At 38.6% G+C, this 71,189-nt stretch overlaps 6 protein-coding genes across 10 annotated transcripts; 3 read left to right on the forward strand and 3 right to left on the reverse strand.

Annotated features, from left to right (window-relative positions):
• Positions 1-18,194: 18,194 nt before the first annotated feature.
• LOC142528447 (uncharacterized) lies at positions 18,195-18,587 on the reverse strand. Its single transcript, XM_075633499.1, has one exon. The coding sequence runs from the start codon at positions 18,585-18,587 to the stop codon at positions 18,195-18,197; it is 393 nt and encodes a 130-aa protein (XP_075489614.1).
• A 658-nt stretch (positions 18,588-19,245) lies between these two features.
• Positions 19,246-21,831, reverse strand: LOC142528448 (uncharacterized). Its single transcript, XM_075633500.1, has 3 exons — positions 20,595-21,831; positions 20,077-20,549; positions 19,246-20,025 (listed from the first exon to the last, which is right to left on the reverse strand). Exons 1-3 carry the CDS (start codon positions 21,829-21,831, stop codon positions 19,246-19,248), a joined length of 2,490 nt encoding a protein of 829 aa, XP_075489615.1.
• Positions 21,832-27,010: 5,179 nt separating this feature from the next.
• Positions 27,011-38,784, reverse strand: LOC142530008 (uncharacterized). Of its 3 annotated transcripts, XM_075635758.1 has the most exons (17): positions 38,513-38,784; positions 38,315-38,406; positions 37,612-37,653; positions 37,486-37,539; positions 36,045-36,119; positions 34,017-34,082; positions 33,803-33,845; positions 32,352-32,397; positions 31,093-31,186; positions 30,937-30,989; positions 30,052-30,136; positions 28,434-28,536; positions 28,253-28,345; positions 28,090-28,156; positions 27,848-27,914; positions 27,659-27,712; positions 27,011-27,344 (listed from the first exon to the last, which is right to left on the reverse strand). In XM_075635758.1, exons 1-17 carry the CDS (start codon positions 38,541-38,543, stop codon positions 27,201-27,203), a joined length of 1,209 nt encoding a protein of 402 aa, XP_075491873.1. In that variant the 5' UTR covers positions 38,544-38,784; the 3' UTR covers positions 27,011-27,200. The 3 variants fall into 3 exon arrangements, 2 of the variants coding, with proteins under 2 accessions (XP_075491873.1, XP_075491872.1); XM_075635757.1 differs by lacking the exons at positions 38,315-38,406; positions 38,513-38,784 and having other exon boundaries at positions 37,612-38,248; XR_012816009.1 differs by lacking the exons at positions 27,011-27,344; positions 38,315-38,406; positions 38,513-38,784 and having other exon boundaries at positions 27,653-27,712; positions 28,011-28,156; positions 37,612-38,251.
• Positions 38,785-45,167: 6,383 nt separating this feature from the next.
• LOC142529148 (peroxidase 72-like) lies at positions 45,168-46,860 on the forward strand. Its single transcript, XM_075634575.1, has 4 exons — positions 45,168-45,429; positions 45,583-45,774; positions 45,906-46,071; positions 46,307-46,860. The coding sequence occupies exons 1-4, from the start codon at positions 45,199-45,201 to the stop codon at positions 46,717-46,719; spliced, it is 1,002 nt and encodes a 333-aa protein (XP_075490690.1). The 5' UTR covers positions 45,168-45,198; the 3' UTR covers positions 46,720-46,860.
• A 1,806-nt stretch (positions 46,861-48,666) lies between these two features.
• Positions 48,667-54,121, forward strand: LOC142529944 (3-epi-6-deoxocathasterone 23-monooxygenase CYP90C1). Of its 3 annotated transcripts, none has more exons than XM_075635670.1 (10): positions 48,667-49,131; positions 49,920-50,247; positions 50,334-50,483; positions 50,660-50,941; positions 51,379-51,468; positions 51,568-51,646; positions 51,745-51,851; positions 52,120-52,247; positions 52,362-52,492; positions 53,919-54,121. In XM_075635670.1, the coding sequence occupies exons 1-9, from the start codon at positions 48,878-48,880 to the stop codon at positions 52,450-52,452; spliced, it is 1,509 nt and encodes a 502-aa protein (XP_075491785.1). In that variant the 5' UTR covers positions 48,667-48,877; the 3' UTR covers positions 52,453-52,492; positions 53,919-54,121. The 3 variants fall into 3 exon arrangements, with proteins under 3 accessions (XP_075491785.1, XP_075491783.1, XP_075491782.1); XM_075635668.1 differs by lacking the exon at positions 53,919-54,121 and adding an exon at positions 52,564-52,821; XM_075635667.1 differs by lacking the exon at positions 53,919-54,121 and having other exon boundaries at positions 48,668-49,131; positions 52,362-52,544.
• A 344-nt stretch (positions 54,122-54,465) lies between these two features.
• LOC142528449 (uncharacterized) lies at positions 54,466-60,627 on the forward strand. Its single transcript, XM_075633501.1, has 6 exons — positions 54,466-56,101; positions 56,380-56,592; positions 56,680-56,829; positions 57,626-58,506; positions 58,729-59,274; positions 60,565-60,627. The coding sequence occupies exons 1-6, from the start codon at positions 54,466-54,468 to the stop codon at positions 60,625-60,627; spliced, it is 3,489 nt and encodes a 1,162-aa protein (XP_075489616.1).
• Positions 60,628-71,189: the final 10,562 nt, after the last annotated feature.

The raw sequence follows: 71,189 nt of genomic DNA on the forward strand, positions 1-71,189 counted from the left end.
CAGTGGCTACTCCTTTACATTTTGTCTTGATCTCTTTCTTGCTATTTTTCATAGTTGCTCTCTGTCTCAACAACTTCATTTTTTGAGTTTTGGTAAGTGGTCTTGGAAATACTTTGTATCGAGCCAATTGTCATCGGTCACCAATTTCACCTCTAAGAGAAAGAACAAATCTGGTTCTCACTCCCTGTTTTTCTTGAATTATTTTCTCTGACAGATTATTGTTCAGATGCCCAAGATTTATTCTACTATGATGTGATGATCTTCTCAAGTATTCTCATCTTTTTGACCCAAAGTAATATGGATCCCTGTTACAAGAATAATTTCCAAGTCTTTGGTGAGATGACTCTCTGGTGAACCATTGTCTTTTTTTTACTGGAAAAGATGGTCTAACACCTATTAGTTGTGAATTTGCTGTTATCCTTGAGAAATTTTGTTTCCTCGGCCCTAAGGCCAAGAACTCCCTCGTGTGAAGATGACTTTATGAGGCTTGGCAAGACAATTCCTCAATGTACCGTCGACTCTCTTTATTTTGATAAGATGATCTAACAGTGAAAAATTGGCCCATTGGTTGTCAAGCCACCATTATTTTTTAGGAGTGTTGGTTTCTCGGCCCGAAGACCGTGTAATCTCTCACTTCTCTGGAATGAACACCTTCATGTTATGACAATACACTTCTTTTCCACAATCATAATGAGATCTTTCTTTCACTTCAAAAATCATTCATTTAGAAATCCAACATTTTTAATTTTTATCTTTGGAGTCACCGGCTTCCTCTGATCCAATAATACATGTAAATATGAGAGATATGAGAGATTCGCATAGACAGAAACCATGGGAAGAAACATATCTTTACCAACGACCATGATTTCTTTCTTTTTTGAAGAATTTGAGTACTCCTTTGATTTTTTCCAGTAAAATACTTGTATTAGCCCAACAAAATTTAGAGACACAATTAAATAAGTTGTGATATTTACAGCAGTGTGTGTTTTTCAACTTCTCCTTAGATGATTGTGCCTCTCGAGCACTTGCACCACTATTTACTCGTTGAGTGCCATGATTAGCCATTTCATTAGTGTTACATGTTTGATGTGATCTCGATGAAATGAATTAGCCGGGTAAGGGGCTCCACCTGATCAAATCAATAATTTAGTGTTTAGGAATTTGAGTGGAGATAATGGTTTCGGCAACACCTGCAAACAAGAAAGTAACTCGTGAATGGGCGCCGGAGTAGTGTCCGATGTAGCCACTCCGATGCTTAAGTCAGCATGTGAAGATGAACACAAGCGAATATATGAGAGAATATATGTAAGTGCTTGAGAGTTCAAAGGTTTTTTTTAGAATCATTAAATGAGAAGTATACCTGCTATTTATAGTAGAAAATGGGGTACCTCAAACCCATATTGCTCTGACAGATTAGACAACTTGTATCGATCGCATTCGAGTGTGGTGTAATTTTCGAGGTGGCCTGGGTAGTAGGTACTCGGGTGCTTGTATGAGGGCCCGGGCTGTTGATCTTCCGGGAAGAGGGAAGAGAAAGTGCCCGGGTAGTGAGGAAAGTACCCGACATGTTGGCTCTGATATGGGCTATATAATTAATATCCCGGGTCCATGATGACCCGGGTCCTTAAGGGGTGTATCACCACCCATCCCTAAAATAGTCGGGCTAGAGTCTTACTCGCTGTCCCGAACAGTCATACTTGTACTTTCGTAGAAACATAATTCGGAATGTGTAAGAGCATCGGGGGCTTCAAATATCCCATGGATGGGATGAGGTGCCGGAGCCTAATATCTCCCGGGATTTGAATATTGTGACGGGGCCTCATATCTCACGGGCTTTGAATATTTTGTCATTTAGTATTCTCGGGCAATTAGAGGGGTGTCATGATGACGCATGCTTTAGCATTTAAGCCGTCGAAAAATCATTTCGTATTCCGAGATAATAATGAGACTGTCTCTTCGATATCCGTACGCGTCCTTTCACCTGCTTGCACAATTTCCTAGATCCATCCTGACCGTTGATCCGTCCGATCTGATCTAGATCAACGGTGGAGATTAATTCCCTCCTCTTATATATAGTACTTCACCAATTTTCAAAAATCACTTGCAAATTCAAACTTGTGGCGAAGCTCTGGCAAAATATTTTCTCAACTCTTCACCGTGCAAATTTCTCAACTCCGGCGATCTTCAAGTCTCTTTCAATCATCCAGCCACCGCTTCTCTTCAAAAACTCGTAAGTTCATCTATCTTTTCCCCCAAAAGTATGTAAAATTCTAACTCATCTACTTCCGGAGCAAATGCACGAGGCTCGCCTAGTGACGAGTCTACCACGATGCGCTCTGATGTTTCCCCTTCTCCCCCTCGCAGTCGCATTACTACCCAAGTTTCTAAAAAACCCACAGCTCACCAAACAAAACCCTGTTCTTCAAAACTTTCTTCCTCGGGCACTTCCCGAGTCCTAAAAAAGGACAAGGGTAAGGGCAAAGCCCGGGCTTCTGACCCTCCCACCTCTGAGACCCCGGGAGTTCCTTGGTTTTCCTCAATGAGCAGCACTCTGCGCTTTGGGGCAGACGAGGAACTTCGTGTTCTGGGCTCCATTCCCTCTACCTTTTCTATCCTTATACTCGGCCCCTCTGATCGGGCTTATAATCCTCCTCCCGGGTATACCACTTTCCTCCGGGACCAAGTTAGGAATGGTCTTCAGTTTCCTATCCCTCCTTTTTATACTGCGGTCGCCAAGTTTTTTGGCGTGCCTGTGAACCAACTCCACACCAATTCTTTTAGGATTATGGCCTCGGTCTATGTCCTTTTTAAAATGAACAATTTTTCCATCTCCCCCCTCATCCACCATTACTTCTTTTCTTGTAGACTCGGGGATAATGCCTTCTCCCTGACTGCCCGGTTAAAAGGAAGATATTTTTTCATCCAACTCCCGAGTCCCCTCCCCTGTCTTACCGGCTTCCTTCACTCTCTTCCACCACAACCTACCCTCCCCAAAACTTACAAATTCGAAGAGCCCTTTCTTGTAAGCCAAACATTGGTGGAGGGGCGTAAATACTCCTCTTCTACCCTTATCTCGGAAGAAAATTTAGTTGCATATGGGTTGAGGACCCTTTGGGCCGGGTAATAGATGAGATTGCTGGCTCGGGCTCTCAACCCGGTAATTGCTCTTTTCTTCCCTATCTCCCACATTTAACCTTTTGTTTTACTTGTAATTCATACTAACTCGTTTTTTTTCTTTATGCAGACAAGATGCAGGAGGCCTTTCTAAAGAAGTGGGAGGCTGAGAGGGTAGCCAAGGAGAAGAGACTGGCTGCCCGGCAAGCAGCTGCTGAGAAAAAACAGGCTACTGAGGAAGCGACCCAGTTGAAAGAATTGACCCGGGTAGGATCTCCACCCGAGCAGCAAACCTCCCGGGTGGAGTCCCAGGATTCCGAGCATCACATTCCTCTCCACCAGAGGAAAAGAAAAGTTGTTTCAAGCCCTGAGCTAATCATGGTGGAGAGTGAAGGAGGTCAAGGTTCCTCCCGGGCAAGTCAATCACATACCCCCCCCCCCCCCGACCAGCAATCCACGCAAGAGCCTATCCAAGAGCCCCTGATGACTGAACAGCCCACCCGAGCTAGTATCTTTACGACGGGAGCTATTCCGATCGGGGTTCAGCTCCTTAAGCAGATGCTCATTCCTGCTGAGGAGGCTCATTTGAAGAGCTCCCTTCCAGCTACCCGATTTCTCGAAGGCTCGAACCTTCTGCTATCTGTGAGTCCTCTTTTACCTTCTGCTCTCCTTTTCTTTTTTCTTTCTTTTAACTTGCTATATACAGGCTGCTCAAATGATGGTATCGGCTTTCAAGGAGGTGGCTACGGTGGCCACCAAAAAGAACAACCAATCCCGGTCTCTTCAAGAGCTCCATGACCAACTCCAGGTCGAGCTTGCCCGTGCAAAAACTGCTCGAGAAGAAGAGGTGGCCGCCCTCCAGGATTCTGTGGAGTCGGCCCATGCAGATCTGACCCAGGCCCGGGCTGCTATCAATGAAGGAATCCTTAGGGAGGAGGCCCTTAAAGGAAACAACAAATCGTTGTTGGAGGGCATAGAAGAACAAATGAACCTGGCCAAGAATGCTGAGAAGGCCCTGGCTGAGTCTGAACAAAACAGGGAACAATTCAAAACTTTCTTCCTCTCATCTCCCGAATTCAAAGCGGCAGTCAAAGATCGGGCCTATCCTCTCTTAAAGTCGGGTTTTAATAAATGCCGGAAGTAATTCGAAGAGGTCGGGCTTCTGCCCAAGGATAAGGCAAACTTCCACGACTTCAGACAGGCTGTTGGATCACTTCCCAAGGAGGGTGAGGAGGAAGTGGAGGACTCTGAAGAAGAATAACAGCCAGGACCCGAGCAAACGACCTTAGAGTATGATTGTACTTCTTGTTTTTTCCTTTTTTATTAACTTTCATTTGTAATTTCTCAGCCTCCGGGCTTTTATTAATGAAATTCCAATTTCCTTCAACTATTCTTTATAATAATATCCTGATAGGTCTTTAAGAAACCCGTGTAATATAATTGATCGAATGCACAAAATCAAAAAAAAATTTAAGTGTTGAGAACTGACCAAGATTTTTAATAAGCCATCGAGATAATGAAACATGCTCTCGAGTAAAGATCCGTGTATTCTTAATAAATTACCGGAATGTAGATCCTTTAAGCCCTGACACAGACTTGTCTCGCATGAATAACCAGCGTGTATAAAACCCTGGGCCGGGGAGCATGTCCCGGGACTCGGGAATGGTCGAGGTGTGGTTCCTCGAGCCAGGGTGTAGTGCCCTGAGTTTTTTAAGAACCAAGGTACGGAGCCTTGGGCCGGGGAGCATGTCTCGGGACTTGGGAATGGTCGAGTTGTGTTTCCTCGAGCCAAGGTGTAGTGCCATGGGCTTTTTAAAAACCAAGGTACGAAGCCTTGGGCCGGGGAGCATGTCTCGGGACTTGGGAATGGTCGAGGTGTGGTGCTCCGAGCCAGGGTGTAGTGACCTGGGCTTTTTAGGAACAAAAGTACGGAGCCTTGGGCCGGGTAGCATGTGCCGGGACTTGGGAATGATCGAGGCGTGGTGCCCCGAGCCAGGGTGTAGTGCTCTAGGCTTTTTAAGAACCAAGGTATGGAGCCTTGGACGAAGAGCATGTCCCGGGACTTGGGAATGGTCAGGGTTTGGTTCTCCGAGCCAGGGTGTAGTGCCCTGGGCTTTTTAAGAACCAAGGTACGGAGCCTTGGGCCTGGGATCATGTCCCGGGACTTGGGAATGGTCAAGGTGTGGTGCCCCGAGTCAGGGTGTAGTGCCCTAAACTTTTTAAAAACCAAGGTACGGACCTTTGGGCCGGGAAGCATTTCCCGGGACTTGGGAAAGGTCGAGGTGTGGTGCCCTGGGCTTTTTAGGAACCAAGGTACGGAGCCTTGGGCCGGGGAACATGTCCCGGGACTTGGGAATGGTCAAGGTGTGTTGCTCCGAGTCAGGGTGTAGTGCCCCAGGTTTTTAAGAACCAAGGTACGGAGCCTTGGGCCGGGGAGCATGTCCCGGAACTTGGGAATTTTTGAGGTGTGGTGCTCCGAGCCAGGGTGTAGTGTCCTGGACTTTTTAAGAACCAAGGTACGGAGCCTTGGGTCGGAGAGCATGTCCCAGGACTTGGGAATGGTCGATGTGTTGTTCCCCGAGCGAGGGTGTAGTGCCCTGGGCTTTTTAACAATCAAGGTACGGAGCCTTGGGCCGAAGAGCATATCCCGGGACTTGAGAATGGTCGAGGTGTGGTGCCCCGAGCAAGGGTGTAGTGTCCTGGGCTTTTTAAAAACCAAGGTAGGGAGCCTTAGGCCAGGGAGCATTTCCCGGGACTTGGGAATGGTCGAGGTGTGGTTCTCCGAGCCAGGGTGTAGTGCCCTTGGCTTTTTAAGAATCATGGTACTGAGCCTTGGGCCGGGGAACATATCTCGGGACTTGGGAATGGTCGAGGTTTGGTTCCCCAAGCCAAGATGTAGTGCCCTGGGCTTTTTAAGAATCAAGATACGGAGTATTGTGCCGGGGAGCATGTCCCGGGACTTTGTAATGGTTAAGGTGTGGTTCCTGTGGAGACCCGGACGCTAATCATCTTCTTAATCATCTTTGGGATTTAATTATCAATTAAGATAAACAGGATCTAAAAATTTTTCTTTTTTTAAAAATGTAAGTGCGGGACGTGATGGAATTTAACTAATATACGTCTCAGTATAAAAGTACAATAATGTACAACAATTATTCAAACTAGTCTAAGGTTCAACTACTAAATTTCAAGTATTAAACCAAGTCTACAATATGTCCGGAATCACCACTCTAACTCATCTTCTCTCATCATCTTCTTGACCTCGATCATGTCCCACCTGTTGTCATGCACACATACAAAACAAGACAACAGCCGGATACTCCAGTGAGAATAAATCCCAATATAAAACATGTATACATGCATATACACAATATAAATCATAAAGCATATTATCATGCATAAAATTCATAACAATAGGTTTCATAGTCTATGAAAATAAATCAAAATAAGCATGCAGTAACAATGAGTTCCATAATCTCTGAAACCAAAATAACATAAGCATGCAACTAAATTCAATTCATATCTTGACTCAACTCAACTATAACTCTAGGGATCCCGGTGTGAATAAGACGTCACTGTCTGTCACCTACCCTCCCAATCGGGGTGACTGTACGTCTTATTCCTAGATTTCGGCCCTGTCTGTATCGAATATCTACAATCGGAGTGACTCTGATCCGAAGCGTCGATACCACCGAACATCTAGTAATTTGGCGAATCTACAAAATAACTTTCATATCTCAAATGCTTGAATATAAATCTATAAACAAAGCATAATCATATAAAAAGATAAACAACAATTCTAGTATGTGATTTTATTGGGAAACTCAAATTGAATCTCATTTGAGTTGTGTCTTCCCCAAACAAAACATGAGTTATACCTTCTTGTCGTTCAGTCTTTATCGTGATCGAAGTCTTGATGTCGAATATGTCAATATCAAATCTCAAATGGCAATGTTGAGATGCATTCTATCAATCTCTATTCAATTCAACACGTCTACGAATCAATGATCAATCTTGACGGTATAACGGCGTAATCTTTCGATACCGATCAACTCAAACAATAAGAATCTCAACATATATCAACAAACCATAATCCTCAATTCATAACCAACATAATATACTCGTTAGCATCTCAGAATCTGCAGAAATCGGAATATGTATATGCTGGAAATTGAGAACAATCATATACGATATCATTTCTTCAATCCGTTTACGTTTCTACGATGTACAAAATCTCAAGAACATATATCTCTACTCAAATCATCATTCCTCCAACATATAGATTTCAAAACATGCTGGAAATGAACAATACTTACATCCCCTTGTAGCACTTGATGAGAGGAGCAATAATCTATGTTTGGATTGAAGTTGGGATGGTTAAATCTTGAGTAATCACAATTCAAAGATGGAATGAAACTTGAGGGAATTTGCTGAACTTGCTCTCCCTTTCTCTCGGTTCTTAGGCTAGCAAAGAAGGAAATGAAGACACATACACCTTATATGCACGGCCAGGACAAGTGTTATTATTTTTCAATAAACACGTTGCACCGCGGGTGCGGTGGCTTCTTGACCCCAGGTGCGGTCTGCTCTCGGCAGCCCTATCCAAAATGCAGAGCCATCGACCGCGGGGGCGCTCTGGTTTACACCGCGGGTGCGCTCACCCTACTGTAGCAGCACCGTGGGTGCGCTACCTCTGGGACCGCGGGTGCGGTGTTGCTACTGTAATTCTATTCAACTTTCTGTCCATGCACCGCGGGTGCAGTCCTTTTTAGGCGTGGGTGCGCTCATGCTACTGTAATTCTTCCACAATTCATGAGCTCAACCGCGGGTGCGGTCCTTTCCTTACCGCGGGTGCGGTCTATATTTCATGCAACACTTCATAATCTCATTTAGTGCTTCTCATTACATGTCATGCATACTCATATCTTCCGAATATCAAATCAATGAAGACTAATAAATCTCGAGCCTTAAATTTCTCCCCCTCTAAGAAATGATTTCGTCCTCGAAATCGCAAGTAATCAATTCAGACATATCAGAAGGAATGTATACAGAGTTTAAATCAAAAACTCATCTCAATGAATCCATTCTGAAATCTTAATCTCATATCAGATTCTGTCTTTCAAGGAATATTTCTAATGCTCCGTCGACTTTACTGTATATGCAATAGTAGAATATTCTTCGTTCTAAATTTTCTTCCTTTCACGGATCTCTGATTCCAGACCGGAGTAGTCATTCAAGAAGCATAAAATCATAATACCACTCGAAATCATTTTAATCGAATCAATCGCAAAATACTGGCTATACAATATCCGTATATACCAATCAACAGCTCATACCAAATCAATATCATTAGCTGATATCAGATCTGTTTATCCCAGTCAAGGATATATTAAATCTTCGGCCCCAAATACCAATCGTCATCATCCGACGTTGGCGTATTAAGTCTGTCTGGTCTGAGCTATCTTCATTCTCTCCTGAATTAGCTACATTTTCTTTGTCATATCTCTGACCGTATCAGCTCCTATCTCAGGTATCTTCGAGATATTATTCTTATACCAAAGAAATCTGCAGTACTCACTGTACAATATATCGTCTGTAACTATTTCATTATCCAACTGGTTATCTGCTAACTATTATCGTACAATAATTCACACCGCGACAATATGTCATCTCAACTGGTGCTAGCATCCAGCACTGCAGCTCTCTGGATATCTCTCAATATCCGGATAGTACGCTCTGGCTATCTGTCAGTCGGTGGATAATATATGAATGAGTTCATGGTACGTTCTGCCACAATTACAAACTCAATCAAAATTACAATCTGATATAGTCTAGTTCTATATTCTGGTCAATCTGACCATTTCTTTGACATCGATCTTTGTCCTCTGGTCATGTTTGTACGTCATCTTGTACAAACTAATAAATATAGATTGAACAATCTGTCAATCACAATCATATCATATTTACAATTTGGAAAGTATTGCAGTGGTCTCATTACGAAATTCATCAAAATATATACTCTCCATGTCTAGTCAGAAATATACAAATTCTGTAATAATTCTTCGGATTTCTATCTTTTTGTATTCATTTATTGGAAATTCAGACATTTCAGTACAAATTCTATCATAACTGATTTAATCTGTCTATATCAAAACTGTCTGTCCGAATATTATACATTCTCAGTCACCAGAATGAAACCTGAATTCATTACTGTGCGCTTCTGACCCTATCTGTCATTTCAGATTCGAACTATTTGGTACAAACAAATCAGTTAATAATATAAATTAAAGAAAAATACCTACCTGCTATTCGGTTCTGACTATCGATATCAAATTCTGTTGTACAATTCTGAAACATTTGGCATCACAAGATAATCATTCTCATACAATAAAAATCACATATCTGTCACTCTGATCGAGGTTCTGCTCTGATTATCGAAATTAAGTCCTGAACATTCTGATTAAATCTCTGAACTGCCGAAATTCTCGAGTTCAGCTCTGATTCGGTTTGAATAATCTATATCAAACACTGACTCAGAATAACAGTACTATCAAATCAGATTCATAATATCAATAATCTATACTGATCTAGTGAGTTTAGTAAACTCATAAAACGGCAATTACTGGCAATATTGTCAATTCTGACTAATTAATCACGTCTTCATGTCGTTCTGATCAACTGCTATATATCATCTGCAAATATAATATGCCCTCAAACAATATAAGCTGTCTCAAATATTGTGTTAGAACAATAACAATACTCAAGCAGATACAAAACAACAATCGTATAAGATAATCTGCCAACTAAAACCAAAATAAATTTATGACATTCTGAAATTTCTGATCTTTTTGATATCGGTATCGTTCTCAGTCACTGATCACAAGCTCAACTGTGTCAAAATCAATCGATATATTGACTTCAGATATCGCTTATTCTGACTACAATCTGTTTTTAAGCAAGATTCTTATCTGAATAATTTCTGTATATAATAATCACAGTTCTCAGAGTATTCAATACAATCTTCAGATATTCGATTCAATCAATCAGATGCTACAAATATATCAAAATGTCATAGATACCACGAGCATGAAATCATCAGAATATCTCTGAACATACTGAAATATGCCACCGAGAAACACTAAATCAAATGTAACTCCTGGCCCGTACTCTTCTACTGATCTTTCAATTCTTTCACTTCATCAGTGACATTTTGCACATTCAATATCATTCTGTACTGAATTCTAAAACACAACCAGTACCTGGTATCAATTCAATTCTGAAATCTATCTTCCTAATACAAAACAAATCTGGAATCTTATCTGGCAAACATCAGCCAACTCGTACATCACTGGCAAATCTGCCAATGCTAGGCTCGATTTCAGTACATCTACTGAATACATAAGGATACCATCTGCTCCTTTCTGTATTAATCAAGTCATAAACAATACAGATATCAAAGGAATTCTAGATCTAGAATCCTTACCGAGGAATTTCTACTCATCATTCCTATCTGGTCTGAATCTTATATTTTTCTGGAAGGAATCTACAATAGTTCTGTACTTGTTCAGCATATTAATATCAATAATGCGGTCAAATCAGAAACACAAGTACATCATAATCTAACTCGACCTCATTCTCATCTTACTGTAGTATACAATATTTCACAGAAATCTCTGATATCAATCTTTCTTTCCCAAAAAGTAAGGGAATCAATACTACAGTACAATCAGACTCAACAGATACGGCATATCTCAATGCAACTCAGTCAAAGATAATCGTAGGGAATGCATTAGTATATATCAATACCTATGCAATATAATCATAAAAAAACAGTACCTGCCACTATATCATCAGGTGTGTCCTGTGTCTGTTCCTCGGTCTTCTGCTTCCTAAAATCTTCGGGAAATTCTCTGAGGACAAACTCTAGCAATGTGTCTCGGCTGTCTACAAATATGGCAACTACTAGTCACTCCCTGGCATTGCTCTGTGGAATGTCTCCCTCCACAAGTTCTGCAATATACTCCAGTACAACTCGGGCTGGAACCACTGGAGCTAGACGAACCACTCCGTCCGCTCCCTAACTTCTTGAATGGCTTCTTTCGAGCTTTCAGCAAATCTTGCTTTCCACTCGTACTGCCGCGATCAAATCGGAGAGGGGATTGTTGTATCTGGGGTTGCATCGCACACCCTTTTTAGTTGTCTAATCAGACTCGCCTCCGCTCTCTTCGCTCTACTCAAGGCATCAACAAAATGGTAAGGTCGCTGCATATTCATCAATGCAACTATCTCCGAGTTCAATCCTCTGATGAACTAATCCGCTACAGCTTCATCATTCCCAATTATATTAGGAGCAAAACGCAGTAGAGTAGAGAATTTAGCAACATATCCTTCAATATTCAGTTGACCTTGTCTCAAATTCTCAAACTCTGCTTTCTTGTCCTCCCGGTACGAAACTGAGAAAAATCTTCGATAAAATTCAGTTATGAATATTTCCCACGAAATCACTGTACCTCTCTGTTCTAGCATTCTTTTACTTGTAATCCACCAACTTCTGGCAGTCTCTCGTAACTGGTCGAATATCAGTTTAATTCTCTGCTCATCTGAATAATCAAGTAAATCAAACAGTATTTCTATGTCATCAAACCAGTTCTCACAATCTTCAGATGTCTCGACACCACTCAGAATCGGCGGCTGAAATAACTGAAATTCTTCCAACTGTATTTTCATCTGAGTTTCTGATACATCTATCTGTTCAGTCGAAGTACTACCCCTTTATGGAATTCTCCGTGGAGGTATATCTGCTTATCAAAACATTAGTACTCAAATACTACAAATCTGTTCCAATCTTTCTCTGATCATCTTACTGCTGATCATGAATCAGATCTGATTCATACTCAATAATACATAATACCAACTCAAATCGGATAATCAGGTAAACATGTATTTCAAAGCAGTAAATCATAGTATCATGCTAGCATACATAATGTAAGTCAACATTAAAATAAATCTCATGCTAGCAATCACATGCAAGGAAAGAAAACTCACTCTACCCCACTCATTCTCTTCTATCTCAGTCTAAAGGATCTATCGCTCTGATACCACCTGTTGTGGGAACCCGGACGCTAATCATCTTCTTAATCATCTTTGGGATTTAATTATCAATTAAGATAAACAGGGTCTAAAAATTTTTCTTTTTTTAAAAATGTAAGTGAGGGACGTGATGGAATTTAACTAATATACGTCTCAGTATAAAAGTACAATAATGTACAACAATTATTCAAACTAGTCTAAGGTTCAACTACTAAATTTCAAGTATTAAACCAAGTCTACAATATGTCCGGAATCACCCCTCTAACTCATCTTCTCTCATCATCTTCTTGACCCCGATCCTGTCTCACCTGTTGTCATGCACACATACAATACAAGACAACAGCCGGATACTCCAGTGAGAATAAATCCCAGTATAAAACATGTATACATGCATATACACAATATAAATCATAAAGCATATTATCATGCATAAAATTCATAACAATAGGTTTCATAGTCTATGAAACTAAATCAAAATAAGCATGCAGTAACAATGTGTTACATAATCTCTGAAACCAAAATAACATAAGCATGCAACTCAATTCAATTCATATCTTGACTCAACTCAACTCTAACTCTAGGGATCCCGGTGTGAATAAGACGTCACTGTCTATCACCTACCCTCCCAATCGGGGTGACTGTACGTCTTATTCCTAGATTTCGGCCCTGTCTGTATCGAATATCTACAATCGGAGTGACTCTGATCCGAAGCTGTCGATACCACCGAACATCTAGTAATTTGGCGAACCTACCAAATGACTTTCCTATCTCAAATGCTTGAATATAAATCTATAAACAAAGCATAATCATATAAAAGATAAACAACAATTCTAGTATGTGATTTTGTTGAAAAACTCAAATTGAATCTCATTTGAGTTGTGTCTTCCCCAAACAAAACATGAGTTATACCTTCTTGTCGTTCAGTCTTTATCGTGATCGAAGTCTTGATGTCGAATCTGTCAATATCAAATCTCAAATGGCAATGTTGAGATGCATTCTATCAATCTCTATTCAATTCAACACGTCTACGAATCAATGATCAATCTTGACGGTATAACGGCGTAATCTTTCGATACCGATCAACTCAAACAATAAGAATCTCAACATATATCAACAAACCATAATCCTCAATTCATAACCAACATAATATACTCGTTAGCATTTCAGAATCTGCAGAAATCGGAATATGTATATGCTGGAAATTGAGAACAATCATATACGATATCATTTCTTCAATCCGTTTACGTTTCTACGATGTACAAAATCTCAAGAACATATATCTCTACTCAAATCATCATTCTTCCAACATATAGATTTCAAAACATGCTGGAAATGAACAATACTTACATCCCCTTGTAGCACTTGATGAGAGGAGCAATAATCTATGTTTGGATTGAAGTTGGGATGGTTAAATCTTGAGTAATCACAATTCAAAGATGGAATGAAACTTGAGGGAATTTGCTGAACTTGCTCTCCCTTTCTCTCGGTTCTTAGGCTAGCAAAGAAGGAAATGAAGACACATACACCTTATATGCACGGCCAGGACAAGTGTTATTATTTTTCAATAAACACGTTGCACCGCGGGTGCGGTGGCTTCTTGACCACAGGTGCGGTCTGCTCTCGGCAGCCCTATCCAAAATGCAGAGCCATCGACCGCGGGGGCGCTCTGGTTTACACCGTGGGTGCGCTCACCCTACTGTAGCAGCACCACGGGTGCGCTACCTCTGGGACCGCGGGTGCGGTGTTGCTACTGTAATTCTATTCAACTTTCTGTCCATGCACCGCGGGTGCAGTCCTTCTTTAGGCGCGGGTGAGCTCATGCTACTGTAATTCTTCCACAATTCATGAGCTCAACCGTGGGTGCGGTCTATATTTCATGCAACACTTCATAATCTCATTTAGTGCTTCTCATTACATGTCATGCATACTCATATCTTCCGAATATCACATCAATGAAGACTAATAAATCTCGAGCCTTACAGTTCCCCAAGCCAGGGTGTAGTGTCCTGGGCTTTTTAAGAACCAAGGTACGGAGCCTTGGTCCGTGGAGCATTGTCCCGGGACTTGGGGATGGTCTGGGTGTGGTTCTCCGAGCCAAGTTGTAGTGCTTTGGACTTTTTAAGAACCAAGGTACGGAGCCTTGGGCCGGAGAACATGTCCCCGGACTTTGGAATGGTCGAGGTGTGGTGCCTCGAGTCAGGGTGTGGTGCCCATGGGCTTTTTAAGAACCAAGGTACGGAGCCTTTGGCCGGGGAGCATGTCCCGGAACTTGGGAATGGTGAAGGTGTTGTGCCCCGAACCAGGGTATAATGCCCTGGCTTTTTAAGAACCAAGGTACGGAGCCTTGGTCCGGAGAGCATGTCCCGGGACTTAGGAATGGTCTAGGTGTGGTTCTCCGAGCCAGGGTGTAGTGCCCTGGGCTTTTTAAGAACCAAGGTACGGAGCCTTTGGCCGGGGAGCATGTCCCGGGACTTGGGAATGGTCGAATTGTGGTACTCCGAGCCAAGGTGTAGTGCCCTGGACTTTTTAAGAACCAAGGTATGGAGCCTTGGGCTGCAGAACAAGTCCTGGGACTTGGGAATGGTCGAGGCGTCGTTCCACGAGCGAGGGTGTAGTGCCCTGGGCTTTTTAAGAAGCAAGATACGGAGCCTTGGACCGGGAAGCATGTTCCGGGACTTGGGAATGGTCGAGGTGTGGTGCCCTGAGCCAGGGTCTAGTGCACTGGGCTTTTTAAGAACAAAGTTACGCAGCCTTGGGCAAGGAAGCATGTCCCGGGACTTGGGAATGGTCGAGGTGTGGTTCTCCGAGCCAGGGTGTAATGCCCTGGGCTTTTTAAGAATCATGGTACTGAGCTTTGGACCGGGGAGCATGTCCCGGGACCTTGGGAATGGTCGAGGTATGGTTCTCCGGGCAAGGGTGTAGTGCCCTGGGCTTTTTAAGAACCAATGTACGGAGCATTGGGCCGGGGAGCATGTCCCAGGACTTGGGAATGGTCGAGGTGTGGTTCCCCAAGCCATGGTGTTGTGCACTGGGCTTTTTAAGAACCAAGGTACGGAGCCTTGGGCTGGAGAGCATGACCCGGGACTTGGGAATGGTCGAGGTGTGTTGCTCCGAACCAGGGTGTAGTGCCCTTGGCTTTTTAAGAACCAAGGTACGAAGCCTTGGTCTGGGGAACAAGTCCCGGGACCTGGGAATGGTCGAGGTGTAGTTTCCCGAGCCAGAGTGTAGTGCCCTGGGCTTTTTAAGAAGTAAGGTACGGAGCATTGGGCCAAAAGCATGTCCCGAGACTTGGGAATGGTCGAGGTGTGTTGCCCTGAGCCAGGGTGTAGTGCCCTGGGCTTTTCAAGAACAAAGTTACGGAGCCTTGGGCCAGGCAGCATGTCCCGGGACTTTGGAATGGTTGAGGTGTGGTTCCCCATGCCAAGGTGTAGTGCATTGGGCTTTTTAAAAACCAAGATACGGAGCCTTGGGCCGGGGAGCATGTCCCGGGACTTGGGAATGGTCGAGGTGTGATTCTCCGAGCGAGGGTGTAGTACCCTGGACTTTTTAAGAACTAAGGTACGGAGCCTTGGGCCGGGGAGCATATCCGTAGACTTGGGAATGATCGAGGTGTGGTGCCCCAAGACAGGGTGTAGTGCCCTGGGCTTTTTAAGAACCAAGGTACAGAGCCTTGACCGGGGAGCATGTCCCGGGACTTGGGAATGGTTGAGGTGTGGTTCCCCATGCCAAGGTGTAGTGCCCTGGGCTTTTTAAGAACCAAGATACGGAGCCTTGGGCCGGGGAGCATGTCCCGGGACTTGGGAATGATCGAGGTGTGGTTCTCCGAGCGAGGGTGTAGTGCCATGTGCTTTTTAAGAAACAAGGTACGGAGCCTTGGGCCGAGTAGCATGTCCCGGGACTTGGTAATGGTTAAAGTGTGTTTCTCCGAGCCAGGATGTAGTGCCCTGGGCTTTTTAATAACCAAGGTACGGAGCCTTGGGCCGGGAAGCATGTTCTCGGACTTGGGAATGGTCGAGGTGTGGTGCCCTGAGCCAGGGTGTAGTGCCCTGGGATTTTTAAGAACCAAGGTACGGAGCCTTGGGCCGGGGAGCATTTCCCGGGACTTGGGAATAGTCGTGGTTTGGTTCCCGAAGCCAAGATGTAGTGCCCTGGGCTTTTTAAGAACCAAGATATGGAGTATTGGGCCGAGGAGCATGTCTCGGGACTTGGGAATGGTCGAGGTGTGATTCCCCGAGCTAGGGTGTAGTGCCCTGGCTTTTTAAGAACCAAAGTACGGAGCATTGGACCGGGGAGCATTCCCCGGGACTTGGGAACGGTATAGGTGTGGTTCACCAAGCCAAGGTGTAGTGCCCTGTGCTTTTTAAGAACCAATGTACGGAGCCTTGGGCCGGGGAGCATGTCCCGGGACTTGGAAATGGTCGAGGTGCTGTTCCCCGAGCCAGGGTGTAGTGCCCTGGGCTTTTTAAGAACAAAGCTACAGAGCCTTGGGCCGGGGAGCATGTCCCGGGATTTGGGAATGGTCAAGGTGTGGTGCCCCGAGCCAGAGTGTAGTGGCCTGGGTTTTTTAAGAGCCAAGGTACGTAGCCTTGGGCCGGGGAGCATGTCCCGGGACTTGGGAATGGTCGAGGTGTGGTTCCCCGAGCCAGGGTGTAGTGCCTATGCTTTTTAAGAACCAAGGTACGGAGCCTTGGGCCGGGGAGCATGTCCCGAGACTTGGGAATGGTCGAGGTGTGGTGTCCCGAGTCAGGGTGTAGTGTCCTAGGCTTTTTAAGAACCAAGTAACGGAGCCTTGGGCGAGGGAGCATGTCCCTGGGATTTGGGAATGGTCGAGGTGTGGTTCTCCGAGCCAGGGTGTAGTGCCCTGGGCTTTTTAAGAATCATGGTACGGAGCCTTGGGCCGGAGAGCATGTCCCGGGACTTGGGAATGGTCGAGGTGTAGTGCTCCGAGCCAGGGTGTAATGCCCTGGGCTTTTTAAGAATCATGGTACTGAGCCTTGGACCGGGGAGCATGTCCCGGGACTTGGGAATGGTCGAGGTGCTGTTCCCCGAGCAAGGGTGTAGTGCCCTGGGCTTTTTAAGAATCAAGATACGGAGATTTGGGCTGGGAAGCATGTCTCGGGACTTGGGAATGGTCTAGGTTTGGTTCTCCGAGCCAGGGTGTAGTGCCCTGGGCTTTTTAAGAGCCATGGTACGGAGCCTTGGGCCGGGGAGCATGTCCCGGGACTTGGGAATGGTCGAAGTGTGGTTCCCCAAGCCAGGTTGTAGTGCATTGGACTTTTTAAGAACCAAGGTACGGAGCCATGTGCTGGGGAACATGTCCCGGGACTTGGGAAAGTTCGAGGTGTGGTGCCCCGAGCCAGGGTGTAGTGTCCTGGGCTTTTTAAGAACAAAGGTACGGAGTCTTGGGCCGGGGAGCATGTCCCGGGACTTGGGAATGGTCGATGTGTGGTGCCCCGAGCCAGGGTGTTGTGCTTTGGGCTTTTTAAGAATCAAGGTACGGAGCCTTGGGCCGGGAAGCATGTCCGGGGACTTGGGAATGGTCGAGGTGTGGTTCCCCGAGCCAGAGTGTAGTGCCCTGGGCTTTCTAAGAACCAAGGTACGGAGCCTTGGGGCGGGGAGTATGTCTCGAGACTTGGGAATGGTCGAGGTGTGGTGCCCCGATCTAGGTTGTAGTGCCCTGGGCTTTTTAAATTACCGGGGCTTTATACCTCCTGGGCTAAGACATACATAACACTTTTCTCTGAGAAAATAGATCTTTCATTATATCTTTCATCAAATAATTACATCTGTCAAGCATAATACTTCTTTTAATTAAATACATTCCAAGGGCTTTTGAGAGAACTGCCTTGGGCATCTTCTAGGTAAAAGGATCCCGAGCTGACCTTCCGGGCTATTTTGTAAGTTCCTTCCCACGGAGCTTCCAGCTTTCAAACATCCCCAGCTGGATTGACTTTCTTCATGACTAGGTCCCCTACTTGGAAGTCTCGGATTCAGACCTTCTTGTTATACGATTTCATAATCCGGCCCCGGTATGCTTCCATTCGGATCAAAGCTTGATCTCTCTTTTCTTCTACCAAGTCCAACTCCATGGCCCGGCTTTGATCATTGTTATCCGGGTAAGATTCTACCCGGGATGAGGTTTGCCCTATTTCAATTGGAAGGACTGCTTCAGAACCGTATACCAAGTTAAAGGGAGTTTCTTGAGTAGGTGCCCGGGGGGTTGTCCTGTATGCCCAGAGAACACTGGGTAATTCTTTCACCCAGTCCTTTCCTTTGCCTTGCAGCCTAGTTTTCAATGATTGTACAATAATTCTATTCACAACTTCTGTTTGGCCATTAGCTTGAGGATAGGCAACAGAGCTGAAAGACTGAGTGATCTTCATTTCCCGGCACCATGATGTAACCTCTTTGCCCTGAAACTATCTTCCATTATCTGAGATCAGTTTCCTGGGTACTCCAAACTGGCATACTATGTTTTTCCACAAAAACTTTAAAACTTCTTGTTCAGTGATCTTGGCCAAGGGCTCAGCTTCTATCCAATTGGAAAAATAATCTACAGCCATCAGCAAGAATTTCTTCTGAGCCCGGCAATTGGGAAGGGACCCACAATGTCCATATCCCACTCATCAAAGGGGCCAGATACCCAAATAGGCTTCATAAGAGTGGTCGGGCTATGCTGAAAATTAGAGTGATGTTGACAACCCTCACAAGCATGGACCACTCGAACGGAGTATTGGCTAATAGTTGGCCACCAAAATCCGGCAAGCATTGTCTTCCGGGCCAAAGATATTCCTCCGAGATGCTCAACACAGCACCCTTCATGAATCTCCCGGAGGACATAATCTAATTCTCCCTCAAATAAGCATTTTAATAGAAGTCCCTAGAATGATCTCCTGTACAAGACATTATTTAAGAGAACGAACATGAGAGCTTGTCTCTTAATCTTTTGGGCTCGGGTTTTATCTTCAGGTTTTATAATGAATTTGATCAGGTGTGTCATCCAGGAGTCCTCGGGTGCTGACAATATTTCTTCTGCTGCGACTAACCGAGAAACTTGTAGCACTTCCCGGGTACTGGCTTCTGATAAAGAAGCAGCCATCTTTGCCAAGGCATCTGTTTCGTTATTCTCTTCCCGGGGTATTGTTCAATACTCCAATCCATAAAGACTTCTGATTGGGCTTTGATGAGCTGTAGATATTTGTTCATCATGTCATCCTTAACTTCATAAACACCCTTAATCTGATGTGTAACCAATTGTGAATCAGAGTATAAAATGATCCGGGAAGCTCCAATTTCCCGAGCAGCTCTGATGCCGGCAAGAACAGCCTCATACTCGGCCTCATTGTTAGTTACCCGGGAATCAATACTCAGGGCCAGCTTAATCTTTTCTCCAAGGGGAGTCATTATCACCACCCCTACTCCACATCCAGCAAGGCTAGACGCCATATCCACGAAAATTCTCCATACTTCTTCTTCATTGGGCTGAACCATCTCGGATAAGAAATCTGACAAGGCCTGTGCTTTGATGGCCACCCGGGGTATGTACTCATTATCATACTCCCGTAATTCCACTGTCCACTTGATCATCTGCTCGGATACCTCTGAGTGAGTCATAATTCCCCTCAAGGGGCTATTGGTGAGCACTATGATCTGATGTGACAGGAAATACGGTCGTAGCTTCTTGGCAGTCACGACCAAGGCCAGGGAAATCTTTTCTACTTCACTGTACCGGAGCTCGGGACCTCTTAGAGCATGGCTGACATAATAGACAGGCCTCTGATTAGAGCCTTCCTCCTTGATTAGTACTGAGCTGACAGCATACTATGTAGTAGATAAGTAAACAAACAATTTCTCCCCGGGCTCCGGCTTTACCAGTACAGGAAGCTCTGCAAGATGATTCTTCAAATCCTGGAAGGCTTGTTCACACTTTTCATCCCATCCAAATTGTTGGGCCTTCCTAAGGACCTGAAAGAAAGGGTAACTTCGGTGTGCTGACCGGGATATAAATCGAGAAAGAGAAGCAATCCACCCGGTCAACTTCTGCACTTCTTTGACAGATCGGGGAGATGGCATGCATAATACGGACTTGACTTTCTCCTGATTCACCCCAATTCCCCGGTCTGTCACTATGAAACCCAAGAACTTGCCACTTTTTACGCCAAAGATACATTTGGCCTGGTTGAGCTTGATTCCATAATGCATCAGAGTGGCAAAAGTTTCCTCCAAATCAGTAATGAAGTCCGCAACCTTTTTAGACTTGCCCAAAATATCGTCCACATATACTTCCACATTCCGGCCCAACTGCTTCTTAAAGACTTTGTTCATGAGACGCTGGTAAGTGGCACCTGCATTCTTCAACCCGAAAGGCATTACAACATAACAAAACGTACCTCCCGAGGTGATGAAGCTGGCCTTATCTTGATCATTCTTGGCCAGGGGTATTTGATGATATCCCTGGTAAGCATCCATGAAACTCAGCAGTTCAAAACCCGAGGTGGAATCCACCAGTTGGTCAATCTTGGGCAGGGGATAGTGGTCTTTGGGACAAGCTTTGTTAAGATCACGGAAGTCCACGCACATCCTCCACTTCCCGGTGGACTTAGGCACCAACACCACATTCGAGAGCCATGTAGGGAACTGAATTTCCTGAATGTGGCCGGCTTGCAACAGCTCTCTTACCTGCACATCAATAACTTTTTCCTTCTCCAGACCAAAGTGTCTTTTCTTCTGCTTCACCAGTTGAGATCCCGGGAGAATGTTTAAATGATGTTCAGATATAAGGGGTGAGATCCCTGTCAATTTCTGCTGGGACCAGGCAAAAGCATGAATATTAGTTTTTATACAATTAATCAAACTAACCCAGGTGGATGCACTGAGGTCACGATCCACCCAGATTTGCTGGCCTGATCCGACTTCCACAACCTCCCGTTCTTCCTCAGCCACAAAATGTACCTCACCCTTCTCCACTACTCTCCCTCCTACTTCATCAACTCTTGCTTTCTTCCCCTCCCTCTTGGTTTTACTCTGATCAGCCCGGACTGCTTCCACATAACATTTCCGAGAAAAAGGCTGATCTCCCCGGACTTCACCAACCCAGGCTCCCATATGAAACTTGATCTTTTGGTGGTAGGTGGATGTCACGGCCCTCAGCTCATTCATATCCGGCCTCCCCAGAATGATGTTATATGATGATGGGGAGTCCACCACAGTGAAAGAGGTCATCACTGTCTTTTTAAGATCCTGGGAGCCCAAAGTCAGTGGCAAGACAATCTCTCCTTCCGGATAAACCACATGGCCAATAAAGCCAAAGAGTGCAGTCTCCACGGTTTCCAGCTGAAATCCTTGCAAATCCATCTGCATAAAGGTATCCTTAAAAATAACATTCACATAACTGCCCGAGTCTACGAAGACTCTCAGAATATCATAATTGGCCACCCGGGCTTGGATAACCAGAGTATCATTATGGGGCAGATTTACACGCTTCAAATCCTCCGGACCAAAGCTGATTACCGCCTCACTCCTCCTCATCCCCTCTACTTCCATGCAGTATCGCCGACTCCTTGATTTCCTAGCCCGATTAAAGTCTCCATCAGTGGAGCCTCCTGATATCATCTTAATCAGCCCCATGGCAGGGGGTGAAGTCTTCTTCCTCTCGGGCTCTTGCTCTCTTCTTCTACCGGATCACCCCTCGGATTACTTCTCAAATCTCCTCCCTAGAGCTGGATTCTGGCTGCCGAGATGTCCAAGGTGGCAATCTCGGCTTCTTGTTGGCTTGGTTATGCCCCGGATTGGATGGTGGAACATAATTTATTTTCAGGGTCTTGCAGTCCTCGGTGTTATGATAACACACCCGATGAAGGGTGCAGAATCCATTCCTCTCAGGCCGAGCTACCTAGTGATCAGGGGCCAAATCCCGGCTGCACTCCTGAACCTCCTTGTCCCGGGTAATCTTTAAAGGCACATGATGAGAAAAATGCCCCGAATTACCCCTCCTCAGCCCCTTCTCCTCGGGTTTTACCACCCGGTCCCCCCTCTCCTTCCTCCCCGCTTCTCTTTTCTGCTTCTGGGCTTCCTCCATGTTGATATACTTTTCTGCCCGGGACAATAGGTCCTCAAAATCACGGGACACCTTCTTGGTCAACGACATGAAAAATTCACCCTCCCTCAAACCCTAGGTGAATGTAGTAGGCTTCGTTTCGGTGGCACGGGTGGGAACATCCAGAGCCACTCTGTTAAATCTCCTGATATAGGGCCTCAAGCTCTCCTCTAGGCTCTATTTAACTTCAAAAAGACTAAAAGCATTCTTTTTATACTTCTTGCTGCTGCTGAAATGGTGTGAAAACACCTTCTGAAAGTCCTTGAATGAGTTAATACTTTGAGGGGCTTACCCCTCAAACCACCTCTGAGCTGAGTCCACCAAAGTAGTGAGGAACACCTTACATTTGATTTGATCAGTGTAACAGTGTAACATGGCCATATTTTCAAACCTGGCCAAGTGCTACTCGGGGTCCGCATTGCCATCGTAATCTTTTACTTTGGAAGACTTGAAGTTCCCGGGAAGAGGTTCCCGGACAATGACTTCAGCAAATGGGCATTCCTTAGCAATTGCTCGAGGAGTACCCCGACTTTCCAACTGCCCTTCCAACACCTTCATTTTCTGCCTCAACTCTAACAACTCTTCCGCCACAGTTGGGGATCTTGACCCATCACTAGATTCCCTGTCCTCCTCTCTCATTTCTTCCTCCTCCCTCCTTCCTTGATCCTGCTCCTGCTCTCTCCCTGGGATGGTAACATGATGCGAAGGATCTTTCTGGGCCATGGCTTTTTTCACTGCCTCATCTATCATCCGAGCCAGATCTTCCGGGGTCACGGTGATAAGGTTAGGTCCTGTGAGAAGAGCACCACCTTGTCCCGAAGTATGCGCACCAGCACCATCTCCAGGAGCCCGGGAAGTATCTTGATTAGTTCTTCTCGCTGGAGCCATACCATCGCCTTAGTCTCAACTTCCCACAGACGGCGATAAAAAATGTGATCTCGATGAAATGGATGAGCCGGGTAAGGGGCTCCACCAGATCAAATCAATAATTTAGTGTTTAGGAATTTGAGTGGAGATAATGGCTTCGCTAACACCTGCAAACAAGAAAGTAACTCGTGAATGGGCGCCGGAGTAGTGTCCGACGTAGCCACTCCGATGCTTAAGTCAGCAGATGAAGATGAACACAAGCGAATATATGAGAGAATATATGTAAGTGCTTGAGAGTTCAAAAGTTTTTTTAGAATCATTAAATGAGAAGTATACCTGTTATTTATAGTAGAAAATGGGGTAGGTACCTTGTTTTCAGTGACACCTACTAAGTATGGCAAGTCGGCTGCCCATACTATAGCTTCTGATGACTTCTAGAACACTTCAAACCCATATTGCTCTGACAGATTGACAGCTTGTATCAATCACACTCGAGTGTGGTGCAATTTTCGAGGTGGCCCGGGTAGTAAGTACCCTGGTGCTTGTATGAGGGCCCGGGCTGTTGATCTCCCGGGAATAGGGAAAAGAAAGTGTTCCGGGTAGTGAGAAAAGTACCCGGTATGTTGGCTCTGATCTGGGCTATCCAATTAATATCCCGGGTCCATGATGACCCGGGTCCTTAAGAGGGGTATCAATGTTGATATAAAGGATTAGTTATAGCATGTACCTAATTCATTGGTGGCTTTATATTTTTATAGTCGTTTCCTTGAGCATTTACTGATTCTCATGACCAACATCTTCATCAATTCTATCTGGTGACGTTTCTTCATATTTAGAGAATATTGTATCGAGGCAGCGAAGATCACATGCCTTGGGAGCTCCCAAATTCTTGTTCATGATCTTTAGATTTATTACTTTCCTGACACACCTATTTCTGATTAGATTAAATAGTTTTGTTTCCCTGTGAAAGTCTTCAAGAAAGAAAGAACAACACCATACATTGTCTTGGACATTGGGACATTTCTTCCCAATGAATAACACTCAACTCTTCCACTCTCATGTTTTTTCTGTTGAGCCTCTTTACCTCTTCTGTCAGAACTCCCATTTGTTTTTTGATTGCATACTTAGAGTACACTGGACGTGCCAATTTTTTTTGCACAAATTTTGCAGTGGATGCGGGTGCATATACACCAACTTGAGTTAAATGTAAAAATCTCACTTCTAATAACAAATAGATTATGAATTCCTAATTTGATTAAGTGGCTTTATCAATTGGGCTAGATTAATTTGAACTTGCAAGTAGCACTCTTGTTAAATAGATCGATTTTATCAATTAAACAAGACTAAATTCTTTCGAAAAAATTATTACCATGGTTTATCTAAAGATGATGAGCTCATCGTATATTGAGCTTCTCAAAATTTAATGGGCTTAAATTCGAACCAAATTTATTTTTTAGCAAAGATCCCGATCAATGATTTGATATTACCGATACAATGATGATAAATAGCCCGTTATTATGATGTAAAAACAAATTTTCACACCGTTGATTCTAATTATAATAAAAAGCTCGCATGTGTTTCCAGGAAAAACCCATGTCCTCAAACATCCCTATCTAATTTTGTTCGAAATGACATGCGCTATTATCTCATCATATCACATATGATATTCATGCCAATAGGCGAGCGGAGAATCTCCGATCACATTGCATTGGCTCCTACATGTGTCGTGACTACACTCAATCTCGCCATTTGATGACCTTCACAGAGTCGGTAAACGGGACAAAGCATAACATTATCATGTAGAGCCTCAATGTTATTTTAGAACATAAAGGTTATTGGTGTTCAACCATAACCACATATTTAATCAACTCGATAAATGGTAATCAGCTGAAAAGTTAGAGTAAGGGTGGTTTAATAAACACATCGTATGAGTAATGTACCCATCTGTATGATTGAACATCTCTCTGTCATTAGCAATGAAACGCGTTACACGACATCACAAATACTAATATCGAGCTCGAGCGGCCTTTATCCTTCTTTCAGAGAACTCAATTGACTAGGAGCGTTTTTAGAATATATCAATTAAAGGATGTGTTTCATGACGGTCATCATATGTACGGTCTCAGCTTTCATTTATTATAATATATTCAATGTCTTTATTTACGCAGCTTAGATGTGTAAATAAATAAAGTAATTGAAAAAACAAATATAAATTATATTAAAATAAAAATTTATTTTACAAATACTCAATAAAAACCCATTTACGATATGTTTTAGGACACCTGATCTAATAATAATCACATTTTCTTCTTCTCTATTCCTACATTTATGTATAACTTTAGGTTTAGGGTTTTAATTAAAAAAAAATCGATTTTTCTTGAAATGTGTTGTAATATGGTTGGATTTTGTATTATTGTTCATTGATTGTGTTTTTTTTACCTTGTCATTGAGATTTTTTTAGAATTAGGGTTTCTCTTTTGTCAATTAGGATTTTTTTATATTTTCTATTTTTATGAAAAAATTGAGCAGTAAATTAAATAAACGTTTGTGGCAGCTGATGTTGACTAAAGTTTCATTTTTTTTTTTTTGTTTTGGGAAAAATAGAGTTTTCGATTCCATAATACAATGAACTTTCTTTATTTGTGCGGTAAATTAACCACATTATGTTTTGAATTATTTTTAATTGTTTCACTTTCTGCTACATACGTTTTTTATTGTTGGGAGCAACCGGGTATTTATGAGTGTTGAGACGAAGCACATACTCAAGTAAGCAAATTTAGTTATGCTATATACAGTTCTTACCAGAGAAGAAATTCAGTTACAATACCCACAATTCTTAACGGAGTAGGGACGAAGCAATAAAAGATTTTAACTCGTAAATTGAGAAATAACCACCAATAGTTATTTCTTCTACATCAATTGAAAGTTGTGCAACTTATAGTAGTATTTCAATAAAAAAAATTTATTTGATCCAATAAAACTATGGATTTAAGTTATTTGATTTTAGAATTAGAAAAGGATGCATCAAATGTTGTGAGGCAAACCAAGAAGATGAAAGATCAAGTGGAGTCGTTTTGGGGATTTTAGGGGCATGACTGTCATATCACGTACATTAGAATTTTAATTATAAATTGAAGGAATGCCCAACTTGGTCAAAATTTGTAAACACTTGTGACTAAACAAGGAATGCCGCAAAATTTGCGATCAAACTAGGAAAGAGTTCAAACATCTGACACTGAACCGGTTCTTTTCTCAATTAATTTTAAACATTAATTGATGGAAGAACCAACTCGCACAAATTTTTGAAACATTCACGAGTGAGAGTAGTACTGAGATTGATGACCTCTTGAAAAGTTCTCGTGCGTCAAGTTGCTAACATTGTGTCATTTGATCTGATTGATTAAGTGAGTCGCAAAAAGTGACATCAGATCTTAACGGATAATAATGTATTTGCTGGGGACATAGTTGTGGTAGAAAAATAGTAAAACTGATATCTAAAAGATATGATACAACACCAACATATAGACACACAACTCTCCGGACACATAAACCTAACAGTCTGACCAATTTAGCACCCAAGTAGGCGCACTCTGTGCTGCCATGGATATAAAAAAATAAAGTTACATTTCACCTAACAACTATAACTTTTGACCTAGTGATAAGAATTTGATACTAACAATTTAAGAATAAACCAAAAGCGCCGAAACATCTGGGAGCGAATCGAAAAAGAGATCAAACATATGTGACATAATCGAGTGTTTCCCCTCATTTCAGTATCGATATTCAACTTCATTTGATTCTATTTGGCCTCTAGGTTAGCTTTCACAATGTCAAATATCATCATGATTGTGGAATTTTTCATTCACTCACAAATCAGAACTTGTTCATGGGGTATTAAACTACAGTTATGTTGCGGTTTGTTGCTTAAGTTCAATTCCCAAAGGATATGTGATTGTTTAAAAATATCAAAAATTCTTTGACGAAGATTCTTAATACAGAAGAGAGAATGGAAACCGAGAAAAATTTAGGGGGATCAAATGGATCCATATGTTCTCTCACTTCGTCTCCATGTTCCTTGAGTTGAAGTTCCCTGCTGCTGCTCCCACGAAGTTTCATTCACAAAAGGATTTCTAGCATCAGCTGGTCGTGTGTAGCCTTGCCCAACTCCAGTACTCACCTGCATATTCCCATGTTCACTTCCAAATTTAGCAAATCGAGGGATGCAGTAAAATGAAGAATTTGCATCGCCAAAACACAAGGAAATAATTCTGCTATATATGTCGTCATGCCCCGGGCCTAGGCTCGTACAAACACGACAGTACACTAGGTTCTTGTAGCAAATACTTCGCATTCGTCCTTGTTTTACGAAAATATTTAATACAATTTGTTTTTCAACCGATGTGAGACAAAAACATTGTACATATATATCATTTAACTAACGTTTCATATTACTTTAGATATGGCCAGTAAGAAATCGGGAACTCTTCTTACAGTTTCCAAACATGCTGATAAAGTTGCCATCCCTGGGAGTGCATCTAGGCCACGCTGCAAATGTATTTAGTAAAAGTAAGCGTACATAGAATCACAAACAAATAAATATATCATGTGTATATATATCTGTGTATGTTGCCAGGAGAAAAATGAACAACTGATTCTAGCAATGGACGAAAAGCAACCCACCATGTTTTCTACTCGAGTCCTGTAGATGAACCCTCCACAACAGAACAGCGTAAAGACTACGATGAATCTGCTTAATTAAAGGAACACAAGTGGTAACAATCGACTCATAAATAGATTTGCATCAGGATCAAATATAAGTCACCAGACACTGACAATTTTTTACCTACTTTACTGGCAGATGACAACATACTTGGACACAAACATTAATAACTTAACGAATCATGAGGAATAACTGGACATACACGCAAGATAGGATCCCGAATATAGCCCATCCTCTTGTAGCTTCTCCATCATCTTTTTGTCCTTGTTCTATAAAAGTTGAAGCACATTAAGACTCGTGTTAAATAAGCATTGCTACTCTGAGAAAACAGCACAAGAAACCGAAGTTGAATGACTAAAACTCACCACACATTTTTGCAAAGGTAAACTGAATTGGGTCGTAATTCTCTATCGGAATGGTAATTTCAACTTCATAAGGTGAATCATGGGCCCTTTCACCTGTTTGAGCAATTAGTATAATAAGGTAGTTATAAAGCGACATAGTAAAATATATATTATTACCAAGGTAATGACGTAATGTGCATACATCTCCATTCCAAAAGCATCAATGTGGGAGACAAAGTAGTAGGTGGGATGGCATTTGCTCCTGAGCCGGACAACCTAACTTGCAATCCTTGGTCGGGATAAATCTGGAGCCAGAGAAGATAAAGCAATGAAAAATAAAAACCACAAGTCCTTCGGCAAGCATAGATTTATGTCATGAGCCTTGTACGTAGATGGAAAGCTCAAGGCCGATGAATTATTTTGCCATCATCTTTTATTCACAAATATGATTTTTTTGTTATCTTATCCTTTTTAAACAATAGGATCATTCTATCGTTGATCTTCTATTTAGGATTTGATTTTCATAATTTTATGATTCCAAAATATCTTTTCATTTGAATAAAAAGATTTGGAATCGTCGATTCTTAGGGATTTGATTTCTGATTTAATCTTATAAGCTCTATTATTTATAATGCATAATAAATATGAATAAGATTATCAAAAAAATTATTCACAGAATTTTGTGTTGCTTAATCTAAGGTTCTCTTCTAACGAGCCATAAAACAAAGAGATCCATAGAGGTTCTCTCTTAACGAGTCTCATATTCACAATAGACGGCTCCCTGGCGAGATCTATAACGTGGGAGCATAACAAATTGGTATTAAAGCCCGACGTCATGGGCATAACAACAATTCAAAGTATATCAAGAGAACATGTCAGCTAATGAAAAAAGGTAGCAAGCTCAAATTAATAATTTGGAGAAGATGCTCAATTATCTATCAACCATGCACACTAATGTTGGTGAGGGCAGCAGTAACCACAGGCCTGATGAGAAAGCATGTTTCTTGCACGTAATCTCCATGCTACAAGTGGGCTTCTCAAAAGCAGCAAAATCTAAGATTTCCACCTCCCCAGGATGGCAACAATCAATTAAAAATGTGCAGGAAGGTGAATGGGTCATTGAACGGGAGGGTCAAATTGCAGACAAGCTCCAACTACCAGAAAATTCAAAACTTCACGTCATGTTTCATTTCTCTTGCTTAAAAAAGGTCAAAGGAAATATCGATTGTAGTCTACCGCTCCCACCTCTACCACCTGAAGATTTTCGGTCACTGCCCCAAGCTTTTTGAGATAAGCGAATACATAAAAGTATAACACAATTTTCAGTACCCTTCCCTCATGGTTGAGGAAAACCATGATCTCCAAGGGGGAGTAATGTCATGGGCCTTACACATAGATGGGAAGTTCAAATTCATCCTGCTATCGTCTTTTGACTAGAAATATGATTTGTTGTTATCTTGCCCTTTTTAAGGATGGATCATTCTATAGTTGATCTTCTATTTATATAGGATTTGATTTTCTTAATTTTAGGATTCCAAGTAAAAGATTTGGAATCATCCAAATCTATGGGATTCTAGGAGATTTGATTTCCGATTTAATCTTGTAAGCTCTATTATTTACATGCATAAGATTATCAGAAAAATTATTCACAAAATTTTGTCAAACGAGATCTAAGGTTCTCTCCTAGAGCTTTAAAACAAAGAGAACGAGAAGTTATCTCCTAACAAGCAACGAATTCACAATAGACCGCCCCCTGACGAGATCCATAACGTGGGACCATAACAATGTACTAGCATCCACAAATCAAATAAAGAACAAACCTTAATCGTTGGTTTTTGCACTAGACTGGAGAAGGAAGTAACTGCAGTCATATATAGAGTAACATGTCTTTGCTCAGTTCTGAAGCTGCAGCAATCTCAAATGGAAAATGGATTAGAAAGAAGATTTAAGAACTCCTACGAACAACTGGTTATCAATCTGATATCTTTTACGGATTCAGACCAATTTGTTAAGCACTCGCACTCGCACTCACAGAAAACAGTAACAAATTTCCAAGATGCAACTTTGCAAGTGACGAAGGTGAATGATCTTATTTCCTGGAAAAGAAAGATAATACATCGTTTACAAAATAAATGACCAAAAACATAATTAGGAAATGTTCCCTATATATGGAAAGAAAAAACTCTCAGAATATTTTCCCATTCCTTCTAATATAAACGTTCCCCCCACCCCTTTTTTCCTCCACCCCTTTTTTCGGGGCCCTTTTAGCGTATACTTATAATCTTGAACTACTTGGGCGTCAACATTGGTCTGAGTCCATAACAATATCACGATACAATATCGTGTCCTTGCTCTAACTGTCTCAAGATGAGTAGCATCCAGCAGACCAGTAGCCCCCATGAGTTTGAAGATGATGTGTCACACAGAGAAAAGTTTTATTTCGTGATAAGCACCTGTAAACCTTATTTTCAACCTCATGTGGTTCTCTAAGAGTGGTTGGTATATGTTCCACAAATGCCCTAAGGTGACCATTAACCAAGATAAGGGTCGAAAATTGTAAAGTTGTGTGTTTTCTTTAAAGGAGTGTACTCATTGGCATCAATTTAAAATCGTAAATAGAGTAGTATTTGAAAAAGTGTTTCTGTTGGAAGATTAATCTGTAGTAAATGCAAAAGAAGCAATACAACTTGAAAAGGTCATTGTACCTGAATTCGTTGTAAGCCTTTTCATATCCTAACTGAGTCATGCCATTGTAAACCTACAATTATTTAAGAGATCAGACATAATCTTAAAACAACATATATGACTGATCCACCATTTGATTTACTACATAACAATCTAGAATTTATAAAAGAGCTTACAATTTCCCACGACCGTGGATGAAAACCGACTGTGCATCCCTCAAATACTCGCAGACCTGGCTTCGCACATGGAATGGCAAGATCAACAAGTACCCTGGTCCAAAAGTAAAAAACAATAAAATAATCAGCAATATCCTAGAACATATTAAAGATTACCGGAAAAATATAAGATTCACAAACGCACATAGACTTCAAAATTGGAAGTATTTCGCCAAGCTGCAGCCTCGACCGATAACCCACTTTACAATCTAAATTTTCCCTTGCTTGCCCTCACATATCACCACACAAGTTCATTACTACTGAAATCTTATCTTGGAGCTATGAACTAAGTTAAATGCCTGTTTCAAATAATCAACGCCAGAAACTACAAAATCCTATCGTACCTGGTCACAGGATGACGCAGTTTGCTCACAGTATCCTTTAGGATGTCAAGTTCATCTATTCCTCAATAAGTTTTATTGCTTATCTCCTGATTTAATCTATCTTTAATTCTAACTGACTCGCTCTATCAACAACTTAATCTACTTTCTCTATGGAGTTCAGTGGAATAAAAGTTTCTCTATTTTCATTACTGCACCCATGTAATGGCTATAAGATATGCTAGAGTTTGTTTCAAATTCATTTTTACACGGACAACAAGAGTCAATGCTACACCATTGGTTGATATTTATTGTGAGCATGCCATTCTTAATTTTTTTAAAACCTTGAAAAGTACAAGTAACTTAATTCATCAATAATTATGTCGCTATTTTAATTAATTTTAGAATTTCTTTCACTTTTTGAACAAAATTCTCTAATGATTAGGAAGCATTAAAAGTTATGATTTAGATCTTTTAAAAAATTTAAAAGATTGGCGCTAAAATTTACTGCGAGTTGTAGAAAAGATTGCATGTAGTGAGTCTTGGGCTAACACATTGAATCTATCGAAAGTTTTGGCCAAAATATTGACAATGATTTAGATCTTTTAAAAAATTTAAAAGATTGGCACTAAATTTACTGCAAGTTGTACAAAAGATTGCATGTAGTGAGGCTTGGGCTAAAACATTGAATCTATCGAAAATTTTTGGCCAAAATATTGACAAGGTACCAACTTTCTAATTCCATTTATAATTTTAATATTCCCTCGGTCCAAACATCCTGGATCATCACAGCATAGTTATGAAATATGGATAAAAAGGATTTGTGAACATATAAATAATGAACAATAGATAAGTGAATATACAAAGGAAAACCTAAATGCTAGAATATGTGTGAAAAACCTGCATGCGGATTCATATGTGATATTGCAGATGCATCCAAGTCCACCTATGAGAAACAACAAAATAAATTGACGACATATACTTTAGCAGTAAAGGAGAAAATAATCTAGACTGAAGAATTTTCATCTAAAAACAAATTACAAGAGAACCTGACATGAAAAGCATGGACAAAAACAACAGTGGTAAGTTTCAAACTAATTAGTAATAATAATAATTGCTTAATACAAATGTCTCTCAATGTTGGCTTTCTAGGTGAATATAGAAGCAAACTTACTCTTTCTGTTAGTGGCCATAACAGGAAGGTGGTTGATTAAACTAACCGCTGCTCTATTCAACAAGCTAGAAGGGAGAATGAGGCAAGAGGCTACCGGTATCACCGTTGAACATATATAAGGGCAATACCACTTCTCAGTTCACTAACAAGAAAACCCTAGAATAACTAGGGAAAAGTGCAAGGGAGTAAAGAGAGACAAGTGAGATTGAGTGAAAGAATCTTGATTGTAGTCTCATTTCTTGTTCAAGCTAGTATTGCAAACTCTTTGATCAATAAAATCATTGTGATTATTCCTCCAGTGGATGTAGGTCTCAAAAGAAAGCTGAACCACATAAATTCCCTCGTGTTTTTTTTATCGCATTCCCTGTTTCTTGAGTGTTTCATCCCATTGATTCATTACCCGTAAGTGATACTGGTTTGCATAGTGACTCAAGTCCAAATAGGCTGAAGCAGTGATCATTAATCGAATTGAATCTAACATTAATAGGAAAAAGAAGAAAAGTTGAAAAGGTAACAATTTTCTAGGACACATTTTTATACTCAAGATTCATTAGGCATAACATTCTAGGAAACCCTCCACGGAAGAATCAATAAGAATAGCTAAAATGACATTCTTCCTCTAATCATACAAAGTCCAGAAATCATCGCATGCTGTTGGATAGTTGGTCAGGACTAACTAATAACTGCATATCAAGTTAAATTTCTCATTTCACAATGGGCTCGTGAAATAGATGTAGAGAAACTTGAGATGAACTACTAACTAAAACAAGAAACAATCAAAATTTTAAATCATATAAATGTTGCATTGCATTTTCTATATCACCTTTGTACTTTTTTCCCCAAGTGAACCTATCCAAATTTTCCTCAATATTAAAGCATGCATCTTAAAAACAACAGAAATGTGTAGAGAGGCTATCAAGACTCGCACACTTATTTAGGGTCGTAATTTATCATGGACACGATACAACAAATTTTTTTGAGCTTTTTTACTATGAACCTGAGTATTAATTATCTCCTGGATTCAACTTAAACAAGCTATTCAACAACAAGTACATAAACTCTATTTGACCATGCACAAGTGCCTGGCCAATGTTCAAAATTAAGTTCAATAATATGAACACCTCCATTCTTCCCAAGCATGTAACTAATACATGCTAACTTATGAAGCTTCAAGTACCTACGCATTGTCCATTTGGACAGTTTCCACAAATAATATTCACCTGAAAATCGAAAAAAAACAAAAAAAATAATTAGTCCAAAGTAACAGGGAATGCGATATTGCAATAACGGCTACAAATATCAGCTACGTAAATCCCCGGTCTTCCAAATTACCATATTGCTGTAACTCCAAATATTAAAGAACTCAACATCTTAGGGGACACTCATCTTACCTGTGCTGTACGTCCCAGTTTATCGAAACTCTTCTCGCAGTTCAACAGGTCACCACCATAGTATTCCTATTTCCAAAGGTGAAGAAAGTTACAAAAGTTAACACAAGGCACAAAAGAAAGTAATTAAGCATCTATACATGTTGGGTGAGTATTCACCTGCTCTGCACAGGTACATAAATTTCAATTCATATCCCAAATCTAACTTAAAAAAATTTACAAGTACACGATATTGCATATCATTTTAGTCGCTGATACCACAAATATGTTTGTGATTAAATTGTAAATAAATCATCCTTTAAGATGTGCAGGGCCAAACCCTTGGTCAAGCTTCGGACTCAGTTCATTTTTTTTTTTTTTTTTAACTTTTTTAACAAAGACTCGTCCAGATTCTAACACTACTAGTCAGGTAAAACTCATTTGAAAATCGAAAAATCGAAATTCTGCCCCTGAAGTTTTACCTTTTCAAATTACTGATCCTAAAAATTTACAACTCCACCCATAAATTTCCTCCACTATATTTTTTGACCTCAAAAGAATATTTGCACCTAAAATTCAAAGCACAACATTACCCTTAGCTACTTTTGCCACTAAGCACCTTGACCCAATAAAAGACACTCCTTCTGCTATCGCTATGGGTTTTCCTACCCCACCATACCAGTTGTTAGATTCGACCCATGAGCTTGACCATCTTTACCCTAAGGCACTTTACTTCTAATCCCGCTGATTCAGATTTCGCGGACGATGAGCAAACACTTCCACCTCCACGAATAGCATGGTTATGAATTTTAAAAGTCCACCCATAAAGTTCCTCCTCCACATTTTTTATCCCAACAGAATATTTGCACCTAAAACTCAAGCCACACAACTACCCTTAGCTCCTTTTGCCACTAAGCACCTTGACCCAATAAAAGACACTCATTCATCTGCTAATGTTATGTGTTCTCCTACCCCCTCCATGCCAGTTGCTAGTTTCGATCTACGAGCTTGGCCATATTCACCCACAAGGCACTTTACTTCTATTCCCGCCACAATTTCTTGGACAATGAGGCCACACTTCCACCTCTATATCGCATTAATAGCACGGTTATGTTTCACATGCTTAAATCCTTGGGAGACAATTAGGCAGAAATCACAAGATCTAGGTAAGTAAATTTTGAGTACTTCCACTACTTTTAAAATTTTCAGTTGCAATGTACTATATGCTCACACGACACTAGCACTTTTGGTATTGTTTCCTTTGTAGTTATGTGTGTTTTTAAAATATTGAGTTTCTCAAACTCTAGATTTGATTTTTATTATTTGAAAAAATTTGTTTCCTAATGAAAAACTACTTTCTTTATTTTCTAGGAATCTATTCAAGCCTATCAAGATCAACACAAGTCTATATACGAGATAAATTTATGAAACTCACAAAAACGAACCATCGTTGTTTAACTGTATTTTCGTGACGTGTTGGAGACATTTGAATACAACATCTGTACAAAATGTTGATTGGAGAATTGTTTTGTTGCTCCAAATTTCGGCTACACATATTTGCATTCTTGTGTTTTGGTTATTTTTGTTATTGAGATTTTAGGATGCAATTTTATTCCTTGACTTGTTAAAAAAGATAGTTTTTCATTCCTTCACTAATATTGGTTTTGTAAACTTGGTTTTTTTTCTAATGATTAATTTGCCCTGAGGCATCGCACAAGTATGTTTACTTGTACATAAGTATCTCTATATTATTTTAATAATTTGTGTGTTATATTATTTCGGTGCATGTTGTCACGAGTTGTTACAAACATCCGAGAAAAGACTTAACTATTACATACAATCCTTACCAATATGTTAAACTGAATATTTTCACATTATATAGCCAGGATATAATGTTCAATTTTCAAAACGGATACTAGCCACTCTGATAAATAACACAAGGATATCACTATTTTATCTTCTACAAGAAAGCACTTTGACAAACAAGATAATAAGCAATTTATCACAAAACAATTAATAACTTTGCAATTCAAAGGTACAATTCAAACTTACTTGAACAAAGTTGACATGGTCAGAACTGGCAATAAAATGATTGAAATTATCAAATCTTCCATAATCCACGTAGCCCTACGAGTTCATGGATGCATAAAAACAAATTTCCATTATAACACATCGAATCGACAAAATTGACAGAATGTACGAGTAAAGGAGTATAAAAATATAATTACAGTTTCAAAGTTGAAATTGGAAATAAAATACAGATTACCATTCTTTTACATATGGAAACTAAACAGAGAGACGCAAAATCCAGACAATTATTATATTTCCAGCATTATTAGTAAAACATTGCTTTCACAGTATCTAAACAAAAGATCAGGAATTTTAAGCCCTTGTAGACCGCCAGACCCTTTATTTCACCAGAGGAAGATCTACAAACTTATACAATTTATTGGTTAGCCATTCATTTTGGATGAAAAGAGTCAGCGGAAATCAAATCTTAATGTCACAAAATTATGTTGAAGCACAACCACATTTCAATAATTTCATTAATCAAGTTCTCAGGGAAGAGGTTTACCAAATGTATAACAGCGTCACAAAGTAGACATAGATAATATTCACTAACTATGATGGCCTGATTATGATTTGGGACTGTGGAGTTGGGACAAAACTTGAGGCTATATCCATTTTATGGAAAACCTTATAGGCAAGGACAGGAAGAAATCAGCATCAATTAGTCTCCTACATGACATGCATGGTTTTGGGTGTTCAAACGATTTTGAAGGTCAACGTAAAAAAGCAGCAATTTTCTAATTACAGCTAATCTTTATAATAACAGAACCTTTAATACTATGTTTTTTTCCTGATTACTACCCACTCAACATTGTTAAGCGGTAAATTATTAAGACATTAGCTTCAAGGAGTTACTGTCTCCTTACTCCCCATGTGATCAACATGGGAAAAAAGAGAATAACTATGTCAATCCCATAACATTACCTAACTCCGGTAACTCAAGCTAACCAAGAATGAGAATGGCAGGGTTTGGTTGGGCTTTCAATCTAGTTTAACACAACAATTTTGAGAAAAATGTTTCACAATAATTTGAGATATTGTTTGGATATAAATTTTGAAAATTAATGTTATACATATAAAGAAATAGTGAATAATGATTATACGGAAAAGATAAATGATGTAATGACTGGTAAAAAAAGAAAGTGGGGAGAAATAAGAATAACTGTGTAATTATTATCTCTTGAATAGTTGATTTGAAACATGAAATATATGTAAAGTAAAAAAATTTGAAAAACAAGAATGAATTGAGATGTTAGGATTTTTAATCCAAACAGTGGTTGAGCCTGGATTTGAACTCTGGATCCAACCAAACGGGGATAATCCAACTTCCTTGTTCCTACTACCAACTTGAGATAAAGTGAGCAATTTAGATGGACAAATTAGTAAATAATTCAAATAAAAGGAAAAGTTGTTAGTTACATACCGTTCGGGATCTAGTCTCAACATCTTTACAAAATCGTACGACTAAATCAGGGTCCTGTCACAATATAAGGATATAAGATGCTAATGATTGGCAAACAGGACACCTAATTTTTATAGAATATATTACCTTATCATCATCATACTCAAAAACTTGTCCAATCAAATCACTCTGATCAAAAGAAATGAAAGAAAACACTTGAAACATAAGAGAGTAAGAAGTTAAGATCATGTCCCTGATAACACCAATTTCTGTCTCAACTGAAAAAAAGTGAACCCTTAAATTTAAATAAATAAACACCCATTCAACTAGAATTAGATACACATACATATTTACGTATAACCATAGTCAATATATCAATGCTTAATGCTATCCACAAAATGTAGTTTGAAAAATATAGATTCTTTAATGTCTTCAAAATTGTGAAAGAAACAGAGCAGGCTTTGCAAGCTTTTCAAGCAGGCTCAAATATTACTCGATTCAAAAATTACTGAACCTGATCTAACCTTGAAGATGTTAGAATATATTTTCAAATGAATGAGAGTCCAGTTTGATAGCTCACAAAAATTATTACTATAAACTAATTTTTATGAATATATAAAAACAAAAAGTGACAACAAATTCAAGCGAAAGATTGAGCATTTGTTTATCAGAGCTCAATAATTAAGTTAGAACCGAACAATTCGGGCACTAATTCAAGTTTAAAAACTTAATCCAAACAAACTAGTTATTTTTTCAACTTCGAGCCTGCTAAAAGAGTTAAAGTTAGCTAAAACGTGAAATAGCTAATAATGGGGTTGGGACATCTACATATAACATATAACAAGGATACAAAATCATGAATACGACTGGAATTATCGAGTGCGTAACAGCTAGTACTCGGCACAACAACTGAATCAGCTCCGAGCGTGTGAAAAAAGACAGCTGAAAAATGCGTACTAACGAGTTAGAAAGAATTACAGGATACAGAAAAATCCCATTAAACAATAATTCTTTTAAGATTTTCCACGTTCTGCCGTGCATATTTTACCTGAAATCACAGCAATTAAGAATCCTTGCATCGTATTTGGAAAATGATTCTCCGACTCAAAATCAACATAAACTTGTAGTATCCTGCCGAAAAAGATCCAGGAAAACACGCAGATTAGAATTCAAAAAGAACTTCATCCTACGAGTAATTAATTCAAAACCAATAGGTGGGAGCGAAAGGCAAAGGAAAGCAAAGAAAATCTCAGGGCGACATTGAAATGAGTAAATATTGCTTCGGGTAACCTCTACCGGTTTTAAGAAGAAAAAATGAATCTGCAGCAGATTGCGTACGGTTAAAACGATTAATTATTGATCATTACCTTTGTTATATCAGGGGATTGCCCCCAGGGTTATTATATTTATTTATAAAAATAAATATGTGTACACAATTATTTTAATAACTATTTTATAAAAACTTATTACTTTTATTTTATCCTTTTTTTTCCCATCAGTTTGACCCACATTTTTATTTTAAAAAATAAAAAAATACTAGACATGCTTAATGGTTTCGGTTCCGGTTCGATAGTAGATGGATCAATTACGGACGAGAATTTTCCGTTTTTTATAAAATAATAATAATAATAATAATAATAATGGACAATTTTTTTATTAAGTATTCAAGTTGGAAAAAAATATCATTAAAACAAATAAAAATTGATTTATATAATTAAACATCTAACATTCATCAAAATTTATTAAAATATATTTGAAATACTCGTAATCTTCCTCGGAGCTCGAGCTTTGAAATTCGTCAATCGCTCTAGCAATCCAACTATTTTTTATACCGCAAATCAATCTTCTAGGCATGTTAGCATGCCAAGAGTTTTCAGATTTAAATTAGTTCTTTGTTCACCAATTATTCAGCCGCATATAGAAAATATTGATTTAGAAGCAACACTTGAACATCCAAGACATCTCAAGCAATTGTCGCAATCATTGGATAAAGTTGAGAATTTATTTTTTGCCAATCTAGGACATCGAAATTATGTAGAGTCTCTATTGTGTATTTTCACTACCGCAAGTATACGGTGTCAAGTTTTAGTACTGGTTTGAGTACAGATATCGATCCCACGAATAGTAATTATTTAAAATTGAATATTAAGTACCATAACTGACATAGCTCAACTTTATTTAGAAAATCAAATGGTTGGTTTATAATCAATTCAAAGAAAATAACAATTCCTGTGATGCTAGCACGCAGTAGAAATTCAATGAGTAAATAAATCTAGAGATATGATTTCATCTGGTTTCCCCTATGCTAAATTAAAATTGACTAACATTTAATTAAATTGCACCGTATTTATTAACCAAGAACTCACAATATTTTCTATTCCCTTTTTCAAGTGATAAATAGAACTGTATTACCTATTACCGATTTTAATATGTCTATTCAAAATCATGTAACACGTAATACATGCAAACTTATGGATTCACCAAAGTTATACGTCTTTTGCACGTTAAACATATGACGATGCGATTTCCCCTGTCCTAATTTCGATCACCTCTTTCGAGTGTTAGATCTCAATTATTAAATCAGTCGAATTATAGCCAGTAATCCAAAAGCATTAAAGACAAAAAAAAAAACGCGATGAATTAATTCAATGAAAATTCAAATGTCAATAGCATAGGTTCAACCACGACTACGTCAATCTCTAGAAAATAAAATTAGTTCATACTTGACTCTAAATTAATACAAAACCTGTTTGTATTCATTAAAAACGTAAAAGTAAGGAATCGAATTAAGAACATGTTGGCGAGAGATGAAAGTGCATCTCCGTGTCCGGATCCAGCGTCTTCTATCTCTGTTCTTCGCGTCCCGTGCTCCGTGCGCTCTCACTTTTTCTCCTTTTTCTTTTTTTCTCTACTGTCGACTGCTCTAAATTTCAGAACCCCTTAAAAGCTCACGAGAAACCCTTTTTTAATTCTGAATGTCGCGCCGTGCGCATATGCGCGCCCTTAACTCGCGCATATGCGCGGGTTCTTCTGTACGTGAGTTTTCTTCTTGCGAGCACATGCACGCCATTTCTCCGCGCATATGCGCCGATGTCTCTGCCTGTGTCGCGCATGTGCGCGCCCTGAGTGGCGCATGTGCGCGTAACCTACTGCCATAGTGGCGCATGTGGGCGGAAATACATCGCGCATATGCGCGATGCATTGCCCTCAGCTCTCACTTTGCTCACACTTCTTCTCCTAAGCGCCATTTTAGTTCATTTTCACGCCCATGTCGTAGTCGTACCTAAATTCCTGCAATCACACCAAAAATAACAAAAACTCATAATTCTGCCCAAGAAAACTAACAATCTATATGAATTGTAAGGATAATTTAAGTGCACATAATGCACTTATCAGTCTCAAAATAATGGCTTAGATAGATATGGATCGCATTGAAATTTGTTGGTGTTCTCGATTTTCCTTTGAAACTTTGTTGTTTCAAACTTTGAAAGAAGTTTATTGCTTCTGTTTTGCTTTTTCCCGTCGTTCATTCCTCCGGCTGTCTACCCGATCCACCATGTTCAGTAGCGTACAAATCAAATAATTATTGGAGAGTGTGCGTGATTGACTTATTTTAATCGTCAACATTCTTTTCAAGAAATATGGTGATGAGAACGTGATCGGGCATCATGTGATAAATCTTGAAAGAGATTTCAAGAAGCTTTATCCCAATCTACGAATTTGATGGTTTGTGAAGATGAAGTTTGAATCATATTTAAATCATTAAAGATGTTGAAAGATTGTACTTGGAAGTTTCAAAGGAAATAATGTCAATGAAAGTTATTTATTCAAAATTGAAGGTGTGCAAAGTTACAAAGTCACACAATATTGGTGATTCAAGTGTTAGAAAATGTTAAGAAGACAAAGTGGGCCAAATTTTTTGAAAGATTGTACTTGGAAGTTTCAAAGGAAATAATGTCAATGAAAGTTATTTATTCAAAATTGAAGGTGTGCAAAGTTACAAAGTCACACAATATTGGTGATTCAAGTGTTAGAAAATGTTAAGAAGACAAAGTGGGCCAAATTTTTTGGAATTTTTAATTTGGAGTTTTTTTTAAATAATTTAGGGTTTATTTTCGTTTTTATTTGTTTTGATTTTTATTTAGTTGTCTTATATTGTCATGAATCCAAATATCTTTGGGATTCTTGATCATTTAGAAGATTTAGATATTATCCAGATTTTCTTTCCTAGTTTTTAGGAGTCCTATTAGAATCAAAATAAATTTTGTTCTACAAGACGAGTATGTGTTATAAATACATAGACTACTTTTTACACAAATTGTGAGAGCTTTATGTTTATTTATCTTCACTTTCATGTAAGCAACCAAAACTGAATCAATCAAGAATTTGTTCTTGTTTGTTCGTCGACTTTGTTCTTAGGTTCTCAAATACAAGTTCTTTGTGGGTTTCAGATTCGTGACATCGTTATTTATCGCTAATTTGATTCTATCTCTCTGTTGGATAGTGGGTGAAATATCCATGAAACTATCTTTGAGATCGTTTGGATTGTGTTGAACGTTGGGTTGATACTCTTGTTCTCTAGGTTCATATCTGTAGGGATTCAATAATTGTCCATGCTGGGAGGCAATCGAACCCTGACACTTGAGTTGCTATACGGTTTAAAAGATTTAAGTTGCACCATTACCACCAGCTATAACTTTTACTAATGCGGCATGCGCTTGTAACCTACAATTGGTATCGAGACAAGGTCACAAGTTCGGTTCTCATTTCTTACAAATGGTGAAATTATTGGGAGTGAGATTGTTAGCATGCAATAATTGTCTCTGCTGGGAGGCAATCAAACTATGACGTTTGAGCTACTATACTGATGGGTAATGACTCAATTTAATTATTCAATTTATTATTGATGCCCAAATTAATTATAAAAGCTCAAGCCCACAATTAATTATAAAAGCCCAAACCCATTGTACACTCCAAAAAAATCTATAAATAGGAGAGGATTCTCGTTATTCAGGGGAGATGATTTTATGCTTAAACTTTTTAGCTTTCAATTAACATCTTTGAATTATTTTCTGACTTGAGCGTCGGAGTGTCTACGCCGGGCAAACCCCGACGCCTCTGACGTTTGTTTGTGATGCATGTGATAACCCACAAAGATTTCTCTTCACCAGCTACTTGGACCCGTTTACGAACCAGAAAAGTAATTCGGATAATAAAAATTTTTGGCTACATCATATACGTTTTAAAATATTTGATTTGCATAATTACCACCAACTATAACTTTTGATAAAATGTCAAGTGTTCAGTCCTACAATATTTCTAGTAGGGTATTGGGTTCAAGCATGTTGGTGTCGACTCTCTGTCATTTGGTATAAGGGATTTGGTTCTAACGCAAGTTTCGTTTATCCTTTTATTTATCGTTAAGTTGATTATAAAAAAAAGTGTATTTATTTTATATTCTTGGTGTTCATGCCTTTTTGAGTCACAATAAATCCACAAGATTTCTTGTATTTGTCGTTGCTTTGATTTTTGAATCGTTCCTTACAATTTTGAATAATTTATGTCCTGAATTTTCTTTTCTTGTTTTTCTTTTGTACAAGTTATAAAAAAAGTGGATAATGAAAAGAGACAGATCTTTTCAATAATTTTGAAACTAAATTTTTTTGCTAAAATTCAAAAAAAAAAAAAGATTGGAGAAAAATTGTGCGGCAAGGAAATAACCTATTTGTTTGGAAAGTTTCTTCTTGAATTGAAAATTTTCATAAATAAAAGTTCTCTTCTTGGAATCAAGTCTTTGATAGAGTAAGTGCCCGGTAAGCCAACTTGTGGCTAGGGTTTTATTAACTCTAATGTACAACAATCTTTATTTTAATAATATTTTATGATTTTAATCATATTATGACATTTACTTTATCTGTATACTTATGCAAGCTGCATAGATAAAATCTTTGAATATACAATAAGTACCATGAGGTCTTCCTTCCAACTTAAGATCATGAACTCATTAAGAAGCGTACTGTATATTCTAAATCGGTTCCTAGCTGATTCAGCCGCCTAAAACAAGGATAAATGTCACTCGAGCTTGAGACTAGCATCTGTGATGAAAACATCATGTTTCATTGATAAGGGCATGGAGAGGTCCATTCATACAGATGGGTGATCATATGATGATGCACTGAACAATTCTCCCTCGTACTTTCCAAGTGGTTACCACTTATCGAGTGGAATAGTCCACGGTTATGGTTGTAGACCATTAGTCCCTTGACCCTGGGCAATATGGAGGCTCTGTGTATTAGCATGCACTTTGACTCGTTTACCGATTCCACTGAGGGTCATAAGGTGGCGAGGTTAGGTGTAGTTTCGAAATACGTAGGAGCCAGTATATTGTAGTTTGGGATTCACCGCTCACCTATGGGTGAAGATATCCTATGTGATCTGATAAGTTAATAATGCAAGAAATCTCTGGCCAGAGCAATAAATGTGTTTTAGGGAAGGTGGTTCTCTAGTTGCACATCCGATGTCATTATTATTACTCAAAGATACATCACATTGTTATCGATTTAATTAGCAACTCTCGATATATCAATGGTTGCAGATTCGATCGGATATAATTGGTTGAAGGGACCATACTGTACATTAACCATAGCATTAGATTCTTGCAGGCACTATCAGTGATACATAGAGGATCATGGGGCGATGCTACTAGACGCTCTTACCGTGATCCGATGAGTGCAATTAGAATTGGGTTCTGAAATTTTGATCAAGGGGTTGATGAAAAGAATATAGCTAATTAGGGTAAACTCAAATAAGAACAAATGTTGTTCTGAATCACAAAGAAGTTATGAACTCACAGCTAGTTGTATTCCTGAACCATTGAGGGTCACACAAATACTGATTGTTATCTACCCGAACAAAAATAATTAAATTCAAAGAGTTGGATTTAATAATTAAATTCAAAGCGTTGGATTTTATAATAATAAATTTAATATGATTAGATTTCAAGGCTTATAATAGTGATTATAAGTAAGCACGAAAAAATCGAATAAAAGTTATATTTTTGAAATATTGGATTTGTTGAATATTTGATGAGGTATATGATATCTAATTTGTATTTAAATTTCCAAAAATAAAATTAAAAAAAATCATATATATATATATGTAAATATATCGAAACATGTATATTATATTTTAGGTTAAATTTTGACTCGATTAATTAAAACTTTAATCCTATTTCGATTTATTCAAACTTAGGTTTTAAACATAGGTTGGAAGCATTACTCGAGCTTCTTTATAACTAAAAGACCATTATATATGTTGGATCAAAGACGGGACAGCAATATATAAACAATTCAAACGGCTACTTCAGAAACGGACCGAGTAAAAGTATATAAACCAAGTAAATCACAACATTTGACCAAATTCGCGGAGTAGGTCCTCCTAATTTAACCTTTTTCATTGATTAATCTAGACTTTTTGGGTTAGTTTTCATGGTCCCTTTTGGTCAACGGAGCAGGTGTTTCTAATCTAACTTTTATTCCCTTTTGCATAAGAAGAACATTTCCTCTAAATTTCTTAAATCATATCAATACGTACATGCTTTACAATTTCCTATGATGGAGAGAGTAGCAATTTCAATTCAAAATCCTACCAACTCCGCATTCTCTGTCTCCTGATCTCTCTATATAAATACTCCATCGTCGCTATGAAGAGTACGTAATAATTGCAACACACAAAATGGTTAAATCTATCAACTTTTTTGTTGTATGGTCTCTGCTAGCTCTTGTGCCAGATTTATGCTTCTCCCTCAACACCCTCGGTACTGGTTACTTATATCCACAGTTCTACGATCGATCATGCCCCAGGGCTCAACAAATTGTCAAGTCTATCGTTGCAAAGGCTGTTGCAAAAGAAGCTCGTATGGCTGCTTCGCTTCTAAGGCTTCATTTTCATGACTGTTTTGTTAAGGTTTGCCACTGACTTGCATGTGGTTCATTCGTATTCTACACCACAATATAATTTGATATGATTTTCATGCATGGCCTTTAACTTTGTGAAGATTGCCACATTAAATTACATCAACATGCTAAACCCTATAATAACTAAAAATATATGTTGTAGGGATGTGATGCATCCATACTTTTGGACAGCGCCGGGAGCTTGGTCAGCGAGAAGAGGTCAAATCCTAACAGGAACTCAGCTCGTGGATTCGAAGTGATTGATGAGATAAAATCAGCACTTGAGAAAGTGTGCCCTCATACTGTTTCTTGTGCGGATATTATGGCTCTTGCTGCTAGGGACTCCACTGTTTTCGTGAGTAAAGACTAAATATGTACAAAGAAAACCCAATGAACAAATTGGCTGCATCAAAGTTACGAATATATGGTTATATATATTGACTTTAGGTTGATTGTATTCATCTATATTTTGTTTAATTTTTGCAGACTGGTGGACCTAGTTGGGAGGTTCCATTGGGAAGAAGGGATTCTCTAGGTGCCAGTTTAAGTGGCTCGAATAACAATATTCCCGCTCCTAACAACACATTTCAAACCATTCTCACTAAATTTAAGCTAAAAGGGCTGGATATTGTTGATCTTGTCGCATTATCAGGTAAAAATTTGATGACTTAATTTAGTCAGAACATATTATAAATTAGATATTTTGATATCATTAATTAAGTTCACGATATGATTTTGTCGTCAGAAAGACTTTCCCACCATACTTGTTCCAAAATATTTCTCCCAGGTTAATTATAGTGATCAAAACTAAATATGTATCTGGGGAAAAAACCACTTTCTAGTGAAGAAAGGTGAAATTCGAATGTACTCCATAATTTTTGTTGCAGGTAGCCACAGCATCGGAAACGCAAGGTGCGTCAGCTTCAGGCAAAGGCTGTACAATCAAACAGGAAATTCACTACCTGATCCCACCCTGGATCAGTCCTACGCATCACAGTTGCGTGCAAGGTGTCCTAAATCGGGTGGCGATCAGAATCTGTTTTTCTTGGATTTTGCCACCCCAACAAAGTTTGACAACTCATACTTCAAGAACTTACTGAGTTCTAAGGGACTGTTGAGTTCAGACCAAATACTGGTTACCAAGAATCAAGTATCATTGGAGCTGGTGAAGAAATATGCGGCGATCAACGAGCTTTTCTTCGAGCAATTCGCAAAGTCCATGGTTAAGATGGGAAATATTTCTCCATTGACAGGTTCCAGAGGAGAAATCAGGAAGCACTGCAGGAAAATCAACAGCTAGAAGTACCCTCCAAGTTAACCAATGATCTGCACATGTTTGCCAGATCGATCAGTTTCTATTGATTGATACTCTTCTTATGCATATCTTTCTGATCTCTCTTCTTTCATCACGTGCCAATGGCAATCTTCTATCTAGTTTCGAGTATTTTGTCAATTATTTCTCATACCATCTGTTTCTCATTTTTAGAATATATTCTAAAACTTATGTATATATACTCTGTGTGTGAACCGATCTCACGGGTCAATTTGTGAGGTTGATATCTAACTCGAATTGATTCATAAAAAAATATTATTTTTTATGTTTAAAATATTACTTTCACTTTAAGTATCAATTGTATTGATTCGTCTCACAAAAATACCTTCTAATTGGAATACATATTTGTGTTATATGAGTTTTTAGAAAGTTATTTGGAAATGAATTTTGAAATTTGGCATGAGGTGCAATAAAGTGTGAATATCCCATATCATATAGGAGAAAAGGTAAGTGTATGTGAATAATGATTGATAGAAAAGAATAGTGATGATTATGTTTTGAATATTTTGTCTCAATGTGAAATGAATACTGATCAAAATATCCAAAAATTATATATTATAAATACTATGAAAATTTTCGAAATGTGGTTTGAGTTTGAAATTATAATCAATTAATTTACTTTTATAATCTACCATTAAATTGAAATTTGGACATATTTGCAGAAGCCCACATTGTAAAGCTTACCAAACAGAGCCCATCAAGATTTTAATAGTTGAGGAATTTGTTTTGATTAAGGTTTGAATTGTTATAAATATAGAAGGATTTTTCTTTCCTCCCGACATTGGGTTTCTGAATCTATATTAAATAATGTTAACCACGTACAAGTTACATGGAAAAACTCATTAATATAATTTAACTATAAGTAAATTATATTTTTAGTTATGTAACTTATTTTTTTGTTATGTTACAATGAATTTTTATTTTTATTCATGTATCAAAAATATTAACCACATACAAGTTACATGATTAAAAATGTAAATAACTCGTTAACATGACTAAAAAATAAAAAAAAGTTCGAATTACAAGATCAAAAATATAATTTTTTCGTTATAATTAATACGGTCAACTAGTTACTCTACACAAAAACTAATGAGACTGTTTTAGACATTAATTTAGTGAGAAAGATCTTCGACCAATGAAAATTACTGTTTTTTGTATTTAGAATATAACTGCTCATAGACCCAACTCATAATTGCAAAAAAGACCTATTTTTTTTTTACCATGCAAGAAACTTTTCAATATATAAGAATTGTTCAAATATTTTTAATAATAATATTATTATTATAACCTTCTAATTATTGATCAAAATATTAAAATCTCCAAAATCTTGAAATATACTACAAAAAAGAAAATTATATATACTTAGCGACGGAAATTACGACCGTCGCTAAAGTTACCGTCGCAATTTGCGACGGTTCCTCAAAACTCGTCGTTAATTAGCGACGGTTTATCTGCGTTGTTAAAGTAGCGACAGTTTTGGCATAAATCGTTGTTAACTTAGCGACAATTTTGAAATGAACCGTCGTCAATTTAACGACGAAATATAATCAAATTTTCGTTAATCAGCGATCAAATACGACTTAATTAACGACGGTTGTTTTCATATTTCGTCCGTGAAATGGTTTTCATAGTACGTGCTAGCGGAAAATGGAAGAGTGGACAAAATCTTGAAATCGTATGGGTAAATTGCCTCTCCCCATATGGGGGGCTTTGTTATTTATGAGGGATCCCATACTGCACTATTTATTACCCACCGATCCCTTTCTTTCCTTTCCTTGTTACGAATCGAATCACACAGCATTCATTTCTCCTAACACAGACAAAAAGAATGGAACCCATCGTCGATACAATTATCTATATAATATATTATTATATATATATATATAATATCTCTCTCTAGGCCTTGAATATGATAGATAGAGAAAGCGGGCATATATAAAACTGCACGTGTGCAGTGTACAGATCTCAGACCTTTCAATACCTCACCTGGTCTCTCTCTTCTTTTTCAGAAAAGCGTTTGATCCTTCTGCTGCCTGCTTTTACAACATCACATCGCTCATATATGCAACCACACAGAAACAAAACTTTAAGTTGAACGACGTTCTTCTTCTTTCTTTTTACAGGAATGGAACAGCTGCCAAGTTGGGTTTTCTTGAATGGGGTGGTGTTGGTGGTGATTTTGTCATCAGTTGTGTTTTTTTATGTGTTTCAGTTGTTGAAAAATCGTGGGGAACATGAAAGGGAACAGAAGGAAAATGAAAAGGCTTTTGTTTTACCAAGAGGGAATAGGGGTTGGCCATTGATTGGAGAGACGCTGGATTTCATAGCGTCCGGTTACTCTGCTAAACCTGTCAGTTTCATGGAAAAGCGCAAATCTACGTAAGAAAACTTCTCTTTCTTTTCGTATAACCCAAATCCTTTTTGGTTAATTGGGAGATGTTCTTATCCATTATCCATCTTTTAAATGCTGGAAATATTGTATATACTAAAAATTTCTAGAAAACCATTGATTATAGATGTAGTAGGAATACAAGGGGAAGAAGAAAAAAAAACTGACAAAATTAATAAAGAAATGGAGCTGCAAAGCCAAGATAGAACATTTTGCTTTGTTCAAATATAATTGTTTGTCTGCTTTTTTTTTTTTTTTTTTTTTTTTTTTTTTGGACATGCGCCACCACATATGATAGGATCATCGAAATACTGGTGACTAAAAATATGTAAATTCAGAAGTAGTACTAGTGTAGATTGGTAATTCGACTTCCTTTTCATTCAATATGTGGTGAATTGAATGTTTCAAGGTAAATTGTAGTTTATCAATTATTCCATCCACACACGTATATTTACCCGTAATTCATGGTTATTTTGGTTAAGTCTGTGTCACTCTTTTGCTCTTGGTTTGGGTCAAACCGGATGTAGCACGAGGAAAAATTAAAAGAATCTATTTTCTTTCCTTTTTCCATTTGCTTAGAAATGTTTGATCTATATTATATGGTTTTTAACTTTTAACCAGCTTTTGGAATCTCGTTTCTTTTGATCTTTGCTTCATCCCCCTTATTTGATCTATTTTCACTCATGAAATTCATTATGGTTACGAGTTATTCGAATCGACCACATTAGTAGAAACTGTGTTACCTGCAGAAAATAACTCAACCTCTATTTGTGATCAGGTATGGTGATGTTTTCAGAACACACATTCTGGGGAAGGCCATCATAGTCTCGAGCGATCCCATCGTGAACAAGACGATTCTACAGAACCATGGGAATGCATTTATACCTTGTTATCCTAAATCTATCACCGAGCTTCTTGGAAAATCTTCGATATTGCAGATGAACGGATCTTTGCACAAGAGGGTCCATGCCCTCATTGGTGTTTTCCTGAAATCACCACAATTTAAAGCTCGAATCACCAGAGACATTGAGAGAGCTGTTCAGCACTCCCTATGTTCGTGGTCGGATAAGACCGACCTCGTTTATCTTCAGAATGAAACAAAAAAGGTTTCGTACTTTCGTAGGCATGGTGTCTTAATGCATGATTCTTTCTCACTGCATCAGTTCATTGGTTTTTGGTGTTGTTTTGGCAGATTACATTTGAAATTCTTGTCAGAGTGCTATTAAGCATCGAACCAGGTGAAGAAATGAACTTACTAAAGAGAGAATTCGAGGAATTCATCAAAGGTTTAATATGTCTACCCATTAATCTCCCTGGAACAACACTATATAAGTCTTTGAAGGTACAAGTTAACATTTTACATGTGAAGTATCAAGAACACTATGTATGCATGGACAGATCCCGTCGCCCCCTCTGCTCACCATGCCCCAACTCAATTTTTTTGTATCCTTCCTTGAACAAGTGATCAAAGAACTCTATGTTTTTCAGTGTTATTACAAAACCTTTCTTTTGCAATAGGCAAAGAAGAGATTGCAAGAAATGGTGGATAAAATTATAGAAAAGAGAAAAATCTCTCTGGAGAAAACAGAAGGAAACGAGAAGTTTCCAATCGATGTGATCGATGCGCTACTACGTGATGTCGGAGAATCAGAAGAGATGCAGCAGCATCGACTACCATTAGATTTCATCGGCGGGAACATAATCGAGATGATGATTCCCGGAGAGGAGACTGTGCCCACTGCCATGACCCTAGCCGTTAAATTCCTTACCGACAGTCCTATTGCCTTAGCTCACTTAGTGGTATGAATACATATACTTGTTCATGGCATAGAATTTTGCAAAGATTTTACTGTTGTTATGCTTGCTTACAGTGATTTAAATCGGAGCTGTAGCTATCATATTTTGAATTATCATGTAAAATAAGACTAATGATTTGTTTGAAAAGATTGACAAGAATTGGAGAGAGGTACAAATTCTTTGCGCGTAATAAACTGTAGGGATCCCCAATGGATGTGAAATATTTAGAGGGCCAACAATGTCAACTTCAATTCATGATTGTAAAACTCGGATCAGGTCATATTCTTGGATTCACGTGGTAGATAATAATGCGGGTAGCCCACTGCTTACATTTCCAAAATTCAGTGGATTATTTGTTTTTGCCTATGATGTGATTTTGCTTATTTCTTGATTTGTAATAACATATATCTTCTTGCATAATATTTCATTGAAAATGCTAGGAGGAGAACATGGAAATCAAACGGAGAAAGGATCGCTCCGGTGAGGAATATTCTTGGAACGATTACATGTCATTACCATTTACTCAAAACGTAAGTCCTTTGGATGCATATATGAACGGAGAATCTAGAGCTGCTAGCCGAAATTTTTTCTTTATTTGTGGATTTCATCTGTTCTTTCTTTCCCTACAGGTTATCAGCGAAACTTTGAGACTCGCGAATATAATCAATGCAGTGTGGAGAAAAGCTCTCAAGGATGTCAAAGTAAAAGGTGTTACATTCACTCAATACTTTACGATTACTCGTGGTTTAATTTTCGGCGTCGAAAAAATTCCTGACTTGTTGTACGTATCATCGCTCGGTTTTCAGGTTATTTGATACCGAAAGGATGGTGTGTTATGGCATCCTTTAGCGCTGTTCATATGGATGAACTGAATTACAAGAACTCTTACGAATTCGATCCTTGGAGATGGAAGGTACTATCAATGTGTAATTGTGTACTTCATAGCCATCCAAAATCACTTAAAATGCCTAATTGATGTTAGGATTACGATTTATTACGACGCATCATTTGTTTGCCAAACATTCTTCTTGTTCTTTAAATATTACGAATATGGACTGACAATTCCATATATACAACGACAGTGATAGATATCAACTCGTTGCATGTTCCGTTATGTCTATATACTTGTTTTTTAAAATTTCAAACAGCTAAGGCAATAAAAAAAATTTTTTTGGTGGCAGAAAATAGGAGATGCTATGACTGCGAATGTATTTACGCCGTTCGGCGGAGGGCAACGTCTATGTCCCGGTCTCGAACTCTCGAGGCTCGAAATCTCCATTTTCCTTCATCATCTTGTTACAACATATAGGTGAGATCTTGGTAAGAATGCATTAGTTAATTCTTAGAGTTTTCGGGTTGGTATCGTCCCCATAAGGATTGATGACACGGTAGGTAACACGAGCTTTCGCTCCCTCCTGTGCAGATGGGATGCTGAAAGAGACGAAATAATCTATTTTCCAACTGTGAGAATGAAGAGGAAGCTACCAATCACCATCGTGCCCCTACAGCATTGAAATGCAGACCATTATTCCCCAAACAAATTGATGGGTTTAGGTAACAATTTCATCAGATTATAATAGGAGTATCTATCTATCTTTTTCTCATTGACAGAGGCGGGAGGGGAGGGAAGGGTGTTGCCGACAAAAATTGCCAGTGAAGAAATCATGATTTATATTTGCTAAGTTGAATTTATTGTTAGTTGGATAAGAACAAATGCAGTGATTATCAGCCATAGCACAGGTACAAGGTGGTGGTCCAGTCCCATGCTCTGTGTTTTTTTAATCCCGTAATTATTTCTCCTATATTTTATGAATTTGACATTCATTTTTTTTAGACATTTTATAACTTTTATGCTCGATAAGTTAGATAAATTATACAGAGTAAGTCTCTTGTGAGATGATCTCAAGAATCTTTATCTGTGAGACGGGTCAACCCTAGCGATATTCACAATAAAAAGTAATATTTTTTCATGGATGATCCAAATAAGATATATATTTCACAAAATACGACCTGTGAAATCGTCTCACACAAATTTTTCGTCAATTATATATATATATTGATGGATTTTATTTTATGGGATTGATGGATTGTGGGGGTTGCATGATGTGTTGGATGGTAACTCGATGATTTGACGTAGAAAATACTGAAGAATAATATGTGTATTATTAGATGGCAATCATTTCATCCATATATATTTTTATTCAAGTGGGCTAATTAAATAAGTTTTTATTTATTTCCTTCATCATTGTCGACATACAGGGTACGTTTTATTCAAGTGGCCGAAATATCTCTCTATGTTTCTTTTTTTAAAAAAAAATTAAAGGACCTTTTTAAAATAATATTTTTTAATTATAATATTTATATATATAATAAATTTAATTTAAAATCGAATAAATGGTATATATACAGAAATATCTGAATATTAAATGATTTATATATAAAGCTGATAATCTTCCTAATTTTGGTTTCTTCTAATACTTGTTTCAAATACATAACAAAAAGTCTTAAAAACGGAATGGAAACATTAAAGTGTACTCTGATCGTTAAATTGCGTTACACTTTGCTCAAACAAATATCCTTTGCACGAATTATTAAAAAACAAATATGTTAAGAACTATATATATGTATAATACAATAATGTTTGAGTCAAATATAACACGGTTTGAAACATTAAGTTGAGTTGAAGATTTCGTCTCATCAATCAACAGTAATAGCGAATGTTAAACTCATTTGTCACTGAAAGGAATTTTATTTCTTGATATATTTTCATTTTTTATCTTTAATATTTTGTCTTTCTAGACATGAGGATAATCTTGAAATTGATGATATGATCTCGTATAAATTCAATATGTGATATAAGACTATATTTGATATGACTCATAATATCTTTAAGATATGATATCACAATATCTTTAAGATATTATCCTTATTTTAAAAAGAGTTTGTTTCCTAATGAAATTGGTTTTTCTATGTTAAATAGGACTCAAAGGAGAAGAAACAAAAAGGGGGGACGATATAGAGCATAAAACTTTCGGAGAGACAGAGATGCATTTGTACGAAGAAAATATTTTCTGATTGAAGCAATCTCGCGTCGTTGATAAAGTGTTGCTGTGAAGTGCTGACTACATCTGAAGACAACACCTAATCACTGTTTTGATTAGTGCGCTGATTTTTGAAGACTTTTTCACTTCTCAGTTGATGCATCATATGTATTTTGGTTATACGGTTTGTTAGAGGTTTATGATGCAATTTGTTACTCGCCTTAATAAGGGAGTTGTTTTATTCTTTCACTAGTATTGGTTTATTGTCATTCCAGTTGTGTGTTAATGTGTTAAACTATAATTTCCGCTGCATGTTGTCGTGGGCGTTACAACACCTACGCACAACACCTACATTCTGATACACACAACACTCACCCTCGTCACATTCACCCTGTGGAAACGGAACTTTCAATTGGTATCAGAGCCTCCACTTGACGCTACTAAGTGAGATCCTGTTTTGTTTTGTTTTCCAGGTGGAAAAGGATCATGAAAGCATCAACAAACACTGTTTTTAGACCTCCCGTATTGGATGGATCAAACTATGCATTATGGAAAGTAAAGATGAGGGTTTTTATTAAATCAATTGAAGAAAGAGCTTGGCAGCGTGTACTTGATGGTTGGAGTCCACCAAAGATTGAGGATGCTGATGGAGACACTCGGCTCAAACCTGAAAGTACATGGACAATCGATGAAGTGCAAACGTCAAATTTTAATTCCAAGGCTCTCAATGCTATATTTTCGTCTGTTGACACAAGGATGTTTAATTTAATCACCAATTGTGTTTGTGCCAAAGAAGCTTGGGATATACTTCAGAAACATTGTGAAGGATCCGAGAGTGTGCGTAAAACTAGGCTAAGGATGGTGGCATCAAAATTTGAAAGCCTGAGAATGGAGGACAAGAAGTCTATTCTTGAGTATGATAGCCGGTTGAGACAACTTTCTAATGAAGCTCACAGTCTTGGAGATCCCATGTCCAATGAAAGATTGGTGAACAAAGTTTTAAGATCTCTACCTGAGAAATTTAATGTCAAAGTTTGTGCAATTGAAGAATCTAAAGACACTTCAACAATCAACCTGGATGAATTAATGAGTTCCCTCAGAACTTTTGAGATGAATCTTGATTTACAAAAGAAGGATAAAGGGAAGACAAGAGCCCTTGAAGTTTCAACTGACTCTTATGATGAAATCCTTCAAATATCTAAAGAAGTGAATGAATCTGATTTAGGTGAATATTCTATCTCTCTAATTACTAAAAAATTAGGTGATTACTTGAAGAAAATGAGAGAGAAGAAGAAAATTGGACAAAAATCTGTGTTGCCCAATATCACCACTTCTGCAAAAGCTCAAAAGTTTACTCCTATGAAAGGACAATTTCGACCAAAAACTGAATTGCAAATCCAATCAAATGTCAGAAATTTGGACTCAGTACAATGCAGAGAGTGTTCTGGATTTGGACACTATGCCAATGAGTGTGCCAATCGACTTCGGAGAAACAAAGGCATGGCTGTCACTTTGAGTGATGAAGAGTCTGATGATGATCAAGGATCAAATGAATCTGAAAATCACACATCGTTGTCTGCTATGATCAAGGAGAAGCATTCAATGCAAATCAATCCTTTGGGTGTTGCCACAGGTGTTGCAATACCTGGTCGCAACATCTCTTCAAATTCAGTGTGTCTTAATTCTACAACCCTTGGTGAATCAAGTCAGTCTGAAAACCAAGAAGTAGATGATGATGAAGTCACTCTGGAAAGAGTGCAGACAATGTATGAAGAATTGTATGAAGACTGGATCAAAAGAAATAAAGTGAATGCAATTCTCTCCAAAGAGAACACTGAGCTGAAGTCACAAGTATCACGACTTGAAGTAATCTTAAGCAAGAAAGATCTGGAATTATGCAAAGTCAAGGAAGAGCTTGGAGAAGCAACTCAAATTCTTGCGAAGCTTAATTCAAGTTCATCCAAACTTGATTCACTCTTGATGATTGGAAAGAATGACAAAGCTGGACTTGGTTATACGAATCACCAGTTTGAAATAGGAGAGTATTCCAACATTGAAAGAAAACCAACTGTCTTTGTCAAAGGAAGTGCTGAAATCTCGAATGCTACATACACTGAAAAAGGTGTTTCATCAAAGAGGCAAATATCTACAAAGAAGTCCAAGTCCAGAAAACGCCACTTTATCTGCCACTATTGCTTTAGACCTGGTCATATCAAACCCTACTATTTAAACTGAGAGATGACTATAAAAGATGGGAATCTGAACAGGTGTTGCCACAGGTGTTGTACAACACCCGGCGTAACACTGCCAATAGGAAACCATCGGTAAAAAGGGTCTGGGTGCCAAAGGCTAATATTCAATGTTCTGTTATTTATACTTCGTTAAAAACTAACATTGCAGGAATATGGTACTTTGACAGTGGCTGTTCACGCCACATGACAGGTTCTAAAGACTATTTGACTGACTATGTTGAACTAAGGAATGGTCATGTGACATATGGTGGAGGTGCTAAAGGAAGAATAGCTGGCAAAGGGACCTTGAATGTTGATGGACTGCCTAGTCTACATAATGTGCTTTATGTCGAAGGACTTAACTCAAACTTAATAAGCATAAGTCAACTTTGTGATGATGGTTTACATGTTAAGTTTGATAAAGACAATTGTGAAGTTTTTGATAATACTGATTCATGTATTTTGACAGGTACAAGGTCGGCTGACAATTGTTATCAACTTGGAGAGGACCCTGTGTGCAATCATTCAAAAGGAAGTGAACTAAACTTGTGGCATCAAAAATTGGGTCATGCAAACTTCAAGACATTAAAGAACCTTGGTAAGTACGATGCTGTGAGAGGTATGCCTAATTTATCCTCTGGAATTCCTTATGTTTGTGGTGCATGTCAAAAGGGTAAGCAAACACGTGTTCCCCATCAAGTGTTGCAACACTTTGGGACAACACGGTGTCTTGAACTCTTGCACATGGATCTTATGGGTCCAATGGAAGTGGAAAGCCTTGGAGGTAAGAAGTATTCAAGTGTGTGTGTGGATGATTTCTCTCGCTTTACATGGGTAAGTTTTCTTAGAGAAAAATCCGACACATTTGCTGTTTTTAAGAAATTACATGCTAAGATTACTAATCTACATGATTTGAGGGTTGGTAAGATAAGGACCGACCATGGTAAAGAATTTGAAAACTCACACTTTATATCATTCTGTGAAAAGAGAGGGATAACTTATGAATTTTCGGCCCCTAAGACTCCTCAACAAAATGGAATAGCCGAAAGGAAGAATAGGACACTGCAAGAAATGGCTAGGGTCATGTTGAGTTCAAAGAATATTTCAAAACGATTTTGGGCCGAGGCCTTAAACATAGCATGTCATATTTCAAACCGTGTGTACTTAAGGAGTGGTTCTACTATGACATCCTATGAAATCATCATGGGAAAGAGGCCAAACCTGAAGTACTTTCATGTTTTTGGGTGTGTATGTTATGTTTTGAATGACCGAGACCATCTTGCAAAGTTTGACTCTAAAAGTGACAAGTGTTTATTTCTTGGTTATTCTTCCAATAAGTCGTGCATATCGCGTGTATAATCTCAGAACAAGAACGACTATGGAATCTATTAACGTTGTTTTTGACGATCTTGCAGATCTAACGGGAAAAACAATCGAGGATGATATTGATGGGCTGCTGAACATAAGTGAGACACTGCCTAACACAGATGTTGCACCCGGTGTTGTAACACCTGAGACAACACCTGCACTGGCAGAATCAAATGATGAACCAGGAGAGTATACTGAAAATGATGATGTTGTAACCAATGAAGGGATTGATATTCCTAGTAAGATTCAGAAAAATCATCCATCATCTCAGATCATTGGAGAAGCATTTGGAGGAATGCAAACTAGAAGAAAGGAGAAGGTAGATTATCGGAAAATGATGGGTCTAGTATGCATGACTTCCGTATACTCTCAAGTAAGCCATTCTTGTTTTGTTTCGCTCATTGAACCCAAAAATATAAATGAAGCCTTAAAAGATGAATTTTGGGTTGATGCGATGCATGATGAACTTGAACAATTTGTTAGGAATGATGTGTGGGATTTGGTTCCCAGACCTGATAATGTGAATGTTATTGGAACCAAATGGATTTTTAAAAACAAAACTGATGAATCTGGGATTGTTGTGAGAAATAAAGCTAGGTTAGTTGCTCAAGGGTATACTCAAATTGAAGGAATTGATTTTGATGAGACATTTGCCCCTGTTGCCCGGATTGAGTCAGTCCGACTTTTACTTGCTATCGCTTGTCACATGGACATAAAACTATATCAAATGGATGTGAAAAGTGCATTTTTGAACGGCATTTTGAATGAAGAAGCTTATGTAAGCCAACCTAAAGGGTTCGAAGATCCAAACCACCCGAACCATGTCTACAAGTTGAAGAAGGCACTTTATGGACTTAAACAAGCTCCACGAGCATGGTATGGTAGGCTTACTGAATATCTGCTTGACTTAGGCTTCAAACGAGGTGAGGTTGATAAAACCCTTTTTATTCAAAAATCGATGCATGATATTCTTGTGTGTTAAATATATGTGGATGACATCATTTTTGGTGCTTCTTCTCAAAAGCATGTTGATGAATTTGTTAAATGCATGTCTACCACATTTGAAATGAGCATGGTAGGAGAATTAAGTTTCTTTCTTGGATTGCAAATTAAACAAATGCATGATGGTATCTTTCTGTGTCAATCCAAGTATGCCAAGAATTTGGTGAAGAAATTTTCTACCGAGAACACTAAACACATGAAAACACCAATGGAGTCGATTGAAAAATTGTCCAAAGACGATGTTGCTGCAGGTGTTGACAACACCCAGTATCGCAGCATCATAGGCAGTCTTCTTTACTTAAGTGCAAGTCGTCCCGACATCATGTTTAGTGTATGTTTGTGCGCCAGGTACCAGGCTGATCCTAAAGTCACTCATTTAAAAGCTGTCAAAAGAATTTTGAGATATATAGCCGGGACAGTTAACTTAGGTTTGTGGTACACCAAAGAAACAAACACAAATCTAGTAGGGTTTAGTGATGCTGACTGGGCTGGAAATCTAGATGATAGGAAGAGTACCACTGGAGGATGTTTTTACCTAGGTAACAATTTGGTGTCATGGTATAGTAAAAAGCAAAATTGTGTATCTCTGTCCACTGCTGAATCTGAATATGTTGCAGCTGCTAGCTGTTGTTCACAACTTTTGTGGATGAATCAAATGATTAAAGACTATGGTTTCAACAGTGACACCTTAATTGTATACTGTGACAATTCAAGTGCAATTGATATTTCAAAAAATTCAGTACAACACTCTCGAACGAAACACATAGACATTAGACATCATTTTATTCGAGATTTGGTTGATAAGGGTACAATTCGAATGGAATTTGTTAGAACTGAGAACCAACTGGCTGATATTTTTACAAAACCATTAGATTTTGAGAGATTTTCCAATCTTAGGAAGTCTCTCAGCTTGTGTGCACAATGATTACTCACGGATGTTGTCCTCGGTGTTACAACACCTATGGACAACACTCAGCATGCATGTGCATTTTATTTTTAGGATGTTAGACATATTGCATACATCCTGTTTTGTGTGAAGCCTGTACAAGTGAAGGATACTGAATGGTGTGCTCTCAGTTGTGAATCAAACTTTCTATCAAAATTTTATAAAGTATGGAGTGTGCTGAATCTAAGTCATTAAGCTGTGAGGATGTTCGTGTACCACATGATCTTGTCCAATGTAGAAAATGACTTAGAAAATTCTTGAGCAATAAGGTGAAAAATAGAAAAAAAAAATTGTTGTTTAGAAGAAAATGGAAAAAACTACCTAGAGGAGTCCAATGAAGACCGTTCTTCTAGTGTGGGAGCTACCACTTCTAATTCAAAATACATATGGAAAAAGCTACCTAGAGGAGTCCTATGAAGACCGTTCTTCTAGAGTGGGAGCTACCATGTCTGAATTAAAAATGTTCAAGAAAGTTTGAGTCCAACTTGTGAGTGTTGCCAAGAGGTGTTGCCAACACCTAAGTACAGACTGATCACAGTTTGATCACATGCGCGTGCATTTCATTTTTGATCATACTTTAGGCATAAATTTAAGTCATTCATACTGCTGTTATGTGAATTCATCATGACCAGTGGGCTATCAGTTTTTAATTCATGAAATACGAAGAAAACCCTAACCGACTTAATTTTGAAATTTCTTGATTTCTAACTGTTTGTGGGGTTAATTCGACGTGGTGTTTTATCCTGCCTGATTTCTTGAAATAATGATGGCACTGTTTCACAAAGTTACCGTTGGGTGAGAGTAAAAATTGAGTTGAAAAGGTGCTGAAGTTGCGGCTCAACAGAATGTTACCGTTGGAGAGTTGTGCTTAAATAATTAGGAATGGACGAAGAATAACTTTACTGTTTAGAATTTTCCCTCACATTCTAAAATTTCTCCTGCCCTCACTATTCATTGTTTTTGCTTAAAATATCTCTGTTCTTCGCGATTTTCTGTGTCCTTCGAACCGATCTACTTCGTTTGTTCTTGATTTCGCAGATGGCTGGCTTCGATCCTCACGACATTAGGAGTGAAATGGCTGCGAGCATGGGTGGAAAATAACCTGACACAACACCCACAGCCGAAACCAATGTTGAGGGGATGGAAATTGTGGGCGTGTCAGAAGAACCAACTCCGCTGGAAATGATCGCTCCTGGTGAACCTGGGAATGAGATCAATGTCGAGAATCCACCGGACTTTGAAGTCTTGAATAAAGCTTTTCCCCCTGCTCCTATGCGCCGAAGGTCAAAGAGACAAGCAGGGTTAGATCCTGACTTTGTTCCAACCAAGAAACCACGGGCATCTACCTCCTCAAATCTTCTGGACCCTGATTTCTCATCTGGAGATGACTCCAATGATGATGATTTTGAGTTGGTGGCTCGCCCCAAACCAACTGTTGCTGCAAAGGAATCTGGTTCTACTTCTGGTATTCAAAAACAAAACCCCATCACAGATACTCAACATGTTGCAGAAGAAAGAGTTCCTGATGAGCCTGTAGAAGATGAACAATCTCTGGCCGAGTTTCTTGCTCACCTTAAGGAAGAAAAGGCTGCCAAGAAACAAATTTCTAAGGATGATAAACCTGATTCAGAAATGATGAAGGAGTTTGAGCAAAACCGACCTGGAGCTTCTTCCTCTTCATCGTCTGTATCTGACTTTGAATCTGAGGAACAGGGTGATGCCGAATCTGAGGATATTGGCTCTGAAGCTGGTGAGTCTTCTGATGATGTTGATGCTACTGCTGCCGGTGTTGAGGTGGATGTTGACAACACCGAGCGCCACATTGACTCGGCTGACTATGATTTAAGTAAGTCTTTTTCCCCCAAATTTTATTCTGAGGATGCCTTGGCATTATGGCCGTTGTTTGTTCAGAGAGAGCTGATTGAGGAGAAAAATATTGATGTTAATGCATATGGGAAATACAATTTGATTGAGTTTCTCAAGAACCGAAGGTTGCTATCCACAGTCACTACTGTTATGCCCTACTGTCGCCGTGTAGTGTTAGAATTCTACTGCAATCTCCTGGGCAGTGTTGGAGATGAGGAATCGGTGAAGTATGGGAGAGTGTTTGTTCGTGATCGTATCTACAAGTTCTCACCTTCTGTGATCAATGCATTCTACAACACTCAGGATATTGAGGAAGTTGAAGAGGATCTGGACATAAATGTTGTAACCTCTGTGCTCACTGAAGGCCTGATCAAAGTATTCCCTGATTATCCCAAGAAGTTGAGTGCTGCTAACCTCACTTCTTTTTTTTCCGTGCTGCACAAGACATCAATCTGGAATTGGACACCGTCAACCAATTTTACTACTGTGACTAGATCTCAGGCTCTGGTGTTGTTTGCTATTGGTACTGAAAGGGCCTTTAACTTTGGAAATCTGGTGTTCAGGACAGCATTGCAATATGCTGAAGGAGACTTCAAGAAAACAAAGCTGCCCTACCATTCACTGATTTATGGAATCTTGGAATCTCAAGGTTTCATTAAGGATATTGATGAAGATCATTGCCCTTTCAAAGATCCTCTGAAGATTTCTCCTGCTTATTTCATAGGCAACAGAAAGATCGATCTGCCTTGGCTGCATTCAAATGTTGCTCCGGATGTTGGCAACACTGATGATACAACATCTGAACATGTGCCTGAGACAGCTGAACAGCCACCTACAGATGTTCCTCCTACTGGTTATGTCACACTGTCTATCTCCTACATTCAAGCTCAGATTGCCTATGGTCGACAACAGATTGAAAATGCCAAGAAAACCATTAAACATTATGAAAATCAAGTGGCTGACTATGAGCTTCTGCTGGGTGAAAGTGTCCATTCTGGACAAAAAGGGGGAGTAGATACAGATATAGCTGGAACCAGTGGAGCAAAAATGGCTGATGATGATGGCAGTAATGAAGGATAATGAGATTTTGAGTTTTTTTCTCTCTTGATGGTTTTAGTATTTTAGTTGTCCTTTTATTCTCTCTGATCTATTTCGGTGTTATGATCTGAATGTTGCAACATCTAACATACAACACCTGAGTGAACTGTATTTTTCATAATTCAGGGGGAGTCAACTAAAGTTGGCTGAGTCACTGATTTGCTAACTCAGGGGGAGCTGAGATGTACAACCATTTTTGGGTTGTTTTGTCCAGAAAGGCAAAAAGGGGGAGATTGAAAGGAATTTTATTCCTTGATATATTTTTCTTTTTTATCTTTAATATTTTGCCTTTCTAGACATGAGGATAATCTCGAAATTGATGATATGATCTCGTATAAATTCAATATGTGATATAAGACTATATTTGATATGACTCATAATATCTTTAAGATATGATAACACAATATCTTTAAGATATTATCCTTGTTTTAAAAAGAGTTTGTTTCCTAATGAAATTGATTTTTCTATGTTAAATAGGACTCAAAGGAGAAGAAACAAAAAGGGGGGACGATATAGAGCATAAAACTTTCGGAGAGACAGAGATGCATTTGTACGAAGAAAATATTTTCTGATTGAAGCAATCTCGCGTCGTTGATAAAGTGTTGCTGTGAAGTGCTGACTACATCTGAAGACAACACCTAATCACTGTTTCGATTAGTGCGCTGATTTTTGAAGACTTTTTCACTTCTCAGTTGATGCATCCTATGTATTTTGGTTATACGGTTTGTTAGAGGTTTAGGATGCAATTTGTTACTCGCCTTAATAAGGGAGTTGTTTTATTCTTTCACTAGTATGGGTTTTTGTAAACTTACAAGTTTTTCTAGTGAATTATTTTGCCCTGAGGCACCGCACAAGTATTTTATACTTGTGCATAATTTATCTCTCGTTTTGTCATTCCAGTTGTGTGTTAATGTGTTAAACTATAATTTCCGCTGCATGTTGTCGTGGGTGTTACAACACCTACGCACAACACCTACATTCTGATACACACAACACTCACCCTCGTCACATTCACCCTGTGGAAACGGAACTTTCAGTCACTGATCACGCAAGGTGTAGATCAGAAGAGCCACATTGCTTAAATTACCAAACTTACTTAAAATTTACAAAGGTGAAAGGAGTGTGTAATATAGAAATTGTGAAGACAAAAGGGTGCTGCTAGTGCTACAAGTGTCTGTTCTAGTTTGGGCCTTGGATTTAATGGGCTGTTTTGCGGATTCTGAATCAATTTTTGCAAATATTAGTTTAAATTTTATACGGGCCGCTTGGACCTCATAACGGACCTTCGGCCCATATTCATCGAATTTATCACTTTTTCATTGGAAAGTATTATATCAATGCTTATTTATTATCTTTATTTTTTTTTACGAAACTGATTATGATTTCAGAAATTATTTTTTTTAAAATTTAGTTTTAGTTAATTTTCGAAGTCTACAATAAAATCGTGAAAATATGAGATTTGATTTGTAATTTGTGGGTGATAACACATAATAACCTTTTCTTCGTCGATGGAGAGAAAATGGAATGTAACTTATGCCAAAAATCATGCTTATCGACCTTAAATCACATGCATGTAAGGCGGAGAGTGCAGGTGCGCGTTTTCGGCACATGGTCGTGCCCCTGTTGTTGCCTAAAAAACGTCGACAGAGTTTGCAGTGTGTGCACGTGTTTTCGCTGAGCGGATATACGCCTTGTTCTTTCCGAAACTCTATTTTTTCACTTATAATTAGCAAAATTCATAAACATAAAAATTGTAGATTATGTCTTGGCTTTCATTTGCCGTCGACCTCACTTAGTTTTAATATCAGACATGAAAGTTATGCTCATTCTACTAAAATATATCAGTGCAGGAACTTCAATACATACGACATATTTCGAGGTAATTTTGCCATTGCTTTTATATGTATTTTGACAAAAATCAAAATATAAAATTTTTAGTTAATTGTTTTAGCTTTCTAATGAAACTGGTTTCATCTCATTTGTGAAGTTTGTTTGACTCATTATGAACGAAGGACTTAGATTTTACAAGGATGAGATGTATTCATCCAACGACTGTATCTAAATCTTTGAAAGTCAATGGATTAAAGAGGGATGAGTTGGTTAAGTGGGGGTAACTCTGACAACTGAAAGTAACCTTCTTCTTCTTCGTTGAGAACTCTCTGGATTGTGGGGAATTCGATATACTCCAGCTTCCTGTAATCTTTCTTTCATCTTGATGATTCTTATTCTAGATTGTAGAATCAAGGAAGATCGAGTAATACATACAATCTTGATATATGTATATAGGTTGTGTAAAAGAACTCGGTGGAGTGAGTTTCAGAGAGTTGTAATCTTGATTAACAATTCGGTTCATTAGTGAATTCATTTGGGGTGTTCCCAGAACCTTGGATGTAGGATTGTTCTTAATCCGAACCAAGTAAATCGTTGTTGTTGTGCTTGATTATTGCTTTCTAATTACTTTGAGTCATTCATAAATCTCAACAAATTGGTATTAGAGCCAGGTTGATTCGTTAGTGAAGGATCTTGTCTGAGTTGATAAGAATCTGGTTGATCGTGAACTCCTGATCGAAGCCTGAGTTGTTTTCTTGTGGGTAGTATACTGGCCATGGAAAACCCTCAATATGTCGACATCAAGATTCGAGGTGGAGAAATTCGATGGCCGAAATGACTTCAATATGTGGAGGAAGAAGATGATTGCACACCTGGGAAACTTAGGGCTGGATGATGCTCTAAATGGTGAATCAAAAATGCCCGACTTAATCCAGAACAAAAGTGAGATTCTCAAGAAATCAAGAAATACAATTGTCCTGAGTTTAAGTGATCAAATTCTCAGAAAAGTGGTGAAAGAGAAATCAGCTTGTGAAATGTGGACAAAACTCGAGCAACTATATATGACGAAGGCTCTTCCAAATAGAATTTACTTGAAACAAAAATTCTATGGATACAAGATGGACGAGAATAAATCCATAGACGAAAACATTTATGAGTTTACCAAGTTACTCTCTGATCTAGAGAATATAGAAGTAACAATTGATGAAGAAGATCAGGCCATCTTCTTGCTGAACTCTTTGCCAAAGCAGTATGATCAATTGAGAGACACCTTGAAGTATGGGAGAGAATCTCTCACCCTTGAAGAAGTCACAGGTGGTGCCTATTCAAAGGAGTTGGATATCAGGGCTGCAGGAAAACAATACAGATTAGCAGGTGAAGGCTTAAATGTAAGAGGCAGATCTGTAGAAAAGAAGAGTTATGGAAACAAACAAAGACCTCAAACCAGATCGAGGTCAAGAACTAAAAGGACTTGTTGGACCTGTAAGAAAAAAGGTCATTTCAGAAGAAATTGTCCTCAAAGAAAGGCAAATCAGAGGACTGATCTGAGTCCAGGATCAGAATCAGTAAATGTACTCCAGGGATATGAAGAAGCTGAGGTTCTAACCATATCAACTGATGATCCAAAAGAACAATGGACCATGGATTCAGGATGCACTTACCACATGTCTCCTAGAAGAGATTGGTTCTTTGACTTTGAGGAACAAGATTCAGGACAAGTGCTAATGGGAAACAATCAATCTTGCAGAATACATGGTGTTGGCTCAGTGAAGCTGAAAATGTGGGATGGATCAGTGAAAGTGATCACTGAAGTTAGATTCATTCCTGACCTAAAAAGGAATCTAATCTCTTTAGGTACACTGGATAAAAGAGGCTTCACCTATAAGGCACAAGATGGTGTACTGAAAGTTACTAAAGGGTCTCTGGTGATTATGAAAGGAAATCTGAAATTAGGACTGTATGTATTGCAAGGCAGCACCATAACTTCAGAAACAAATGTCATAGTTTCTGCCAAGGATAACACAGCTTTGTGGCACAAGAGACTCGGGCATATGAGTCTAAAGGGACTTCAAGAATTATGAAAACAAGGCCTTCTGAATTCAAAGGAGATAAGCAATCTGGAATTCTGTGAGAACTGTGTGTTGGGAAAAGCTCATGGGCTGAAATTCAACACGACAACTCACAATACAAAATCAACCCTTGATTACATCCATTCGGATTTATGGGGCTCCTCTAAGGTACCTTTTTCACTTTCTGAATCCCAATATTTCATTTCTTTGATTGATGACTATTCTAGAAAAGTGTGGATTTACTTTCTAAAAACTAAGTCTAAAGCATTCAACAAGTTTCTTGAATGGAAAACCATGATTGCAAATCAAAAAGGGAATAAGATAAAGAGACTAAGGACAGATAATGGGTTAGAATTCTGCAATCAACAATTTGATGATCTATGTGCAAAATCTGGAATTGTTAGGCATAGAACATGCACATACACACCTCAACAAAATAGGGTGACAGAACGCATGAATAGAACGATTATGGATAAAGTTAGGTGCATGTTAAGTGAGAGCGGCTTGCCAAACAAATTCTGGGCTGAAGCTGCCTCAACAGCTTGTTACTTAATTAACAGGTCACCATCGTTTGCCATAGAGTTTCTTGTTCCCGAGTTGAAATGGTCATCTATAAAGCCTGATTATGATCACATAATAACCTTTGGCTGTGTAGTATAAGTTCTTGTTAACCAAGGTAAACTTAATCCTAGAGCAAAGAAAGGCATATTTCTTGGATATCCTAGTGGAGTAAAAGGTTACAAAGTATGGCTATTAGATGACCTCAAGTGTGTGATAAGTAGAGATGTTATTTTCAATGAAAATGTATTTTATAAAACTAACATGAGCATTCCAGAAATTGCCAGCTCTAAACAAGCTGAGCAGGACCTTCAAAATCAGGTGAACACTCAAAACTTGGATGAATACATCGAAGCAGACACTACAGGGAGCCAAACTGATGGTGGAAGCACTTACTCTCAATCTGAAAATACATATGACATACACCAGAGTTCGTCTCAAACAGGTCCTCATATGAATGATCAAGGAGCCCAGGATAATGAGGAAGCTCAAACTGATGGAGATAACACTCAACGCCTAGATGGATATGTTTTGTCTAGAGATCGAATCAGGAGACAGATTAGAATGCCACCAAGATTTGCAAATGCTGAATTCATAGCATTTGCTCTAAATGTGGCTGATCTATTTGAGCTTGAAGAACCAACCAGCTACAATGAAGCTAAAATGTGCAAGGACTGGACAAAATGGAGAAAAGCCATGAATGAAGAAATCGAGTCCTTACATAAAAATAACACATGGACCCTTGTTGATAGACCAAAGGGCAAAAGAATTATTGGCTGTAAGTGGATATTCAAAAGAAAACCAGGGATTCCAGGGGTGGAAGCAGCTAAATTTAAGGCCAGACTAGTGGCAAAAGGATTCTCCAAAGTCGAAGGCGTGGACTACCATGAAGTTTTCTCCTCGGTAGTTAAGCACACTTCAATTAGAATTTTATTGTCTATCACAGCTGAGTTTAACCTGGAATTAGAAAAATTGGATGTCAAGACTGCCTTCTTACATGGAAACTCAGATGAAGAGATTCTAATGACACAACCCGAGGGCTTTGAACAACAAGGTGAGACTGGAAAGGTTTGCTTACTACAGAAGTCGCTTTATGGACTCAAGCAATCTCCTCGGCAATGGTACAAGAGGTTCGATGACTTTATGCAGAACCAAGGGTTCCACAGATCAAAATTTGATAGATGTGTTTACTTCTCCACGTTACCAGATAAGTCATACATATATCTACTAATCTACGTTGATGATATGCTCATTGCTTGTAAAGACTTGAATGAAATACAGAGATTGAAAGACCTCCTCAATTCTGAATTCGAAATGAAGGATCTTGGGCCAGCCAAGTGCATCTTAGGCATGGATATGATCAGAAACAGGCCTTTAAGATCCTTGAGCCTGTCCCAGGAAAGATACATATGTAAGCTGTTGGACATCTTCGGTATGAAAGATGCTAGGAGTGTAAACACTCCCATTGGTGCACACTTCAAGCTAAAGTATGTTAAGGAGGAGGATGCTGAAGTAGAACAAGCTTACATGAAGGTTGTACCATACTCAAATGATGTAGGAAGCATCATGTATACTATGGTATCGACAAGACCTGACATTGCATATGGACTTGGGTAAATTAGCAGGTTCATGAGCAAGCCAAGTAGAGAACATTGGCAAGCTGTGAAGTGGCTGCTAAGATACTTAAAAGAGACTAAGAAGTTGAAATTAGTTTACTCTAAATCTCAACAATCAACCTGTGAAGTCATAGGATATTGTGACTCAAATTATGCTGCTGACCTTGATAAAAGAAGGTCACTCTCCGGTTATGTCTTTACGGTTGGAGGAAATGTTGTAAGCTGGAAATCAAGTTTGCAACATGTGATAGCCTTGTCAACAACCGAAGCTGAATATATATCTCTCACGGAAGCTGTAAATGAAGCCTTGTGGATTAAGGGTTTTGTCACTGAACTTGGATATGAACAAAATTATGGTGCAGTCTTCTGTGATTCACAGAGTGCTATTCACTTATCGAAGAATGCTGTATTCCATGAAAGAACAAAGCACATTGATGTGAGATTACACTTTGCAAGGGATATTATTTCAAGGGGAATAATTTGTGTAAAGAAGATCAACACAAAGGTTAACCCTGCAGATATGTTGACAAAAGTGATACCAGTGAACAAGCTCAAGGATGCATTGGGCCTGCTCAACATGGCGGAATGAATGTCAAGCCTTGTCCCTGGGAACATCCTTGTGGAATCACTGAAATGAGCCAAAAAGGTGGAGAATTGTGAAGTTTGTTTGACTCATTATGAACGAAGGGCTTAGATTTTACAAGGATAAGATGTATTCATCCAACGGCTGTAACTAAATCCTTGAAAGTCAATGGATTAAAGAGGGATGAGTTGGTTAAGTGGGGGTAACTCTGACAACTGAAAGTAACCTTCTTCTTCTTCTTCTTCGTTGAGAACTCTCTGGATTGTGGGGAATTCGATATACTCCAGCTTCCTGTAATCTTTCTTTCATCTTGATGATTCTTATTCCAGATTGTAGAATCAAGGAAGATCGAGTAATACATACAATCTTGATATATGTATATAGGTTGTGTAAAAGAACTCGGTAGAGTGAGTTTCAGAGAGTTGTAATCTCGATTAACAATTCGGTTCATTAGTGATTCATTTGGGTGTTCCCAGAACCTTGGATGTAGGATTGTTCTTAATCCGAACCAAGTAAATCGTTGTTGTTGTGCTTGATTATTGCTTTCTAATTACTTTGAGTCATTCATAAATCTCAACATCATTTAAACTAATACTCAGATTACTGTGCTAGAAATCTTAAAGAATGTCATTTATCTATTGTGGTTCAACATACTTTTAAAATATCAATCAAATATTAATATAATCCTTCATGATAATATCTTTTCCACTTTATTTTTCAATTTTATACTCATATACTCAATGATATGGCAAATATAAGATAATAATGGATTATCGAGAATCGAAATACATTGTATGATAATACGATGTGATGGCCTTACACATTACTCCCATCTCCCAAGAAGTAAAAAAATATGCTCCTTGGGAGACGTAAACTTATGACCTTATTCTGATACCAACGATTAGAATCAAGCTTTTATCGCTAAGCCAAAAGTTATAGATGTTAGCTAAAGCGCAACTTTATTTTCCTATTCTTGTGAGACCGTATAGTGCATCTACTTGAGTACTAATGGGTAGAGATGTTCGACTCATGAGTTTGGGGAGGACCGTTTCTATCTGATGGTATTGTCACATATCTTTTAGATATCAGTCTTACCTTTTTTCTTAGCGTTGGTCCTGTCCCAGCAGATATATTATTGCTCGTTGAGATCTAGTGTCACTATTTTTCGGTCCATCTAGCCAAATAGGTCACGAGACACAACATCAATTGTTTGACGCACAAGAACTTCCCAGTAGATCACTTATCTTAGTACTACTCTCACTCATGCACGTTGCACGTTTAGCCCAATAATATCACGGGTATTTTATGTTAACTTGGAACCCTTGGTTTCTTGTGCTTAGACAGTGATGCTACCCAAAAATGAAGAAGATTATAACATTTTCCCATCAAAATTATACGTTAAAACGCTCACCTCCAAAACCATTGAGCACCGTTTTTTAAAAAAAATAGAGGAGACGAGAATTCACTTACCGCCCACCTATTCCATCCGATCACTACCGCTTTAAAGTAATTGTATTTCATTTTTACTTTTACTTTAGGACAACCATTTGAGAATATATTTTATATAGGATATTAAAATAAGCGTAATTTAAGAGTTATAAGATTACTTTAACATTGGAGACAATCAATTGATAGTTGACAAATGACTTCAAGATTTAGGTCTGTAGTTTAATAATTATAGAAATTAATTATTTAAACTTTCAAATTTCGGTAGTTTGAAATTTTGACTCGATTCAAAGAATAAATATGAAGGTAAAAGTAAAATTTCAATTTGTTTGAAGTCTTGGGTACCAGTGTCGTTGTCTATTTCTTTTAAAAGAAAAGAATGATTACACGTACTTAGTGTTGTTGGATTTGGATTCTATGCTGTGATTGAATCTGTGATGTGCTCTTTTTACACGAGATGATCATCTCGTTACGTCCCACAATTTTTCAAATTTATCTGATGCTATGTGAGGTTCATCAGATGATCAATTGATCATCTCATGTAAAAAGTATACAACACTATGTGCTGTGTTTTCAGCTACATCAGAGGAACTAAAT

Source organism: Primulina tabacum, chromosome 16 (genome assembly GCF_025594145.1).
Source record: "Primulina tabacum isolate GXHZ01 chromosome 16, ASM2559414v2, whole genome shotgun sequence".
In the NCBI taxonomy this organism is placed as follows: Eukaryota; Viridiplantae; Streptophyta; class Magnoliopsida; order Lamiales; family Gesneriaceae; genus Primulina; species Primulina tabacum.

Coding starts and splice junctions, on each gene's coding strand:
- LOC142528447 (XM_075633499.1), bottom strand. CDS start 18,587: ATGAAGATCACTCAGTCTTTCAGCTCTGTTGCCTATCCTCAAGCTAAT.
- LOC142528448 (XM_075633500.1), bottom strand. CDS start 21,831: ATGGGGCTGATTAAGATGATATCAGGAGGCTCCACTGATGGAGACTTT. Junction 20,550..20,594: donor CAGCTTCATCACCTCGGGAG/GTACGTTTTGTT, acceptor TGAAGAATGCAG/GTGCCACTTACCAGCGTCTC. Junction 20,026..20,076: donor TTGCAGAGCTTCCTGTACTG/GTAAAGCCGGAG, acceptor TCTACTACATAG/TATGCTGTCAGCTCAGTACT.
- LOC142530008 (XM_075635757.1), bottom strand. CDS start 37,812: ATGTATGTGTATCTAATTCTAGTTGAATGGGTGTTTATTTATTTAAAT. Junction 37,540..37,611: donor TTGAGTATGATGATGATAAG/GTAATATATTCT, acceptor ATATTGTGACAG/GACCCTGATTTAGTCGTACG. Junction 27,345..27,658: donor TATCAGCATGTTTGGAAACT/GTAAGAAGAGTT, acceptor GGGAATATGCAG/GTGAGTACTGGAGTTGGGCA.
- LOC142529148 (XM_075634575.1), top strand. CDS start 45,199: ATGGTTAAATCTATCAACTTTTTTGTTGTATGGTCTCTGCTAGCTCTT. Junction 45,775..45,905: donor CTAGGGACTCCACTGTTTTC/GTGAGTAAAGAC, acceptor TAATTTTTGCAG/ACTGGTGGACCTAGTTGGGA. Junction 46,072..46,306: donor TGATCTTGTCGCATTATCAG/GTAAAAATTTGA, acceptor TTTTTGTTGCAG/GTAGCCACAGCATCGGAAAC.
- LOC142529944 (XM_075635670.1), top strand. CDS start 48,878: ATGGAACAGCTGCCAAGTTGGGTTTTCTTGAATGGGGTGGTGTTGGTG. Junction 50,248..50,333: donor TTCAGAATGAAACAAAAAAG/GTTTCGTACTTT, acceptor TTGTTTTGGCAG/ATTACATTTGAAATTCTTGT. Junction 51,852..52,119: donor TCGATCCTTGGAGATGGAAG/GTACTATCAATG, acceptor TTTTGGTGGCAG/AAAATAGGAGATGCTATGAC.
- LOC142528449 (XM_075633501.1), top strand. CDS start 54,466: ATGAAAGCATCAACAAACACTGTTTTTAGACCTCCCGTATTGGATGGA. Junction 56,593..56,679: donor CTCAAACTTAATAAGCATAA/GTCAACTTTGTG, acceptor GTATTTTGACAG/GTACAAGGTCGGCTGACAAT. Junction 58,507..58,728: donor TAGGCTTCAAACGAGGTGAG/GTTGATAAAACC, acceptor TGTCAATCCAAG/TATGCCAAGAATTTGGTGAA.